The following is a 72,089-nucleotide window of genomic DNA, read 5'->3' on the forward strand; positions in this document are numbered from 1 at the left end:
ACTAACAGTAACGTCTTTAGTATCATTATCACTATTAATGCAATTTTATCAGATATTAGTAACAAATTATCACTGAACACGATATTTTCTTCAACATTTTGACAAAATAAATATTTAAAAATACATCTATATCATTCAATTCTAGAAATGGAAATATTGTAACTTGTAAATCGTTTTTTATATCAACATTTAAGTCAGAAAGTCCACTTATATTCATAGGTAGAATATTTTCATGCAGTAACACATCAGATGTAGATTTATTTTTACATCACCACTACTGATGATGTATAAGAATATAATTATCTTCAATAGAACTTTCTGAATCCGTAATGTAGTCAGGATGAAAATGTGCACGTCAGATGTAGATTCATTAGGTAAATTGATATTTTGATCTAGTATTATTTCAGTCGTTGCTTCATCAGAAATTACAATATGTTTAGGTTCTTTATCGACTGTAAAAAATTACAAGTATCAACATTTAAGTCAGATAGTCCACATATATCTATAGGTAAAATATTTTCTTGTAATAGCTCGTTAAACATAGATTTATTTCTATATCACCACTACTGATGATGTATAAGAATATTATTTTCTTCATCAGATCTTTCTGAATTTGTAATGTAATCAAGATTCTTATCTACATCTGTAGTGATGAAGAAGAAAATAATTTTCTCTAATATCATAATTGTTATAAACAGAATTGTATACGTAGGAATACTGTTTATGAAATACCTCTGATTTCTTATTGATATTTGATTCTAACATAGAAAACAACGATTGATTAACAGCAACATCTTCAATACCATTATCACTATTAATGCTATTCTTATCAGATATCACTAACAAATTATTACTAAATACGATATTTCCTTCAACATTTTGACAACATAAATTGGCATTTAAAATTACGTCAATATCATTCTAGTTTGGAAACGATATTGTAATTGATGAATCATCATTGTTTTTTATGTTACTAGTAATATTCAAATCAGATAGTCTACTTATATCTATAGACAGAATATTTTCTTGCTGCAGCGCGTTAGATATAGGTACATTCTGTAACTCATTAATGATATTTTGATCTAAAATTTTATTCATCATTTCATCAGAGATTACATTGTCAGTAGATAACGATTATAAACTGTTATACCAAGAATACGTTCAGGTTTTTATCAATTGAAAGGAAGAATAAGTATTAATGACAAGTTGTGTTTTCTTACTATTACACATATAAATAAAAACTTTGATTTTTACCAAAAAAGATGTTAATCGAAATAATATTATTGATGATATTAATTTACATTTTGACGTTTTGAAAAGTGGAGAATGTGGCGAAAAGCAAAACTTATATTATTATTGCAAAAAATACAGTCAAAGCTTAGTAGGCACCTCGAAAGAGTTTATAAAAATGAAGAACAAGTGAAGAATTTTACTACATTACCCAAAGGTATAGAAAATTTCTCTTATATTACTAAAAGTTTATTTATTATAAAACTTTATTTTCTCATGTATAAAATTATTCATCAATATTTCAGAAAGTATAAACAAACAAACAATTCCAGATTTATAATACAACTGTAACAAAGCTATTTTATGCTAGTTGTTAGTAATGTAGTTAAAGTTGTGAAGTTATATAAACCGTACTAGAAATATGTACCAACGTTTATTATTATTGCAAAAAATGCAATCACAAAGATAAGTCGACTTCTCGAAAGGGTTTATAAAAATGAAGAGCAAGTGAAGAATTTTACTACATTACCCAAAGGTATAGAAAATTTCTTTTATATTACTAAAAGTTCATTTATTATAAAATCTTATTTTCTCATATATAAAATTATTCATCAATATTTCAGAAAGTATAAACAAACAAACAATTCCAGATTTATAATACAACTGTAACAAAGCTATTTTATGCTAGCTGTTAGTAATGTAATTAAAGTTATAAACTTATATAAACTACATTAGAAATATATACCAAAAATAATTTTGCTTCACACATTGTATATAGAGAGAGAATTTCCTAGGTCCATTTTCTAAACTCACTTCTATTAGTAAAATAATTATTTGATTAAATTATCGAATCGATAATGTAAACTAATTAACTAAATATGTTAAAAATATCAAATAATTTAGCTAACTTTCTATTATAAATTACTTTTATCAATAAAAGTGTTTACAATATAAAATTTACATATTAATTTCAAAATCATAAACTACATTTACTTTTCTCTATTAGTGAGGTTTAATAATACCTTTAATTGTAAGACAGACCAAGATATTAATAAACCTGATTAATGGTAACGTGTAAACGTAGTTATAATAAACGTAAGACAACATGGACATAAAAGTATTTAACTATATTTTTTTATAAATTTAGTAAAATTTTAGTATTAGGAGTACAAATTGAAAACCGCTGTTTTTTGTCAAAATTTGAGGATTGATTGTTGAAAAATGGTTACATACTTATTCTTGAAAGTATTGTCTATCGCTGGCCACTACTTTCTCCCACCATTCGGGCAGCATACGAATCCCGCGTCGAAAAAACTGCTCGTCTTTTGCGGCGATCCACGAATCGACCCAGTTTTTGGCCTCTTCGTAATAATGGAAGTGCTGCTCAGCCAGGCCATGCGCCATTGATCGGAACAAGTGGTAATCTGAAGGGGCGATGTCAGGAGAATACGGCAGATGAGGTAAGACGTCCCATTTCAATGTTTCCGGATAGGTTTTAACGACCTGAGCAACATGTCGCCGAGCGTTGTCGTGCAGCAACATCACTTTTTTGTGTCTTTGCTCGTATTGTGGCCGTTTTTCCTGCAATGCTCAGCTCAAACGCATTAGTTTTGTTCGGTAGCCAGCTCCTGTGATGGTTTCATCCGGTTGCAACAGCTCATAATAAATCACGCCGAGCTGGTCCCACCAAATACACAGCATGAGCTTCGAGCCATGGATGTTTGGCTTGGCCGTCGATGTTGATGCATGGCCGCGGTAGCCCCACTTTTTTTCGTTTTGGATTATCATAATGGATCCACTTTTCATCGCCGGTTACAATACGATGCAGAAAACTCTTCCGTTTTTGCCATTGGAGCAGCTGTTCGCATGCGAAAAAACGCCGTTCGACGTCTCTCGGCTTTAATTCGTATGGCACCCAGTGTCCATGCTTTTGGATCATTCCCATGGTTTTCAAACGATGTGAAATAGCTTGTTGAGTCACGCCCAATGAATCTGCAAGCTCCTGTTGCCTTTGAGATGAATCTTCATTCAGTAATGTTTCCAATTGTGCGTCTTCAAACTTTTTCACCTGTCCGGGACGCTCCTTGTCTTCTACGCCGAAATCACCACTTTTGAAGCGTTGGAACCATTCTCGACACGTTCTTTCACTAATGGAAGCCTCACCATAAGTTTTTACAATCATTCGACGCGCCTCAGCCGCAGATTTTTTCGAATTGAAGGCAAAAAGCAAAACTTCCCGCAAATGACGCTTATTGGGCACAAATTTCGACATTTTCAATCACAAAAAAATGTATAACGCCGATAAAAATTCACAACTGCAATGATAAGGAATTGTTGCCAGATGCCCAACCTTACATTTAAAATTTTTGATCTAACGTTTGGCGCCAGCATTTACCGCTGGCACCATCTACTGGAAAACGGCGGTTTTCAATTAGTACTCCTAATAAAATCTATCTAAACTAATTTGTTATATAAAATTAACTAAATTACTTTGCATTATTTATTTACAATATTAAATAGACTTTCTTTTAAAATTAAAATAAACTCTTATCTAACTTTAAAATATCTATTCAATGTAATTATTTTTTTAAGTATGTTAAAACTCGTTTTAAATATAATTATCAAAAATGTTTTGATCCGCAGATAATCATGAAATTAAAATTATTGCGACAAATTTAAATGCAAAGGTACCAATCTTGCAAATAAATAAACACATAGGTAAAAATAAAAGTTTCTATTTATATGTATAATAATCAGAAACCAACGTGTCATTAATACTTGTAATTTTTTACAGTCGATAAAGAACCTAAATATATTGTAATTTCTGATGAAGCAACGACTGAAATAATACTAGATCAAAATGTCAATTTACCTAATGAATCTACATCTGACGTGTTACTGCATGAAAATATTTTACCTATGAATATAAGTGGACTTTCTAACTTAAATGTTGATATAGAAAACGATTTACAAGTTACAATATTACCATTTCCAGAATTGAATGATATAGACGTATTCTTAAATACTGATTTATGTTGTCAAAATGTTGAAGAAAATGTCATGTTTAGTAATAATTTGTTACAGATATCGGATAAAAGTTGCATTAATAGTGATAATGGTACTGAAGACATTACTGTTAGTGGTAACAAAGGTAGTAATGTAGATAAAAATAACTGTGACGACGTAGAATCGGATGATAATAACAACATAGAATCAAATATCCATAAAAAATCAGAGGAATTGCACAAATCACATTCCTGTGTATATAATTCTATTTATGGTGACGATAGTAGTGAAGATCTAGATAAGGATCCTAACTATAATGCAGATTCAGATAGTTCTGATGAAGAAAACAATACTCTTATACAACCATCTGCACCTCAATCTAATAATGCTACACAGAACAGCTTAGAAACTTCTTTAAATGTTACTGGAAGTAAAATGTGTAATGATACTTATTTACATGTTAACAATTCAAAATCTAAAGGCGGAAAACAAAACTTTTGTTATTATTGCAAAAAAATGCAATCAAGGTAAGTAGACTCGAAAATGTTCATAAAAATAAAGACGAAGTGAAGAAGTTTACTACATTACCTAAAGGTATAGAAAATTTTCTCATATTATTAAAAACGTATTTATAATATTTTGTTTTCTCAAATATAAATTTGTTATTAATCAATATATTTCACTTTACATAGAAAGTACATAGAAAGAATTTCCTAGGACCATATCCTAAACTTTTATTAGTAAAATAAATAATTGATTAAATTATCGAATCGATAATGTAAACTAATTAACTAAATATGTTAAAAATATCAAATAATTTAGCTAACTTTCTATTATAAATTACTTTTATCAATAAAAGTGTTTACAATATAAAATTTACATATTAATTTCAAAATCATAAACTACATTTACTTTTCTCTATTAGTGAGGTTTAATAATACCTTTAATTATAAGACAGACCAAGATATTATTAAACCTGATTAATGGTAACGTGTAAACGTAGTTATAGTAGTAGTAAGACAACATGGACATAAAAGTATTTTACTATATTTTTTTATAAATTTAGTAAAATTTTAGTAAAATCTATCCAAACTAATTTGTTACATAAAATTAACTAAATTACTTTGCATTATAAGTTTATTAAATTTTCCAAAATGTATAAAATAATTTAGCTAATTTTACATTACTGTTTAATTTGGACTAAAATGCATTTTATTTTTATTTTGAAAACTATTGTATTTTCATTTATGTATATTTTATTTTTCATCTTAGGTAATAAAGAGAGACAAAAGATTATTGGGCTTATTAGACGAAGAGGTAATTATTTATTCAATACAGATCCTGCGTATAATAAAGGAGAGCTGATAGTTTGTAGAAGACCGACAGAATCTAAAAAGAAAACTGCACGCGATTTTATATGTTGTGCGAGTTGTAAAGGTTTCTTCACTAAAAATAACATACGTCATCATTTTAAAGAATGTTCGCAAAAGACTGTTGGCAGATCTATCCAAGTACTTGGAAGAAAAGTTCAAGGTCGAATTCACGAACGTGCAAATTCTATTTTAAGGAATGTTGTATTTCCAGTATTAAGAGAAGATGATCTCGTCCGATTAATTAGATATGATGAACTACTAATTGTTTATGGCAATAAAATGTGTGTAAAATACAAACATCAGCATCAACAAAATATGATAAGATCACGTATGAGATTATTAGCCCGTTTTTTACAAGCCCTTCGAAAAATTAAGAAGGATGTGACAGATTTCTTTAGTCTTTATCATCCATCGATATACGATGATTGCATTGTCGCTGTAAATGAAGTGGCAGGTATTGATGACCATTTAAAGATTTATAAGGCTCCTTCTAACGCAGCAAGGATTGGCACTCTTCTAAAGCAAATAGGAAATTTAGCTGTCTCCGAATGCATAAAACAAAACGAATGGGAAAAAAAACAAACATAGAGAATTTTTTAAAATTATTACAAGAAGATTTTAGTGTATCTGTTAATAAAACGATGGAAGAGTCTATGTTTCGAGCTAAACGATATAAATTGCAAGAATTACCTCCATTAGAAGATATTAAATTGTTGCACGACTTTCTACAAATTAATAGGCGTTTAGCATTTCAACACCTTAAAGGTGTGTTCTCGTGTAATGTTTGGCAAACGGTAGGAGAATTTACTTTGATGTCAATTCAAGTATTTAATAGGCGTAGAGCTGAAGAAATTGAACGTATATCCATCGATGATTATAAGCATCAAGAAAGTATAAACAAACATATCCAGATTTATATGGATCCTTATCGGCTGAAGCTCGAAGGTACGTTTTAAGCTATGTTTTTATATGTAACATATTGCATAAAAAATTATAAAATTTTGAAAATTATAATTAGTGAAAATAATAAGAAAAATATGTTGTAATTAATATAGCGATTAAAATTCGTGTACTGCAGATTAACTTAAACCAGAGATGTTTCAATTTCTGTATAATAAACTTTTTATAATTTTATATTTTGTGAAACTTGTAGCTACTAGACAAAACAGGCGCGCGCTACAAGACCTATATCAATTATATTTTCATATAAATTACAAATTGAATATTACATTATTAACCCCTCAATACAAATAGTTAAAATACGCGATTTCCGCGAACGGCTGTCATTTATGAAGTAAACGCTGAATGAAAACTAATCAGCACATTGGAAAAGTGACAACAATAAATTTCGAGATTTCAAATATCGATGCAATGCACTTTTTCAGATATAGAGAGAATTTTCAGCTTTTCGTAAAAGTGTAAAAGACATTGTTATTTGTGGAAAATAATTTTCGCGTTTGATTGTACACATGTGAAATTATTGGGTACAATTCGGTATCGGAGATCGGTGCAATGTGCACTCTGACTTCTCGTTATGTTATCGGTTCAATGAGATCATGTCTTATTGAACTTAGCGTCTAACCGACCGATCAGCTGGATTAACCACGATTTGTGAGTATGTCGCGGGTTGACAGAAGCACCCCAGAAAGTGCGTCTCCTTTAAGTGACTTGCTGCCAGCGACTATGGCTTGTAAAATACAAGTGTCGTGCAAATCGTGATTAAGAAAGCTTAGTTGACGTTAGACGTGCGTTAAATGTGATTCGGGAAGCAGAACACATCGCAACGAGCTCACTATTGATTCCGTATCCAGCGCGTTTGAAATTCTAAATCGTTATTTTGCGAATCGGGTAATAAGCAATGTCTGTTACACTTGCCACAATGCTTGTAACAATATAAAATGCTTTTTTAATACTGAAATCTTTTTTATTTTTTATATATAATTCTTATTTTTATTATATAGACAAAACAGGTGTACGTTACAAAGCTTCTAATGTTACATAATTTTATATAAATTACAAATTGAATATTATATTATTAACCCCTCAATTCACATAGTCAAAATACGCGATTTCCACGATGACAGCCATTCACGAAGTAATCGCTGAATGAGAATCAATCAGCACATCGGAAGAGCAGCAAAAATAAACTTCGAGATTTTGAGTATCGATGTAATGCACTTTTTTAAATAGGATACAACACTGTTTTATAAAAAAGTATAAGTTAAATGTATTTTTCATTTATTAAGAATTACATTCTTCTGTTGAAAGAAAATTTAATATAACATTTTTTAAATAATTTTTTACAAAATTTTTTACTTTGATTACGGATATCTATTTAGATATGTTTTTTAATCGTAATATAGTAAAGAGATTTTTGTGAAGGATAGTATAGAAAGCAATTCACATTATATTAAAAAAAATGAAAAAGTGCAAGGATTAAAATGTTTAAAAATGATTTATTTTAAAAATGTTATGGAAAGAAACAAGACAATTTTGACTTATCTTAATTTCTTCTGTCATATTAAACAATGTTAATAAGTACGATACTAATAAATAGTCAATCGTATTGTTTAAGTCTATAGGAACATAAAAATAATTATACTAAAAATCATCAGAACGCAACATCAAACTTTCATTAATTTTTCATATGAGTGATTTGTCATAGAATTTGACTTCTTTTACTTTTTCATTCATTTATTGATTTATTTGACTTTAGGTATTTATTAATATTATTTATTATAATAGCTGAGGAAGCTTAATGAAGTCCAGACGGTTTTTTCAATATTACTATTGAAATATATTATTTTTAATTATGTATTTTAATTTTTGCTGTTTTTGTTTTACTTATTTTTATATGGATTTGCAAATACGATCTGCTTTTCTTCTTTTATTTTAAATTACTCTTGACAAAGAACAAATTATTTCATGGAGGTTGTATACATTTTTGTGCTACTCATTACGATTACATTAACAAATTGATTTATCTTATGATGATTAATATTAACAATATAAAATTGAAATTACGACATAATATAATATAAAGGTACAAATTAAACAAGAACGCCTTTTGCGGTCGTAGCAAGTTGTTAGTGCTTTTAAAATTTGCGTGTGTAATTTTATATACTTTTTTTTAAATTCACTTGACTGCGCGCCAAATTGTTTTTCCGGGCTTATGAATTTGAAAAGGTATATAAAATCACACAAGCAAATTTAAAAAGCACTAACATCTTGTTACAACCATAGAAGACGTTATTGTTCAATTTGTATGTATTACATTATCGGTTGAATGGGTCTCTAATAATATAAAGATATATTACCTTTACTATTTCTATTTGTTTTTATTTCTGCGATATAAATTCTCGCACCATGTAAATAATAAAATTAATTAGCCTAAACAGTTTTAAAAGTAACAAAATGAACGATTATTTATTTTTTAGGTAGCTGAGAAATATATAAGAATTCTTATTAGATGTAAATTAGGAAGATCTGTTTTCGTACTTTTGGATTGTGAACTGAAAAATTGTATCGATTTACTTTTACAACATCGTAAAGCAGCAAATATTCCTCAAAGAAGCCCTTACATCTTTGCTCTACCGAATTATAACAAAAATCGATTTAAACATTTGAGAGCATGTAATTTATTACGTACACATTCTGTAGATTGTGGGCAAGCATGCCTGGTAAATTACGAGGCACAAAGCTTCGAAAGCATATAGCAACAAAATGCATTACATTAAATTTATCAGAACCTGACGTAACAGAATTGGCCAATCATCTTGCACAAGGCAATGTTGAAGAAAATATGGATGAAGATGTGCAGTTTAATGAACAAAGCAGTTTTGAAATAAATGAAATGGAAATTTGCATTGACGGAGATAGCGATGATTGACAGCTCTTACATCTTTGCTCTACCGGGTTATGACAAAAGCTGATTTAAACATTTGAGACCATGTTATTTATTACGCACATATTCTGTAGATTGTGTTGTAAGCATGCCTGAGAGATTACGAGGCACAAAGCTTCGAAAGCATATAGCAACAAGATGTATTACGTTGAAACTATCAGAACCTGACGTAACATGAAATAAATGAAACTCTCCAAATTGCATTGACGGAGATAGCGATGATTTACGAAAATTGCATTGACGGAGATAGCGATGATTTACGTATTGAGGAAAGTGAAGATAGCAAGGCAGTAAAAAAAAAACGTTGTAAGTACATATTAAACATATTTGTTTAAAAGTTTAATATAAAAAATTCTCTTTAATTAATCCATAATATTTTATAGCATCACTATACGTTTCCACAAAGCGTATAAGATGGATTGAAGTAGAGTGTAATGTAATAAACACTTCATTTAAATAAGAAATAAGTGAACATTTGGCTTCAGGAAAACAAATGGTACAAGCTAAAATGAGAAACAAATGTTTAAACCACCACTCCGTTCCACAGATTAGAAGTTGGATTCATAATCAAATTTGTAAAAAGTCCAAGTCACGCAATAATAAATAAAATGTATGTTGTTGGTAATTGTAATATTAAATGTAATAATAAATGTAATAATAGATGACCGTCCAACCACAAAGGTCAATTTAAATATAATAATAAATGTAATAGTAAATAAAACGCAACACAGTACCAAAGAATACGTAATTAATTACTGAGTCATCCTTTATCTCTAATATAAGTTCAGAAAGAAGTTGCTGTTTCCAGTTTAATTTGAAAAAAAAGGTAATTTTATTTATTTAGCAATTTATTCAAAAATGAAATCTTTGTTTATTAATAGTTTAAATAATTATTTAAAAAAAAAATAACTTATTTTGATTTTGTTGTGTATTTTCTGTACAAAATATTTTATAAAATATTATCAAGTTATATTTCTTGCATGTTTTTTCTATATACATTATTTATCTATCTATATCTTTAAAAATGTTTTAAAATCAAACTGAATATTTCTAGAAATACTGATCGGTGTTTTTCAGGACCTATTTCCATATACTGAGATATATTCTATAATGCTGTATACATAACTACTACATATATATACACATATAAGAAAATTGTTTCTAAAAACATTTAGACAAGTCTATTGTCTATCTATACGTCTATTGTTAAATTATAGCATATCTATAAATTATAGATAAAACTGTGCTATGGAAAGGTAGTTTTAAAGACTTTTTATATAGAGACATCGACGGGTAGAATTCGGGACTGTCCTGAAAACTGCCATTTCGTGGGCAGAATTTTCAGGACCGACCTGAAAACTGCCAAAAGTACTGAAAACTGCCATTAGATATGTAAAAATGTTCCGAAAACTGCCTTTCTGTATACATATATATATATATATATATATATATATATATATATATATATGTGTATGTATATATATGTGTAGCTTCTACTCGATTTGATAGATGGCGTTGAATTTCAACTGAACTTTCGCTACCTCTTTAGTATATATACATATTAATGATGCAATAGCCGGCGCAGTGCAGAGCTAGAATTTGTTTTCTTCTCGCACAATTTCATCAAATACTTGGGTACATTGTTATGAATTTAGCTATAAATGAATTTTTATATTATTGTGTCTCATATGATTTTCGAACTATCATCACATTACATGTATTGTACTGTATTAAATCACAATTTGTGTCATATTCATATTCGTTTATGTTCTTCCTGTTCAATCATTTCAAGTAGTCAATAATTTTTTTATTGACTCTTTAATAAATCTGATTAGTTGTCCATCATTTAGTGTTTTCTTTTTATTCAATATGCAATTATGGAGCAATTTATAAAAAAAGATATTGTTGACATGCTTTTGAATAATAACAATGATATAGATTTTGTTATTAAGACTATTGTATTAAAGCAGGGCTTTAATATAGAAAATTTAAAGGTGATCAAGAACGTCATTTAAAAATGTCTATATCTACTGTAAGGACTAAATACAAGTAAAAATTTAAACACGTTGGCAAGAAAAAAGACAGATTTTACAAACAATTCGCCAATTGGCTAAATACAGAATTCAAAATTCCAGATTTCCGCAAAAAAGAAAAAATATCTACATCTTTATCTTTAGTTGGTCGTCCACGTATTGAATTCAAAGCCAAGTCTGCTAGATCGCAACACCGAGAAGTATTAGAAATAAGTACTGAAACATAATCATGAAACTTTAAAGTTTGTAGCGGCAAATAGTTACGCTGCAAAACGTTCAGGTGAAAAAAATTTAAATGCAATTCTTAAGGAGATCTCAAAAAGTCCTACACGGCCAAAAACGTTCCGGAAAATGTTAAATACATTAGAAACAACAGTTATCAAAAAGAAATCTCCTGAAGAAGCGTTATCTTTCTTACTTGATAACTCCGTTTCAAAAAAATTGTATTCAGAGATGCGTCTGACAAGTAAGGCTAGTGGGGCAGATATTTGGCCGACATATAATACAATAAGAGAAGCTAAAAAAAAATGCAGACCATCAGAAGAACACATTTCGATTTTTGATGATAAAGTTGAAATCTCTTTACAAGCTTTATTAAACCACACTGCTGCAAGAATCGTTGAATTGCAATTAGACGTTATACTGCATACTATAGAAATTACAAAGTGTCCCGAAATGGAAGCAGAATTAATATGTTTTTATGGTTTTGATGGAAGCAGTGGGCATTCCCCTTACAATCAAAGTTTCAGAAATGCTGAAAAAAATACCAATATTGACGATGAAAATTTAATAGCTACTTCACTTATTCCACTTCGCCTTCGATTATTAAATGAAAGTAATAAAATGCTTTGGAATAATGAAATGTCTCGATCTCCACGATTTTGTCGTCCAAAAAAATTGCAGTATGTCCATGAAACAAAAGATGTAATTTTAACAGAAAAGCAAGCATTGGAAGATAAAATAAAAAATCTGCAATCATATGATGTTGAGTTAAAAAATGGTTGTGTAATACGGATACACTTCAACCTATCCACGTTAATTGATGGCAAAGTGCTTAATATCATTACTGGTACAAAATCAATGCAATCCTGTCCCATATGCCATGTAACACCAAAATTATTCAATATAATTTCAAACATAAAGGAAGAAAAATTTGTACCTATTATATTAAGACATCATTACAATACGGTATAAGTCCACTGCATGCTTGGATAAGGCTTCTTGAATTATGTTTACATATTTCATATCGACTTCCTATTAAAAAAGGGCAAATAAGATCTTTAGATAAAAAAATATGTGCAGAACAAAAAGCCAAAATCCAAGCAATGCTTTGGGAGAAATTAAACGTCAAAGTTGACAAACCTAAACCAGAAGGATGTGGTAATAGCAATAATGGAAACACAGCTAGAAGAGCATTTAAAGATCCCGAGCTGTTTGCAAAATATCTCGGTCTCAACACAATTACTTAAAAATTTCAAAACTATTTTAGTTGCTTTATTGCGTTACTTTCCTATCAATGCGTCTCGTTTTAAAGAATTTGGTATTGAGACTGCTGAATTATACATCAAATGCTATCCCTGGTATCCAATGTCAGTGACACTGCATAAAATTTTAGTGCATGGTAGTGAAATCGTGAGATTCAGCATTTTGCCAGTAGGGATGCTAGCCGAAGAGGCATCTGAAGCGAGAAACAAATATTACAAGAGTGACCGACTACAGCACAGTAGAAAAATCAATAGATCGGCAACCCTTGCGGATGTTTTTTATCGAGCAATGGATTCAACAGATCCTCTCGTTTCAAGCATAAATTTGAAATCAAGACTCCACAGTTACAAACGTCTCAAGCTTCCTCCAGAAGTTATACATTTACTTGAGATTCCTGAACCTAGTCAGTTTATTTCTGAAGCCGGTCAAAATGATTTTGATCTTGAAATAAATAAGAATTTTGATTTTAGTGAATATGATTCTGATTCTGAATCTGAATCTGAAGATGAATCAGAAAATATTCTTGATATAGAACTTACGGATGAGGAAAAAAATATATAATTTAGTTTGTTTCGTGATAGGTAAGGGAACATCTTAAAACAAGCACTTCGATTTGTGAGAGGCGAGGGGACTCACGTGAAACAAGCATCCTGAAAGAATCTAAAATCGCAAATCTTTCGTGATAGACTCTAGAAATTACAATGTTGTAGGTTAGTCATAGGTGTAACATTTAATTTTCTAAACTTTTGAATTGTAGTTAGCAGTATAAAAAGGCCGCCATATTAGGTCCGCCATTTTGAATTTAAAATTTTTGGTGTCAGATTCATTATAAATGACTTTAAAAACTCTTAACTATCATGTTATAGAAAAGTCCGAATTCGCTTAAAACTTTAAAAATTACGTTTGCCATATAAATTTGCATATTACATCTGGCATTTTAAATGTTGTATCTTTGACATTGGATTCGTAATTAGAGACCTCGATAACACCTAAATAACAAGTTTCAAGCAAATCCAGTTGATTTTGATAATTTGATTTTGATAATTATCCACCATTTTGTATCCGCCATTTTGTATTTTAAATATTTGACATCAAATTCGAAATCAGTGACCTCAAAAACCCCTAAATAGCAAATTTCAAGCAAATCCAGTTGATTTTGATAATTTTGTCTGCTACAAAGGAAAATATTAATCCTAATCTGCGCAAAATTTTTCAATAAAAATTCAGAAAAAAAATGTCATCAGAAGATAATGTTTCTGAAAAGACAAATGCAAAATCGAGTTTAGAAACACCAAGTACATCAAAGGACTATTATCACACGTATCAAGAGGACACATTTCATGAGATATCACCATTTCCAATGCGCAATGTATGCCCATCGAAATTACGTAAAACAAGTCTAATTAGTTCTCATATATCAGCATCAATTGATTCTACACCCTGCTCATCTCGTCCATCAGGTAAAATAATTCTATTTTTTTAATATATTTTATTCCTTTAAATCGTTATAGCAACAATTTTCGTTGAATATTAAGTTTTAATTGTATTACAGACAGTGTATTATCACATATATCTGAAGTGACCTTTGAAACAAAAACCCTTGGAAAGATGTATATGTTATATCAAGAAATGAGTAGTAAATTGGATGTGCTGATCATGAATCAATGCAGGTTAAATCGACATCTTCGTCCAAATGAAAGAAGAATAGTAAAGCCAACAGATCTTCCGGCACTACCATTAACAACAGAAGAAAAATTCGAAAAATATTTATCTAAAGATGACAACACAGGAGCGACTGTAAATGTTTTATTCCCTATTATACATGTATTTTTTATTTATCTTATTTCTTTTTAAATATTGATATTTCTACAGATTTGTTATATGAGTCAAATAATTGGACCTAAGGATAATACTAAGGAAGCAACGTATAAAGTACTGAAGAAACTTATTTCGAATATATTGGCATCCGAATTTACTTTGAAAGGTGGTACCAAAAAATGTTTTGACAAGCTGGCGTTGTATGAAGTTGTTCAAGGTAAAATCTAGTTATTGTAACATTTAAGAAATTATTCAAAATAATATTAACATAAATAAATATATATAAGTAGTATAGTAAGGCGGATTCTAACTCAGGGATCTGAGGGGGGCGCGGGGGCAGGAGGGGAATTTCACGACATGTCTTTGCCGTACTAACCGTGATGATGTCACGTGGGGGGAGTGGGAGGAACATTTCACGGCATGTATTTTGTCGTGCTAACTACACCTTGAAGGGAGGGGGTGATGCCACATGCCTACTCGCTCGCACGCCAATGTTCTTTTTGCCGTGCTAACTGCGTTTTGGAGGGGGGTAATGTCACCTCGATTTGTGCGGGGGCAAGGGGAATTTCACGGCACGCGTCTGCCGTACAGATCGTGATGATGTCTCGTGGGGGGGAACGGGAGGAACATTTCACGGCATGTATTTTGTCGTGCTAACCACGCCTTGAAGGGAGGGGGTGATGCCACCTCGCGGCGTTACCATAGATGATATCACTTAAGCACTGCGCTCTCACTCCTTCCCTGTATGCCTTCTTGCTCGCACGCCAACGCTCTCGACCGTCGTCTTGGAGGAGGGGTGATGCCACCTCGCGATGCTAATCATAGCATAGGTGATGGAAGCGCAAATGCGTTTTCTTTCTCACTCCCTCCCATATATTGCGCTCATCTTTGGTACAGCAGACGCTGCGATGTGGTGTGGCGATGCATCATCCTCCTTCCTATCCATACGCACGTTTTATTCTCGCTCGCTTGCTCATGCTCTCCCACGGCTTATCTTATACTACGCACGCCAATGTTCTCAATCGCACACATTCTTATTTCTAAGGTGTTCTCAGGAATGGAAGAGAATAGGGAAAATAATAATAATAATTTGTTTGAATGTAATATATTTTTTTCATTTTATTTATTTTAAAAAGAATATATAAAAATGGTTTTATTAACATATTATTTATTAAAATTATTTATTTTATTTTTTACATACACGAATAATTAAATATTTAAAAATTATAAGAAAATTGAAAAAATTATTAAAAAATAAGAGACTAAAAAATTATATAAAAAATTATATGAACAAATATATAAGATTTCGATAACACAAGAGATACATTTTATCAAGAGGTATGGCAGTGTCTCACACCAAGTGACCGTTGCATATTAAATACTTTATACTATTATATATAACATGATCGCACTATTGAACGTGTATCATACGTCTATTAAACTGATATCAAAGATCTATTTGTAACAACCAGTTTTTCTTGGATAGATATCGCGCACGGACGTAGCTCGTCGGGAATTCCAGGGCACGATCCGGGTTAAGAGAGAATTAGACTCGTGGGTTTGAACGTGTAAAATATGTACAAGTTTTATTGAGTGAAGGGACGAATACAATTGTCTTAAAGCTAGTATTTACAGAGGGTGCATCACTGCCGATACGTCGTCGGCCGTATCGCGCGCGGGGTGACGGCTATCTTGATCGCGGCGATCGTGAATACCGTCGGGCAACGGTTTCGGCGCAGGGAACGTCGTCGGCGCGGTTGCCACTTATTCACACGGCAGGTGCGTTGTTTACGCGGTCGGCGTTCTTGTCGGCGCGCCGGCGGCCTCGTGTTTTTCGGCCTTGCGAGGTCGCGTGCTCGGCTTTTCGCGGTCGTCAGCACGGTAGCGGGGCGCGGGGCGGCGCTCGGCCGAGCATCCCTTTAAATCCGCAGCTGGTATGTTGCGATCTCGCTCGCAGGCAGGATGCGACGGCTACGTCGAGTACGCTCGACGGAGGCAAAGACGCTTTACCCCGTTTTTCTGTAACCGCCGCGGTAGGATCGGATCGGTTTCGAGGAAAGCCGGTCGGGCAAGTACGCTTGCCTGAGCCCAAGACGCTTGAGCCCAGCTTCGGCGAGGAGAGACGGGTGCGAGAGTGGTAGCCGCCGAGAATGCTCGACAGAGGCCAAGACACTTGACCCCGGGACTACCTTAGGAGACTTCTGCGGAGACCTGATCGGCGGAATAACGGTCCGAACAGTCGGCGGAGAAGAAGCGCAGCATCTCGCTGCTCCGGCGCTTTTATACCCGCATCTCGAGACGTCGGGAACGTTCGGTGGCGGTTCGGTTCGTGTCGGAGCCAGCGTCCCCGCCGCTCGAGATCGGTTGCGTGGTGGGCGGACGGAGGCGAGTGAGCACGTCGCTAGCGCGTGCCGGTTTGGGGCCGGTGCGCGTGCGCGGCGCGTCACCGCGACGCGCGGATGCCTCGCTGTGCTCGCATTGGCGCGTTTGAAGTTGTTTATCGGCGCGTAGCGCCTCGTTTGACGCTCGGCGGATGTTCGGCCGGCGTTTTGCGGACGATGACCGGTCCGTCGGGGGGGGTCGCGCGGAGGCGGTTTGTTACATATTATACGTCTATGTCTACGTCTATCATACGTACATCGTACGTCTATCATACTACTACATTGTACTACTGACATTTGAGTGTAGTACGTTAGACATATTGCTCCCAATCCCCTGCTAGCACACATACCACTGTGTCCAAAAAGTAAGGTAACATTGCATTTATTTCGAAAATTTTTTATTTATTCTTGCAAATCAATTTCGTCCCCTTCAAAATAATCCCCCCCTGATATAATACACTTATTCCAACGGATTTTCCAATCTTCGAAACAGTTGTAATAATCGATTTCAGGAATGGCCTTTAGCTCCTTCTTCGCAGCGAAACGGTGTCCCCGGAGCGGCCGCTTGAGTTTGCTGAATAGCCAGAAGTCGCATGGAGCCAAATCAGGTGAATACGGTGATTGTGGAACGATATTAGTCGAGTTTTTGGTTAAAAAATCACGAATCACCGTTTCGAGTCGATAGAAGAGATTCAAGCCGCTGCGAAGAAGGGGCTAAAAGCCATTCCTGAAATCGATTATTACAACTGTTTCGAAGATTGGAAAATCCGTTGGAATAAGTGTATTATATCAGGGGGGGATTACTTTGAAGGGGACGAAATTGATTTGCAAGAATAAATAAAGAATTTTCGAAATAAATGCAATGTCACCTTACTTTTTGGACACAGTAGTATATATACTACACACACCACACATATATATACTCGTACACTACTCAAAAAAAAAATAGGGAACACTTTCCAGACACCAAAAATTAGGCTATATTCAAATGACTGTAACTCGGTGAAAAATCATCGTAGATAAAAACTAAAAAAAGCATTTTGAAGCTTGAAGATCGAGCTTTAACGTTCTACCAGCAGATTTTCAAAATTCTTTTAACTTCCTTGTCTTATGCAGTAAAAAAGTACACCTTGTTTTGTTCGTTAAAATTTCGTATTTTTGACACTTTGCAGATCGACCAACAAATTTTTTTCGAATAATTCAAGTAAAATTTCATAAACTACAACATTTTACCTACAAAATGCTTTTTTAAAAATTTCTCTACGATTTTTTTTAACCGAGTTACGCAACTTTGAAGCTAAACCTGCATTTTTTACAAATGATATACGTACTCCGTGAAAAATCATCGTAGACAAAAAATCAAAAAACCATTTTAAAGCTCGAAGTTTCAGCTTTAACATGCTATTAACGGTTTTCAAAAATTTTCTCAATTTCTTAGTACTATGCCCCAAAAAGATACACTGTTTTTTCCTTAAAATAACGTATTTTTAACAGCCTGTAGCTCAATAAAAACATTTTTCTCGACAAATCCAATGCAAGTGCCTCAAAGTATGACATTTTCTCTACAAAATGCTTTTTTTAAAATTTTTTCTACGATTTTTTTTGACCGAGTTACAAGACTTCGAAGATATACATGTTTACAGTACATTTTTCCAAAAAATGACGTCTACCGCCGATATTAGCATTACCCATTGTGCACTACGTGGAGGTTGCCGGTCGGATTTTTGTACATCGTGTGTGTATGTGTGTGTGTGTGTGTGTGTGCGTTTGTGCGCGTGTGCGTGCGCGCGTGCGTGCGTGCGTGCGTGTGTGTGTGTGTGTGTGTGTGTGTGTGTGTGTGTGTGTGTGTGTCACAGCAGAGATAAGGAGCCCACAGTTCGTCACTTCTGCAGTATTTAACGACTCCAAACCTTCTTTACTGTGTATGTGTGTGTGTGTGTGTGTGTGTGTGTGTGTGTGTGTGTGTGTGTGTGTGTGTGTGTGTGTGTCACAGCAGAGATAAGGAGCCCACAGTTCGTCACTTCTGCAGTATTTGACGACTCCAAACCCTCTTTACTGTGTATGTGTGTGTGTGTGTGTGTGTGTGTGTGTGTGTGTGTGTGTGTGTGTGTGTGTGTGTGTGTGTGTGTCACAGCAGAGATAAGAACCCCGCAGTTTGTCACTTCTGCAGTATTTAATGACTCTAAACCCTCTGTGCTGTGTGTGTATGCGCTCGCGCGCATGAGAGTTCAATAGTGGGTATTTCCTCCTCTCTAATCAATTACTGCTTGCAAGCGTTTTCGCATATTTATACATCTTGCAATACAATCTTGCGGAATGTTGTGCCAAATTTCCGTTAAAATTTCTCCCAATTTTTCTAAATTTCGCAGCTGTTCCTTGCTACGCCTTAATCGTCGTTCCATTTCATCCCAAATGTGCTCGATTGGATTTAAGTCCGGGCTATTGGTGGGATGATTTAACAGTCTAATTGCGTGTCGTTGAAAAAAACGTCGCGTTATATTCGCCGTATGAGGTCGAGCGTTGTCCTGCATGAAAATAAAGTTCCGACAGGTTCGATTTAATAGTAAAACGTGTGGTCGTAGAATATCGTTAATATAACGAACACACACGAAATACACGCCATTGAACACTCATGCGCGCGCGCGCATACACACACAGCAGAGAGGGTTTGGAGTCATTAAATACTGCAAAAGTGACAAACTGCGGGGTCCTTATCTCTGCTGTGATACACACACACACACACACACACACACACACACACACACACACACATATACACAGTAAAGAGGGTTTGGAGTCGTTAAATAGTGCAGAAGTGATGAACTGTGGGCTCCTTATCTCTGCTGTGACACACACACACACACACACACACACACACACACACACACACATACACACACACACACACACACGATGTGCAAAAATCCGACTGGCAACCTCCACGTGGTGCACATTGGGTAATGCTAATGTCGGCGGTAGACGTCATTTTGCGGAAAAATGTACTGTAAAAAATGTATATCTTCGAAGTCTTGTAACTCGGTCAAAAAAAATCGTAGAAAAAATTTTAAAAAAAGCATTTTGTAGAGAAAATATCATACTTTATGGCACTTGTATTGGATTTGTCGAGAAAAATTTTTTTATTGAGCTACAGGCTGTTAAAAATACGTTATTTTAAGGAAAAAACAGTGTATCTTTTTTGGAGCATAGTACTAAGAAATTGAGAAAATTTTTGAAAACCATTAATAGCATGTTAAAGCTGAAACTTCGAGCTTTAAAATGTTTTTTTGATTTTTTGTCTACGATAATTTTTCACGAAGTACGGATATCATTTGTAAAAAATGCAGGTTTAGCTTCAAAGTTGCGTAACTCGGTCAAAAAAAATCGTAGAGAAATTTTTAAAAAAGCATTTTGTAGGTAAAATGTTGCAGTTTATGAAATTTTACTTGAATTATTTGAAAAAAATTTGTTGGTCGATCTGCAAAGTGTCAAAAATACGAAATTTTAACGAACAAAACAAGGTGTACTTTTTTACTGCATAAGACAAGGAAGTTAAAAGAATTTTGAAAATCTGCTGGTAGAACGTTAAAGCTCGATCTTCAAGCTTCAAAATGCTTTTTTTATTTTTTATCTACGATGATTTTTCACCGAGTTACAGTCATTTGATAATAGCCTAATTTTTGGTGTCTGGAAAGTGTTCCCTATTTTTTTTTTGAGTAGTGTATATTATTACCATATTATTTTTTAAATAATATGCTTATAATATACAACATAACTATAACTATTAACAAATAGTTTTGAATAGTAATTACATTTATTTTAAATAGTAATTGAATAATAAAGTATTCATGTTTCCAATAGTATTTAATAATACTGTATCGTAATTTTATATATGATATTTCAATAATTCCTTTCTATATAAATCTAAATATAAGAAATACGTATATGAAGAAAAAGTTGCTATATTGTATTGTTACAATATTTATTATTATATATCTAATTAATACAGAAATTATTTAAGTAACTATTTAAACTATTAATACAAAATAAATGGAAAATAATTGCACGAAATTGTAAAATTTATATCACACTTTCAAGCATGTAGAATAATAAATCTTTTTATAATAACATTTACTTAATCTTGTTATTTTTATTCAATTTTTTTTTCTTATTTTGTTCTTGTAAAAAGTAATATTATTGTTATTATTATTTTGCAGATTACATGAATAAATATAGGCACTAAGATTTAGCTGCGACCGAAAAAGGCTTTCTTACTATCATTGTGTTGTTACACTATCAGTCTAATAACATATTTGTAATTTTGCAGATTGTTTTAATTTTTTCAAAATGTGAATATTAATTAAAGAAAGAAGTGGAAAATTTGACTTGAGATGGCTACCAGAAAGATAATTTGAAAGATAACTTGTCATCCGCATATATTCCAGGAGGGGAATCAAAATTGATTAAATAAGTTTAAAAGCTTTCGATAAGAAGAAGAAGAAGAAGAAGAAGAAAAGAAAAACAAGAAGAAGGCATTATGACTACAATCAACAATATGATTACTCATATTATTTCTGTTATTCAATAATGTATTTTAACAATTGTTATTCATTTAGTAGCCCACTTTTAATATTGTTAATATATTAATACATAATAATTGATAATTGTTATAAGGCATTTTTATTTTTAAGTTTTTCTAATTTTTTTGAAATATATTTTTAACATTAATTACACATATTTCTTTATTATTTTTGAACTTGAGTTATCATACGAATGTACCTATACATACATTTGAATGCTTTTTTGTTATTTAACTTTTTATTCGTATATATATTTCGAATTATACAATAACATGGAATCAAAATAATACTGAAATAGTATTATCAAATTGTCAATAAATTGAAAATTAAGGATTAATTAGAGTATATCGTAATTATTAATTTGCAAGTTTAAACAATTTATTTTCTTCTAACAATGTAGAACATTTCATTTCCATTTAGAGTTTTTTTTAAATACATAATTACGTTACAAAGTATTTGTATCTGTGGAGGCAAAACATTCTACATTGTTAGAAAGAAATAAATTGTTTAAACTTGCGCATTAATAACCGTAATATACTCTTAATAGTCCTTTCTTTATTGAATATAATAGAATTTTGTTAATATGATTTCTTAAACTAAATTTTTATTTAAAATTTTTTTTGATAAATCCATTAACATTTTAGATAGCACTGTATTTAGAAACATTACAGACATCATTTTATATTTGTTGTTTAATGTTAAACAGGGACAAAATAATATTGCTAATGTTACGTCCCGACCGAGCGCGGTCGCGTTTCGGCGAAACTGGCTGTTTCGAAGCCTAAGCTTCGGGGGCTCCACAGCCCAGGAGCGGATCGCGTGGCCGGATTTACCGGCGGACGGGCCCGATTTTCCGCGACCGATGGCCTAGTGAGGGGAGTGTGAGGACGGATAATCGCAGCAGGTGGAGGCTCTTAATGGATGACACTGTGATTAATGGTATTACAATTTATTTAGGAGAGATACAGCGCGTGCACAGAGTGGCGCGTAAGAGTGGAACATAGAAAATATGTAGATGGCGAAGACTAGAGAGAAAACAAGTCCCTAGCAGGATGGCGACGCAAATCTAAAGCCACGTCTCGCAATTCCCAATAGGGAGTTTTGTAACTTTAGAAGGGGTGCCGCGAGAGCGCGAGTATGGTGGCGTCGGAATCGTTCCAGGGACTGTCTTCTTCCCGGATTAAATAAGTTATGAATTCTTCCAACTCGTGGGGGCAACGGTCACAATCGAGAGGGTGACGGCGGGCAGCTATGGGCGCGCGGCAAGAATCGCACTTTTGCGGATTGTATGGATGGCCAAGATAGATATAGTGGGTAATTACCCCGAGGTAGTTTTCTTTCTTAGAGCTTGAGTGTTTGCTTTTACACTCGAGGCATAATACTGTTGATTCGTCGTCGTTACGAAAATACAGAGAGGTTACGCACTGGGCACTGCGTAACCATATACAGAACGAGCGATTCGCTTCGCGTTGGGTACGGACCGAGAAAATGGCAATGCGCTGCGGTGGGCACATACATCTAATTTACCGTATACTTATTACTCTTCAGGGCATAAACATGTGCACGTCTCTTCGATCTCTATTATAGTAGGCTCGGTGTTAAGGTATGGCTTGTTTTCCGAGTCGTACAAATGACGCGCGAGGTCGTTCAGTGCTTCGTAGCACTCGGCGCAGTCCACCGCGGTCTCCGGAAATGAGATTAAACGATTGCAGGACGTGCAGCGTATGGCTTTTTCGTCCCCGCCGACAATTAAATAGTGACGCGTGACTGAGTTGTAAAATATGCGGTCGCGAAGGGGGAGGTTATTTTGGCACCTGTCGCAAATGATGGTGTGATTAATTTGGTGCTGATGGAAGGTGGCCAGGCTACACAACGCGGAGTTAAGTCAATTGAAATATGGGGCTTGAGTTGAAAAATACGCGTTATGTGACATGCTTTGTTGAACGTTGCGACTTAGCTTTAGAATGGCAGTTGCTGTTGAAACTGTTGCCTATGCCTTGGTAGCCGCTCTGGTCAGGTGATGATCGTCCTCGTCCTTCCCGGCTGTCCGGTTGTCCTCGGGCCTCGATCGTGATACTTCTGTTTATGCACTACACTCACGTCACGGTGTTGCATGCATGGAAGCGGGGATGCATGGAAGCGGGGGAGGTTAAGCGTGGAAATTAAGCGAAAAGCATTTGTATATAAACTACCCTTTTATTACTAGGATATAAAGGGTAAAAGAAGTGAGTTACAAAAGCGCAATTTAAACTACGATTACATTAAAATTAAGCTTACAGTAAAATTTGAAATAACAGTGGATTTAGGGTTAGGCTTAGAATTAGAATTAGAATTGGAATTAGAATGTATCTTGATTTAGGATTTGAGTTAGAGTTTGAATTTAGAGTGGATTTTCGAATTAGAATTAAGATTGGAATTAGAGTGACTCGCTTGGATTAACGCGAACTAGTAGCTCAGGGGAACTCGGTCGCTACAATTGCGACACGGAACCCTCCTGGCTACACTAACCCTGATCTCTACTGTCGAGTTCGAACTGCACTGCGTCGCGGGCTGCATCTCTATTTATACGATTTTTGAGACAAAGCTCTGAAAAAAGCGCGGCAAGTTGGTACCCTTAGTGGGGGTTGCTGCTGATGCAACCACCACTCAGATTTCTTAAGTGAGAAAACTCAAGTTCAAGTGCCGTGCGAGCGGACTTCTCCGCCGCGACCATCCGGCACTGAGAAATGTCAGGGAAATGTCAGTTCACGATTTTATGACTTTAACGGTCGCGCAACAAATTTCTCTGTCGCGGTGTCTTTCAAGTGCCGTGCGAGCGGACTTCTCCGCCGCGACCATCCGGCGCTGGAAAATGTTGGATTGAGATTTTATTACTTTTCGAGTGTCGTAGGCGCAGTTTTCCTCTAGCAACCTTCCGTCACTGGAAAATGTTAAATATGATTTTACGACTTACTGGCCGTGCGTGCAGATCGCTCTGCCGCGACTATCCGGCGCTGGGAAATGTTAAATAGACATTAGTCTATGATTTTTATGACTTACTGGCCGTGCGTGCAGATCATTCTGCCGCGACTATCCGGCGCTGGAAAATGTTAAGAACAGGATGCGACCTGACAGTTAGATTTGTTAGCGAATGCCGGCTTGCCCGTCTGTTTTATACCGGTGTCGAAAAAAATTTATACTCGCAACGTCGCGGACGTGACACTAATAAAATTTCTATTGGTATTTTTAATTTTTGAACGTAAAAAATTCTAAATAATGTAAAATTAAAATATATAGAATTTTGTAACAAGATAATGTATTTCTTTTAAGTAAATTAATTTTTTAAAATTATTATTATGGATATATTACAACCACTTTTTTTCTTCCACCGATTATACAGTACATTAGATTTTTATAAACCATATGTCCTAAATCATAAATATTTCATTATTTTGAGTTTAGAATCTGTTAAACAACATTTTGATGAATATAACTGTTTATGTTTCAATGGAAAATATTAGATATAAACAAAGTTATTTAATAAAATGAAATTGGATATCATATTACCCTCTTCTTTAATAATTTTTGCATATATTATCTATTGTAGTACATTGTCATTCTCTAATGATCTTTTTTTGAAGGGGACGGTTAACCTTTATAATTTTTTAAAATGATAAACGTCCATATAAAGATATATAATATTTTTTATGATTTGTAAAAATATGGTGGATCAATTGTAAAATATATATTTATAAAACTAAAACGGTACTATAAATTTTAATTATTAAAAGTTTTTTATTTTGATCAAGTATTACATTGTATGAAAACATGAGATTTAATAAAGTTTTGTAATCAATAAATTAATTAAAAATGTTAGGAAAAAGAAAATGTTTGAATAAAAATATTATAATTAATTATATAAAAAATAAAAAGTTGAAAAATTAAAAAGTTTATTAAAGTTAGTAAAAAGTTAAAAAATATATAATAAAAATTAAAATAATCTTTAATATATATACATAATCTTATTATATTTGTTTTAAAACACCAAATTCGTGCGTGTACGGAGTGGAAACATGAAAATGACATCCCTACAATGAATTGTAAGTAGACGCATTTTAGTTTATTAAATATATTAATAGATCAAAAACAATCTAACAAATCTATGTTTTTTTAGGAAAAAAACAACTCGCTTTTATCAAATATAGACTGTATGTATTATTTTAAATTAGTATTTATATTTCTTTTTGAGGACATACAACGATCCGAAACACTGAAGTTGTGTATGTACGGAGTGGAAACGTGAAAATAGCATCATTATAACGGATTGTAAGTAAACGCATTTCAGAATACGCATTTTATTTAATGTATAAATAGATCCAAATCAAATTTTTAATAAATTTTTGTTTTTTTTTTTTAGGGAAAACAACCTGTACGTTCTCATCAAACAGACTACATGTATTACTTTAAATTAATATTTATATTTCTTTTTTAATATAATTTTAAATAATCTTTTTTATATAGTTTTAGTTAACATATTAAATAATTATTTAATTCCGAAATATCGTAAATGTAATAAATAAAATTTATTATTAAAAAAATTTATAAATATTTTACCTGATTGTAATACCCCAATTCTTTCAGTTTTGCTTTCTTCAACCAGATCCAAATTACAATATTCTTTTTCGTTAAAATCCGTTATATGTATTTCTAATTTATTATTGCCGTCAGTTAAGGAACTATACCTAATTATTTAAAATTTCTAATGGTATTTCTAAAGTTTTGAACGTAAGAAAATTCTAAATTAAAATTTTAAACAATAAAAAATTAATTAATTAATTTTGTACCAAAGTAATGTATTTTTTGAAAATAAAAAATTAACTTTAAAAAATTATTTTTTATGGACAATCATGTTAGAACCACTTTTTTTCTTCCATTGATTTTACAATATATTAGATTTTTATAAAGCACATATCCGAAGTAATAAATTTTTTATTATTTTGAGTTTAAAATCTGTCAAACAACTTTGACGAATATATTTGTAAAAAAAATATCAATTTAAAAATATTAGTTATAAATAAAATTATATTCAATAAAATGGAAATAGGTGCTGTATAAATTTGTAGAGCGATAGTTCATGAAACGAGGTAGTTTGAAATCGATGTACGTATCGAACCGCGCATGACAATTCTCAAGTAGGTGGGAACAAGGATCCTCGGTCGAAGAAATCCGGCGTACGTTAGTATATACATTCGCGATTGTATTGCCGAAAGGAGAGCATAATTCTTGTGACGACGTTGTACAACGGAATTATCTATTATACTCAAATCGTAATAAAGTGACTTATTCGTAATAAATTAAACCATCTTCAATTATTCAATCAAGCCATTCAATTTAAGCTCAATATTTAAATTAAACGCTACAATCTTTACATTATGGTCCTTCGAGCCGGATCACGCGTGTGCGCGTGATCATCAAGTGATATAACAAATGACGATTAATGACAATTACAATTAAAAACGCTATTAACAACGGTTGTATAGCACTCGATCGACTCCGGGGTGCCAGGTGTTATTCAGTGATCGTGCGGAGCCGCATTCCATTGGCACGCGTCGGCTGCATGATCGGAGCTTAGTGCCGCGCGAAATTCTTTCGCTGAAAGGTAAATTCGAGTGAGCAATTGTGACTGTGGAATAATAACGGAGAAACAAGATGAGCATAGACGGACTTAGAAGACAGCGAGGACGTCTGAAGGCGAAGTTGACGACAATAGAGTCTTTTGTGACTCGCATTGAGAACGATTTGAATATTACGGCAACTAAGGAGATTGAGACACGTCTTCAATATTTAGACGAGACATATAATAAATTTCAAGTCATATCACAGCAATTAGTATCCCTGGTGCCTGAAGAAGAATCTGAGAGGGATGCAAACGAGGAGTTAGAATTTGACGAACGATATGTCACCTTAAAGTCGATGCTGGTACATTACATGGAGCGGCTTAAACCATCATTGCCTGCTTCGAGTTCGGATACTGAGGGTCGTTCGGTGGATTCATTGGCGGCGATTCTAGAACAGCAAACCGCGCTCCTTGAGCGGTTGTCGGAGCGATCGAGTGAGGCGGGCGGCGATGTGTTGTCACAATTGTTAGCACAGCAGACTCAGGTGTTGGAAAGAGTAAGTGTACAGTCAGGAGCATCGCGGGAGCCTCATGTCAAGCTGCCGATCATCAGATTGCCCACATTCAGCGGGAACATTGAAGACTGGAAGAGATACTCAGACATGTTTAAAACATTAATACACGACAGTGAATTGTCGAGCGTACAAAAGCACCAGTATTTAGTTGGATCTTTAAGCGGTCCAGCAGCACGAATAATAGAATCGATTGAGATCTCGGAACAGAATTATGCGATTGCTTGGGAGCTACTAAAGGGGCGGTACGAGGATGAGAGAGCCATTAAAAAGCGACACATCCAGTGCCTGTTTGAGATGCCGCGGGTGCATCGAGAATCCGCTGGCGCAATTCAGAGTCTCGTGGATCACGTTCAAAAACATTTGAGAATTTTGCAGTCGATGAAACTTCCCACGGAGTCCTGGGGAGAGCTCATAATATTTCTGATTGAAAGAAATCTGGATAACGTCACGAGAAAGTCTTGGGAAGAACATATTGAACAACAGGAAAATATACCAACTAGTGTTATCCTGGATTTTCTACAGCGTCGATGCCAAGTACTAGAGCGGGCATCCTTGAACGGAGACTCGAGAGACCACGTCGACCATAATCGACCAACCACGAGACCATAAATCAAGGACGGACTCAAGGCAGGAAAACGACAACAGCCGTGTTCAAATCTGCGGAACAAAATATCGCTATCCACAACGGTCCAGGGAGGACAATGCAACTTCTGCCAGGGATCACATCTTATTTATTCATGTAGTCAATTTCTGAGGCTCTCGCCTGACGAAAGGATGCGAGAGGTCAAGCGATTAAAATTGTGCCTCAATTGTCTAAAAACCAATCATTTTGCTGGCGAATATAGATCGAGCGGATGTCGGCGGTGCGGAGAGAGGCATAATACACTCTGTCACTCTGCGGCAGAAGCAGGAGGCTTTTCGGCTGAGGCGAGAGGAGGATCGGCCGCGGCGGAGGAGAAGTCATCAGGGACCGAGGCGTCAGGAGCGGCGAGCGGCGGTTCGGTGTATCACGTGGCAGGTGAACTCAAGCGTGGGCAGGTCTTAATGTCCACGGCAATTGTAAATGTAAAAGGGGCGGACGGTGGCAACTATCAATTAAGAGTGCTGTTAGATAGCGCGAGTGAAATAAATTTTGTAACTTTGACAGCATGTAAGAAATTGGGAGTCAAACTAGACGACGTTCATCAAAATATAAATGGTTTGAATAATATGAACTGCATCATAAGACATAGCTGTCAATTGCAAGTAAAGTCACGCGTATCGGAATTCGAATTAAATTTGCAATGTTTGGTAGTTCCGAGAATAGCAGGGGAATTACCGCCCTTTACCATTGAGATCTCAAAATTGGCAATTCCGGGGAATTTGAAATTGGCAGACCCAATTTTTTACAATCCTGGTAGAATCGATGCGCTAATCGGCAGTGAGTTCTTTCTGCAATTATTGCAGGCCGGGAGGATCGAGCTCGGCGAAGGTTTGCCGACGCTGCAAAATAGTAAGCTCGGCTGGGTGATAGCGGGTTCGATTCCGAGTCATTTAATCGCGAGTCGATCGACCAACCGTCCATTCGAATGCTCATACATGTTTATTTGTAAGACAAGATTCTATTTACAACGAATTAGCAAGGTTTTGGGAATTGGAGGAATACGAAATGAAGGACAATACAAGGAGTCAACAGAGGATCAGGCATGCGAAGACTACTTTGTAAATACGATAACGCGAAACATTTCGGGACGGTTTGTCGTTCGACTGCCTTTCCGAGGAAACAAGGCACAGTTGGGCGAATCTCGACAAATAGCAGAAAAACGGCTAAACTATTTAGAACGGAAATTTCAGCGCGACCCTGAATTTCACGCGCGGTATTCGGAATTTATGCGGGAATACATTCGTCTAAACCACATGTCGCAAGTCGACAAAGATGACGATACGAAATTTGCGGTGTATTTACCTCATCATGGTGTCATTCGGGAGTCAAGCACCACCACCAAATTACGCGTGGTATTCGACGGGTCCGCGAAAACTGCATCGGGAGTTAGTTTAAATGATACATTGATGGTGGGAGCAGGTTTGCAGGATAATATTATCGACTTGCTTTTGCGATTTAGATTGCATGCCATAGCGATTACAGCGGATCTCCAAAAAATGTACAGGCAGGTTATAGTACACGAACAGGATCGGAATTATCAGCGGATCCTCTGGCGATTCTCTTCGGGCGATTCGATACAGGAGTATAATTTAAACACCGTAACATACGGATTAGCGTGCGCACCATTTTTAGCTATACGCTGCGTCAGACAATTGGCAATCGATTCGAGCAGTCAATTCGGCGAGGCATCAAGAGTCTTGCTGAATGATTTGTATGTCGATGATATCTTGACTGGTGTCAGTTGTGAATTTGAAGCAACCAAGTTGATTTCGCAGTTAAAGACACTGTTGAACGACAGCGGCTTCGAACTTCACAAGTGGTATTCGAATTGTGATGAAGTCATGAATGAATTGAGGCCGACCGACCGGGTTCGGGAATCGTCATCAATCGCGATCAACATAGACGCAGTAAAAACCTTAGGATTAAATTGGCACTACAGGCGGGATATCTTCCAGTTCACTATTCAACCAATTAGCGATTCCATTAAAACGAAACGTCAAGTATTGTCAACTATTTCACAATTGTTCGATCCTTTAGGATTAATAAGCCCTATATTAATTCGCGCAAAACTGATTATGCAGGGAACGTGGTCCGCGAATTTGAAGTGGGATGATCCACTGACCGGCGAACTTCAGAGGGCGTGGAGGGAGTACGTGAATGATTAGAGGGAGATACATTCGATTAAGATCCCGCGTCGAATAGTTCCGGGCTCCGCAACTCGTTTGAATATGCATGCATTTTGTGACGCATCAATGAAAGCATATGGTGCATGCATCTATTTGCAGACTATTGACAGTAACGGCCATTGCAATTCCAGATTGGTTTGTTCAAAGTCGCGTGTGGCTCCTGTTAAAAGTAAAACCGTCACACTGCCAAAGCTGGAGCTATGTGGAGCTGTAGTTTTGGTCCGCTTAATTAAAAATGTAAAGAAAGCCCTTGGAGTTGAATTGGACAATATCTATGCGTGGAGTGATTCCACGATAACGTTAGCGTGGATTTCCGGCGATCCGTCACGGCAAAAGGTATTTGTATCGAATCGAGTGGCCGAGATCCAATCCTTGCTTTCCGCTGATCATTGGCGTCATGTTAAAAGCGCTGACAATCCGGCCGACTTGATCTTGCGCGGTACAAGTCTGTATGACTTAGAACAGTGCAGGCTTTGGTGGGAGGGCCCTGAGTAGCTGTCTCGGATTAATGAGTATTCACAGGATGGAGCGCGATTGACAACTCTGTCGCAGGTTGAGTCGGAGATCGTTAGGTCTGAGGAGCGGTCGGAGTCTCGGGTTTTTTTGAATGTTGACGGTTTGAATCGGACGGTGGATGCATTGATCAACAAGTGTTCGTCGCTGTCAAGAGTGGAACGTATTGTGGCGTGGATGTTTCGATTTGCCCTTAATGCTCGATCAATTAAAACAAAACGTCGGTTCGATTGTTTGTCCATATGTGAAATTATGACCGCTCATAAAGCTTTAATCACGGCAATACAGCAGGTTCATTTCGAAAGCGTACTTGCAAGTATAAGGAAAACCGGACATATTAATTTAAACAGCAAGTTGATTTCCCTTAACCCGTTCTTGGATGAGAGGGGTATTATCAGGGAGGTAGACTGCAAAATGCATCAATGTCATTAGATCAAAAGCATCCCATTCTGTTACCCCCGAAAAGTAGGTTCACTAGATTGCTATTCGAGCGCGAACATCGTAGATTACTACACGCAGGCCCACAGGCATTATTATACTCGATTCGCCGGCGATATTGGACGGTTGGAGGGAAGAATGTCGCGAGAAGAGTCGTTCATAATTGCGTGATCTGTTTTCGTAACAAACCGAGAGCATTATCACAATTAATGGGGCGACTACCCGCAGATCGCGTGACTTCAAGGCGCCCATTTTTTGTTACCGGCGTGGACTTTGCCGGACCAATTACAACGTTGGTCAATCGGGGCCGCGGCAGAAAAACTAACAAATCTTATATTTCATTATTTATTTGCTTTGCTACGAAAGCAATACATCTGGAGGCCGTTAGCGACTTGAGCGCGTCTTCATTTATTGCTGCATTGAGACGCTTCATCGGGCGTCGAGGCTGTCGGCAGCGCATCTATAGTGATAATGCGACCAATTTCGTGGGTGCTAAAAATGAAATCTATGACATCCAAAGACTCATCCAAGAACAATTTCAGAAATTAAATGATGAAGTTTGTGTATCCAACAATATAGAATGGAAATTCATTCCCCCGTCATCTCCCCATGTGGGAGGAATTTGGGAAGCCGGTGTAAAATCATGCAAGTTCCATTTGAGGCGAATCATCGGTGAGACGTTGTTGACTTTCGAAGAGTTGAACACGGCTTTGATTCAGATCGAGGCGTGTTTAAATTCGCGGCCGATTTGTCAATCGCCTTCCACTCCTGTTGATTTGCAGCCGCTTACACCGGGGCACTTTCTTATTGGAGAGCCTCTGACGGAGCTGGCGGATATTGATACGAGTGACGTACCAATTAACCGCCTCGATCGGTGGCAGTTGATACAGAAAATTAGGAGAGACTTTTGGAATAGATGGAGTCGAGAATATTTAACGTCATTGCAGAGTAGGAGTAAATGGAAAATCGAGAAACCAAATCTGAAAATCGACGATGTTGTATTAATTCAGGATAACAATGCGCCGCCGTTAAAATGGAAATTAGGAAAGGTTCTCGAAATTCACGAAGGAAGTGATCACAGGGTACGCGTTGTTACCTTGAAAACTGCAAACGGAACATGCAAAAGAGCGATTAACAAACTCTGTAAATTACCAATCGCTGACGACGATATAATAGAAAATTAATTTAAATTAATTAGCATTAATTTGGTGGGAGAATGTATAAATTTGTAGAGCGATAGTTCATGAAACGAGGTAGTTTGAAATCGATGTACGTATCGAACCGCGCATGACAATTCTCAAGTAGGTGGGGACAAGGATCCTCGGTCGAAGGAATCCGGCGTACGTTAGTATATACATTCGCGATTGTATTGCCGAAAGGAGAGCATAATTCTTGTGACGACGTTGTACAACGAAATTATCTATTATACTCAAATCGTAATAAAGTGACTTATTCGTAATAAATTAAACCATCTTCAATTATTCAATCAAGCCATTCAATTTAAGCTCAATATTTAAATTAAACGCTACAATCTTTACAGGTGCTATATTATCTTCTTCACTTTGATGAATATAGGTATTCATAAAAAAATTTAAATTTGGAAATATTAGTTTTAAATAAAGTTATTCAATAAAATAGAAATGGATGCCATATTACCTTCTTCTCATCTAATTATTTCTACATATATTACCTGTTGTGATACATTTACATTTTCTAATGATCTTTTTCTGGAAAAAGAACAGTTAACACTTATAATTTTTGCTAATGGTAAACGTTCATTCAGAGATTTAATATCTTCGATATTTTGTACCAAAAAATATGGTGGATCAACTGTAAAGTAAATATTTATAAAATTAAAATATTAATTTTATTTAATGACATTTTTTTTTATCAAAAAATTTGATATATTCAATCAAATTTTGTAATCAATAAATCAATTAAAAATATTAAGAAAAAAATGTTCGAATAAAAATGTTTTAACTACATAAATTTAAAAAATTCAATAAATTAATTATAAATTTTTTTTATAGAATATAATATTAAATTAAAATAAATTTATATTTATTATGATAAAACAAAATTTTAAATGATTATTCAATTTTCAAATATTATGATAAATGTGATAAATAAAATTTGTTATTAAAAAATTATTTTACCATGTTGTAATACTCCAACTATTTCAATTTTACATCCTTTAACTAAATCTAAATCTAAATATTCTTTTTCATTAAAATTCATAATATGTATTTCTAATTTAACATTGCCATCAGTTAGAGAACCACATCCAATTATTTTATTCAATCTATTATTATGGATGGCTGCAAAATTGGTTTTTATATACCCTTCAATCGCTAAAAAATATATATTAATTAGTAGGATAAAGATTATATATATAATAAGTATGTACCAAACGGATGGTGTTGTGAAATTTATCTAAGATATCAAATTAAAAATTCTTTATTTATAACTATACAGGGTGTCAGAAAAAAAGGGTCACATATTTTGATAGCAAGTAGTATTGATCAAAACAAAAAGAAAGTGACAGTACTACGCGAAGAAGTAATAAGGTAGTTGTGGTTTCGATTGGCTCGACGTCCGCATGAATCAACAAAATCGAATTATTTTTGTTGTGATGATCATTTTGTTGTAAATATTCAATATAAAACCATTATTTCCATTAGTATCTATATTTCTAAAGTTTTGAGGCTAGGTTATGAGAATAGTATCTAAGAATGATATGTTGTACAAATAATTCTTTAGTTGATACTATATTTTCTAACTAAAAGATGACATGGAAAATTATATTTGTTTCTCTTCAATGGGTGAGCCTATAAAAATGAAATCTGGAGTTATGCCACAGTTTTTCCTGTCAACTCGATAGAGAGCGAACTGCAAATTATTCCTTTCATCTTACTGACAATGAGATACGAAAGAGGTTACTGATATTTTGGCTACAGGATACTCTTTGTTTGATGTTAGAAATAAATGAACTTACATTGCAGCTTTTGCATTTCCTAACTTCAGCAGCGTTGAATTTGTCATTTTCCTTAATAAATTTACAAACCATAAATACATCTATTTTAAACAAATTTGTTAAATCAGCTTTAATAAAACCTGATTCTAAAATATTTGCTATATTTGAAACTACTTTTTGTTTATAATTTGATAATAATAATTGTGCGAAACTATCACACAGCAGAAGGCTCGAAGCACGCGGAAAAGGAACAACATCGTGACGTCACACCAATAGCGATGCGTTTTCATTCATTTGAATTTCTATGAATATTTGAACTTTATTATTAAAAAAATATAGACAAATTAACTGATTTTATTTTAATAAATCGTTATCATAGTACTTATATTTTGATAAAACAATTAAATTTTCCAATTCAAAAATTTATTTACGAACCCAATTTAACTCGTTGTGGTGAATTCGACGTAACATTAGATATATTATATTTTCCCAAGGTACATAATATAGTATTAGGTTGAATTAATAATTCGTACGGAACGTTGCTATTATTAAAATGCGAAATTTTTGGTGTACATGCTTGTGCACCATCTAAATGTATAATCTATAAATAAATATTTTAATTAATTATAGATATAAGAAATATTTCTTATCAATGTGATGTATTAACAATAATTAAATATTTAGTTGTTATTTTTTGTTATTATAATATGTATATTAAGTATAAAAGAAACATTCACGTGATTTGAGCGTATATGAGGTTCAATACGATTGATTTCCTCATTTCATACAACAATTTGGACTCGTCTACACGATCCGTTATTTAAGTAAAATTTAAAAAATTCGTATTGCTGGTTTGAACCCACATAACGTGGAGTCTCGATCCCATCCACGTAACTAACGATTTCACTATATAAAAAAGTTTATTTTTAAATTATCAATTTTATAAACTTAATTATGTAATACTTGAAAATATAGTATACTATTTTTAATTTATTAATTTTAATTTATTAATTTTATAGTTAGTTTCTTCCCTTTTTAAACCGTGTTTGAATTCTACTTTTATTATTTAAGTAATAGTTTTGGTAATAGTTTTGGAACCAAAGGGTATAGCGGAATAAGAAGAGTGATTTTGGGCCCCGCGCATAATCAATCGTTATATAGGGCAAAATATCTACCTAGATAAAAGAAAATTTTGTGTCAAGTTTCATTTCAAAAAACTCACAACTTTGAGATATCGCAAAAAATGTGATTTTTCATTAATATCTTTTTTCTCCGTTAAATCTAAATTAATCTATACAAAAAAATCATAGTTATAAAAGATATCCATATACATAAACTCTAATTTTTTTGTCATTCTGTGCTAAAAATTCTGTTTTTAAAAAAATCTAGAATTTTTGAAATTGCATTATCTTTTGATATAAAATAATGACCATTTCTAAAAAAATTCAGTGGATGAGTCATATAACATATTATATTCAAGATTTTTTTCAGATTTTTGAATTTGATGAAACGTGTAAAAAATAAATAAAAACTGATTTTTTAAATTATTTTTTGGTCTTAAGTACATCTGATTGACATGTAATACGTTGTTTTTAAATACAATTACCTCCGATTACACATTTGCAAACAGTAATATAAAATTATAGATTTTAACACAAAATGACAAAAAAATGAAAGTTTATTTATATGGATACTCTATATAATCATGAATTTTTTTGTAAATTATTTATTTAGATTTAACGGAGAAAAAAATATTAATGAAAAATCACATTTCTTGCGATATATCAAAATTGTGGGAGTCTTTAGAAAACTTGGCACAAAATTTTCTTTTATGTACATAGGTGCATTCTTTTAGGTACATAGGATATTTTGCTGTATATAATGCGATGATTGATTACACGCGGGGTCCAAAATCATTCGTCTTATTCCACTATACCCTTTCACATACATTCTTTTTGTATTACATATTACAAAAAAGCATTAATTTTATAAAATATAAAATAATATTATAAAATTACTATACTACCTGACAAATGACATTTTCTTTTATTTACGTTAAAAATTTTATTTTTAGCTTTCATAAAAAAATATTAATCTAAAAACAAAATAAGGTGCCAATATTTTATTATGATTTTCTTTAACTATATAATTATTACAAATGTTTATTGTAAAAATAAAATAATACACTGTCGAATCAAATACTTCAATTTCATCAAGTACGTCATTTTTCGTTAGTAATTTAATACCATTTAAGTTTTCAAATTCAGATAATGGATCAAGGGATTTATTTAAATTATGCGATTTATTTAAAACGTTATCCGAATCAATAATTGAATCAAGATCATCGTTTGAATTTTCTTTAAATAAATAAAAAATAGGTTTAATATAATACAAATAACATACAATAATAATTATAATGTTTAATAATAGAAGAGAAGAGAACAATATGGCTTTCATTTTTATTTAAATGAATATCTTTGTTTATAAAATTAATATTTTCCAATAAAACTTAAACGATTACATTTAGTAAAGTGTTATTTGACAGATTTTAAACTCAAAATAATGAAATATTTATTATTTAAGACTTGAAACACAATACCTTGTTACAAAATTATATATTTTGAATTTTCTATTGTTTAGAATTTTTTGATTTAAAACTTCTTTATATTACAAAACTTTAAAAATACTATAAAAATTTAATTAGATATATTATTTTATCTCTATTTAATATTAAACAATAAGCATAAAATAATGTTTCTGATATTTTTAAATACCATTTTTTAGAATAACAATTGATTTATTAAAAAAATATTTCAATATAAAAATTTTGCTTAAAAATTTATTTAAAAAAAATTTTATATTATTGTTTTGATTTTATATAACTCGAAATAAGTATAACCGAATAAAAAGGTAAATAACAAAAAATCATTTAAATGTTTGTATATTTATGTAATAATAACCAGTAAAAATAATAAGGAAATATGTGTTATTAAAATTAAAAGAATATTTTGAAAAATGTAGAAGTACTCAAAAGTAAAAATAAAAAATACATTATAATAATTGTCATTTATTATGTATTAGCATATTAACATCACAAAAAAATGGCGGATTACAAAACAAATAACTCTATAAGTAATTGTTAAAATGCATCACCTAATAATACAGATCATAGGGATAGCTATATTGTCGACAGTAGCAATACTACTCTTTGCTACAATAACCTAATATACAAATATTATATAAGTTTGTATGTATGTGTGTGTGTGCGCGTGCGTGTGCGTGTTCGCGTGCGTGCGTGCATGATCGCGTGCATGCGCTGCGCGTGCGTGCGTAAGTGCGTGCGTGCGTACGGAAGTGCGTGTGTGCATGTGTGTACACGCACCGGCATAAATGATGTCTCTCCGCTGACGCTCGGCTGTCGCAACACGCGAGCTACGCGCGGCGCGCACACACGTGTTTCACGGCAACGCGGCGGAGGTCGGGGTGCCGGCAGAAAGTTGTGGGAAGCGTTTCGATACCGCATCTTCCTCGCTCGACGCTGGATCGAGAGAGAAGACACAGAATCGCGGCGCTCGAGAAACTGACAGAAATGGTATCCCTTGCGCCTATACGGCCGGTATACCGCGGTTCTTCGCGCGCTGTTGTAATTTTTAATTGCATAAAGAAATTTACTCGGATATGAGAATTCGTTTGAAAAATAATGTAAATAGAATTACAATTTTTAATAATAAATTAAAATTATGTCATCACGGCAATACAGTACTTACACGAAGAGAAAAATTTTCTTCATCTAAGAAAATTATGTCTCTTTAAGATCATAAATTCTTCCAAAAAGATTTTATATTGTTGCTTATATATGAAACAATGAATTGTTGAGTTGACATTTAATTTTTTTCTGTACAGTAATAAATTAAAATTATGTCATCACGGCAATATATTTTAGCTTCAATTTGTAGGACTATTACTTTACATAGCGACATAATTTTAATTAATTAATGAATGTAAATCTCTTTAATTACTTATTAAAATAATCTGTATTAGAAAATAATTTTAATTTGATTAATTTATAGATATTGTTACGGTCGTGAATGTTGTAAAATGTAGATCGATTAAATGAAGAGACTGTCGTTTGTTAGCGACATGTTGCTGTTATGTTCGGACTTTTGGTTTTGACAGTTCGTCTTGCCAATAAAGTCGTTCTTTCTAATAAAAACCTGTTCTTTTATTAGTGTGCGCGAATGTTACTGAGGTGTGCGAGTGCGAGAGTACGAGGCGATTCACCCGGTCATAACAATATGTTAACATTATCGAGCAAGCCAGTTTACTTTGTAATTGGCGTAAAACAATACTTTGAGAGAGGACCCGAAAGAACGTCTAATTTTTCTTAAATTTTGTACAGTAATTTGTAACGTCAAAATATGAAGAAGTCTGTCACTTCTCCAAGTATTGTTTTAACTCAATTACAAAGTAAACTGGCTTGCCCGATAATGTTAACATATCTATAAATTAATCGAATTAAAATTATTTTCTAATACAGATTATTTTAATAAGTAAGTAAAGAGATTTACATTCATTAATTAATTAAAATTATGTCTCTACGTAAAGTAATAGTCCTACAAATTGAAGCTAAAATATATTGCCGTGATGACATAATTTTAATTTATTATTGTACAGAAAAAAATTAAATGTCAATTCAACAATTCATTGTTTCATATATAAGCAACAATATAAAATCTTCTTGGAAGAATTTATAATCTTAAACTAACATAATTTGCTTAGATGAAGAAAATTTTTTTCTTCGTATAAGTGCTGTATTGCCGTGATGACATAATTTTAATTTATTATTAAAAATCGTAATTCTACTTACATTATTTTTCAAACAAATATTCGTATCCGAGTAAATTTCTTTATGCAATTAAAAATTACAACAGCGCGCGACGAACCGAGGTATCTCGTATACCAGCCGTATAGGCGCAAGGGATACCATTTCTGTCAGTTTCTCGAGCGCCGCGATTCCGTGTTTTCTCTCTCGATCCATTGTCGAGCGAGGAAGATGCGGTATCGAAACGCCCCCCACTACTTTCTGCCGGCACCCCGACCTCCGCTGCGCTGCCACGAAACACGTACGTGCGCGCCTCGCGTAGCTCGCGTGTGTACGGCAGCCGAGCGTCAGCGCGGAGAGACACCATTTATGCCGGTGCGTGTACATACGTATATAACATATACAAGTATGTGAATTTATTTACAAATGTGTGTGTGTGTGTGTGTGTGTGTGTATGTGTGTGTGTTTATACACATATATGTATACATAAGTAAAAATTTATAAATAATTATTTAGCTTAATTATTCTCATACATATACATGTTATAAATAATATTCCAAATTTACTTCTTAATAATTTTTTCAATCATTATTTTTAAAGTTATTTTTTATAATATATATAGAAGAAAAAAGGATAATATAATACGTGTTTTTATTTTATTGAATAATTTTGTTTATAATCATTATTTTATATTGTTTACTATTAATAACAATAAACAAAATTATATCTATAATGTTTTTGAACATTACTATCGAATTGTCAATGAAATATTTTGATATAATAATTTCAATTAAAAATCACATTATCGAATCTCATATGAAATTTACTTTATATAATTTGAAGTGTACGTAACTATGAAAAGTTAAATGTAAAAAAAAAAATACTTGAATATACATACATTAAATAATACTCTCAAGTTTAAAAACAAGTATAATTTTAATTATTAAAATTTATGTTTTATTAAAGGAAATAATGAAAATAACCATTATATTCATAATTACCATAATATCCATTTCTTCATAATTATATAACGTGATATAAATTATAGAAAATATTTACGTCATAAGAACTATTTTATATAGAATTATATTATTAAAAATAAAACGTAAATACCTGTATTTATATTCAATTTTTGTAATGATTCACAATTACTTTCTTTTATTAGTTTGCTCATTCTTGAAATTTCTGTATATCTTGATGTTTTTATTAAATCTATATTATACATTAGAAATCTATATTATTCATTAAAAAAATATAAAATTTAAATGAGAGAACAAAAAAAAGAGAAAATTATGTGGTACAAATCTGCACACGTGAAAAGAGAGGAAAAGAAAGAGTGTACGAAAATAAGAAATGTAAAAATTACAAATATTACTTATTACATTTCAAATTTGAATTAAATATTTTATATGACATTATAAACTTACTAATGTTATTAAATACCAATTATAATTTTTGTTCTGATCTATAAAATAAAAATGATTTTAAATGTATTAAAATGTATTAAAAATTAGAAATTAACAGAGAATTTGGTTTTCACACATACCTAAAGTAATATTTTTAATTAAATTTGTTTTAAGTAATTTGTTAAAATAGTTAAGGAAAACCCGAGATAATAAACATAATGTAAATAAATTTACTCATGAACTACATTTTAATAAAAATAAAAGTCGAGACAATAGGGAAATCACTTGTCAAAAGCAATATAATTTGTAATATTATTTTAAGAATAATAAGAATAAAGGATGATATGTGAAAATTACAAATATTTCTTATTTTACTCTAAATATAAATTAATGATTTTATTTGACATTATGAAGTAATTAATGCTATTAAGTATCAATTATAATTTCTGTTCTGATCTATGTGATAAAAAAGATTTTAAAACTATTGAAACATATTAAAAATTAAAAATTAACAGAGTATATTGTTTTCACACATCATCATCTAAGTCCTTTACATCTTGGCAGATGCGTGGTGACTATGCTTGTGCTTCCATGGTTCTAATGACTCTCTTGATGGTGGTGCGCCACCCGTCTCTACTAGTGGTGGCTCTCACCGCCTTTTCCATGGTGGTATCAAGCAGTTGCGTAACTGTATCAGTCCAGCGTGTTGGTGAGCGGCCCCTTCGCCTCTTTCCTTCTGGCTTTCCCTGAACTATCAGGCGTTCGATGTTGTTACTGCGATTTACATGCCCAAAAAACTTGAGGATTTGGCTGTACACCACACTCGACAGTCTTTGTGGTGGATTTATCTCTGCCAAAATGGACGCATTTGTTCTTCTCGCTGTCCAAGGAATTCGCAGCATCCTTCGCCAGCACCACATCTCGAAGGCCTCCACGCGTTTCCTATCAGCCGCTCGCAGCGTCCATGTTTCGGAAGCATACAGAAATACCGAGAATACTAGGGCCCTGACTAGATTGACTTTGGTGTCTCTTGTGATGCTAGGATTTTTCCATACTTTAGTCAGTTGGGCCATTGCTGTTCTACCCATTTGGATGCGCCTACGGATCTCCGCTTCGCAGTCACCCTGGTTGTTTATTAATGCTCCCAAATACACAAATTTATCGACCACCTCAAAATTGCCGATACGCACCGTTTCTGGAGAGTTGTTGTGTTCGCGGTCAATTATCATGATCTTTGTTTTCGAACTGTTTATGCGAAGCCCATATATCTGGCTGATATTTTCCAGTTTTTTCATGAGTGTTATCAGTTCTCCTTCGCTTTTGGCAATCAGCAGCGTATCATCTGCATATCTAAGGTTCGAAAACTTATCACCGCCTATGGTCACACCGCCGTCCCAATCCTCCAGCACCCGTCTCATCACGTGTTCGCTGTAGATATTGTACAGTAGTGGCGATAATATGCAGCCCTGTCTCACTCCCTTCCTAATTGCACTCTCTCCCGCGGTGATGTTCTCAATTCTTACGACAGCTGTGCTGTCTTTGTATAGATTTTTGATTAAGTGTATGAGATGTGTCGGGACGCCCATTTCTTTGAGGATGGGCCACAGTAGGCACCATCTGACATTATCAAAAGCCTTCTCGTAATCTATAAAACAGACGAACATAGGGATGTAGTACTCTCTTGCCTTTTCTATCAGCTGTCGTAGATTCAGTATCTGTTCTCGTGTACCTCGGCCACTGACGAAACCAGCTTGTTCCGGGGCTATCTGTCGGTTAGTGTATGGCTGTAATCGACTGTGTATGATCTGCAGAAGAATTTTGCTTGCATGTGATATCAGTGCTATTAATCGGTAGTTCTCACATTTGTTGGCTGGACCCTTTTTGTGTATAGGGATCACTATAGAGGTGGTCCAGTCTTTGGGCCAGGTCGCAGTAGTCCATACTTTTTGAAGAATGCAGTGTATAGCTCTCGTTCCCACTGGTCCCATTGCTTTGAAGATCTCCGCTGTTATCTGATCTACTCCGGTGGCCTTATTGTTAGCAAGCTTTCGTATGGCTCTTTCCGTCTCTTCCAGCAGAATATGTGGTTCCTGTTCATATTTCTCTAGGCAATCAGTCACTGCGTCCTCTTCCTCTCTATACAGCCTCTCACAGTACCTTCTCCATACCTCCATTATGTCTCCGATATCCGTGATTGATGTACCGTTTTCATCATAGATGGTCCACGTGCGTGGTTTGAATTTTCGTGTGATTAGTTTGATTTTGTGGAATACATCCCCAGGTTGAAGACGGTCTGCATGGAGTTGGATGTCTGCGCAAATCCCATTCAATAGGTTGTTTTTGTCCTTCCTACAGTTTTTTTGAATGTCAGATGATATCTTTTTATATTTATCCACTGCTTCGGTACTATTTAGGCCGGCGGCTAGCAATTTCCTTCTTTCTTCTATCAGCCTGTAGGTGCTGTCAGATATCCACTCGCGTTTCCTTGGGCTCTCTTTTGGTTTTTGCGTGCCAGTTATTGTTGTTTTGATCGCTGTTTTGAGCCGTTCCCACAGATCATCAGGGTTGTCCAATTCTTCTATGTCGTCTCGCTCTATTTCCTTTTTTAGCCCATTTTGGAAGGCTTGTTTGTCGGTAATTGGTGGTAACCTAAAAATGTTTTCGATACGTTTTGTTTATACACTGCAGAGATATATTTAAAATGCCTTTTGGTTGTTGTTTTTCTGCAGCTCCTCATCCTCGTCCTAAACTTGAAAGTCAGCAGCCTATGATCCGTACCGCAGTCCGCTCCAGGTAGTGTCTTCGCTGAGAGAACGGCCGATCTCCAGCGACTTTTGATCAAAATGTAATCAATTTGGTTCTTGGTGCGATTATCCGGCGACGTCCACGTGTATTGTTTCCTTATGTGCTGTTTGAACATTGTATTTGCAATCGCGAGGTTGTTATCAATACAGAACTGGATGAGCCTGGAACCTCTGTCGTTCCGTATTCCTATGCCGTATTTCCCCAGCACATCGCGGATGTGATTATCGCCGTCAGTGCGTCCCACCTTAGCGTTCCAGTCTCCCATGATTATGGTGACTTCTCTATTGGGTATTTTCTCAATAATCCTTTGTAGAGAGCTGTAGAAGTTATCCATGTCTTCCTCATCTGCCTCAGAGGTGGGTGCATAGACTTGGATAATATTTAGTGTGCACGGTTTTGCCTTGAGGCGTATTGATATTATACGGTCACTGACGGTTTCATAGCCGAGGACCGCCCTAGCCAGTGTGCCGTGCACCATAAAGGCCACCCCGTTGCGGCTTGCGTCATCGGGTCCAGAGAAGTATATTGCAAAGTTGTTGCTCCTAAAGTGACCTCTTCCGCGCCAATGTGTCTCCGAGATTCCTGCTATCTCCACCCTGTTTCTTTCGAGTTCTTTCTTCAGTATATCCAGTTTTCCCGTCTGCAGCAGTCCCCGAACGTTCCAGGTCGCCAGGCGAGACTCCGCTCGGCCGTTGAGTTTACTGTCATCGCTGGTCGCCTTATTCGCATGTATTGCCCAGTGGTCCACACCTACATGCCCGGTAGCCAATTTCCCACCGTCTACCCCGGACGTAGGACGGCGCCGGTCGTCAACCGGATTGCCCGACATATTAGGTCCCTTTTTCGACATTTGCATAGTGCTCATGGGAGTGATAGTGCGGTAGATTCCCCTGCCTTTCCGCACCGCAGTACTGCAACCATGAAGGCTGTTCTAGCCGTGCTTGCAATATTTTGCTTCTAGGCCATTCTGAAGTCGTACTTCTTTTTCTGCCCCAGTGCAATACTGATGGCTACTGCTGCCCTCCATCAGGCTTCGCCATATCTGGCTACCCTTACTTAGTTTCGCCTGCAGGTCAATGCAGTTCCCGGGGTGTGGCACTGGGAGCCATAAGTAAGAGCTGGGTTTCGCACGAGGACCAGTCACTTCGAGCCATCCCTCGTATACGTTGGATGTGACCGCTCTTAGTCAAAGGTACTACCTCTGTACCAAATCCCCATACACCCCATTTCACACATACCTAAAGTCATATTTTTAATTAAATCTGTTTTAAGCAATTGGTTAAAATAATTAAGGAAAACCCACAATAATAAACACAATGTAAATAAGTTTACGCACAAACTATATTTAAATAGAAATAAAAACCAAAATAATAGGAAATTTACTAAGCGAAAGGGATATGTTTTTTGTAATATTACTTTAAGGATAATAAGAAAAAAGACGGACAATAAGAAAATTACAAATATTACTTATTTTTTTTCAAATATGAATTAAATATTTTATATGATTATAAACTTACTAATGCTATTATATATCAATTATAATTTTTGTTCTGATCTATAAAATAAAAATGATTTTAAATGTATCGATATGTACTAAAAATTAGAAATTAACAGTGTATATTGTTTTCAAATAGTTAAGGAAAACCCAAGATAATAAACATACTGTAAATTAATTTCATCATGAACTACATTTAAATAAAAATCAAAATCAAAACAATAGGGAAATTACTTAGCGAAAGCGATATATCTCTTAGAATATTAGTTTAAGAATAATACGAACAAAGGTGGGCAATATGTAAAAATTAGCTCGAGATATAAATCGCGACTATATACTTTGAAACACCGTACACCAAACTACATCACCAAATCAAGAAAAATTTCCAAAGGTCTCGTCCAATCGCCCGCACCACGCACCGTGAAAATTTGCAAAAAAAGACATCGCCAACCACATGTACGATACGCGATAATGTAGCGAGAAATTAATTAGGCACATCATCGATCGCGTTTCTCAATCGGGATAACACAGAATCTTTAACCTTTCTTTTCTGTACTACTTATACTTGATTTATTGAAATTATATCTCCACACTCAAAAAAAATGTTTTCGATACGTTTTGTTTATACACTGCAGAGATATATTTAAAATGCCTTAAGAAAAATGAAATTATCTACTTAATATAAATTACTCTTTTCGAACTTTTTCCTTTATTCTTCCTTTTCTAAGATTCTTTAATATTTCTTTCTGTCTTTTTCCTTTTCTTTTATTTTTCTCCTACTTTCTTTTTTCCCTTCTTTCAATTTAGACTTATTTTCTATTTTTATTAAATTTTAATCGAAGTATCAACTTCAGTTACTTATTTCTAATTACATTGAGATAGTTACTTAGCAACAGTTCATTTAACTCTGAATTTGCAATCGAATGCTTTATATTAATTGATTAATCGATATCATTAACGAGAAAGTACAATTTATATATTAGGTGAATTAAAAAGATATAAAAAATGAACTTACTTGATACATCAAATTTATGTATAATGTAATTTTTAATTTTACACTCACACAACCGCACACATGCACACACATGTACGTGCGATGTGTATGTATGTGCATTCATATACGTATATAAGATTTTGAACGTCATAAAATATTTCAATTTTCATATTTGTGCATATATATCCTTAAATTTAATATATATTTATAATTTTTTTTAAAGGACATTGACAGTGTATTGTGTATACATATAATAGAGGCAGAAGAGAGTTTAGAAACATCATTTTATTTTTTTTAGATATAACTAAAAAAAGGGAAAATTACGTGGTACAAATGTGCACACATGAAGAAAGAGAAAAAAAGAGAGTATACGAAAGTTAAAAATGTAAAAATTACAATTATTACTTATTTATTTTATATTTTATAATAATTAATGCTTTTTTGTATTATGTAATACAAAAAAAATATGTGAGAAAGGGTATAGTGGAATAAGAAGAATGATTTTGGACCCCGCGTGTAATCAATCGTTATATACAGCAAAATATCCTGTTCACGCTACGCGTGTCTCTTCAGTTTTCCTTCGCGCCGTTTTTGCGTAAACCTTTAAACACCAGTTTAAAGGTTCTTTTCTAATAATGTACTAATATTACATGATATTTTGTGTCATAAAAATAAAAATTTCTCTAATATAAATGTGCACAGGTGAAGAGAGAGAAAAAGAGAGAGTATACGAAAGTAAAAAATGTAAAAATTACAATTATTACTTATTTTATTTAAAATATAAATTAAATATTTTGTATGACATTATAAACTTACTAATGCAATTAAATATTATTTATAATTTCTGTTCTGATCTATACAATTAAAAAAATTTTAAAAGAATTGAAATGTATTAAAAATTAGAAATTAACAGTGTATATTGTTTTCACAACAGACATATCTAAAGTTATATTTTTAAATTAAATCAGTTTTAAGCAATATGATAAAATAGTTAAGGAAAACCCGAGATAATAAATATAATGTAAATAAATTTATTCATGAACTAAATTTAAATAAAAGTAAAAATTGAGAAATTAATAAGGAAATCACTTAGCAAAAGCGATATATCTTTTCTAATATTACTTTAAGAATAATAAGAATAAAGGCGGATGATATGTGAAAATTACAAATATTTCTTATTTTACTCTAAATATGAATTAATGATTTTATTTGACATTATGGAGTAATTAATGCTATTAAGTATCAATTATAATTTCTGTTCTGATCCATGTGATAAAAAAGACTTTAAATGGATTGAAATGTATTATTAAAAGTTAGAAATTAACAGAGTATATTGTTTTCACACATACCTAAAGTCATATTTTTAATTAAATCTGTTTTAAGCAATTTGTTAAAATAACTAAGGAAGACCAACGATAATAAACACAATATAAATAAATTTACGCACAAACTACATTTAAATAGAAATAAAAACCAAAATGATAGGAAATTTACTTAGCAAAAGCGATATGTCTTTTGTAATATATATATATATATATGGTACTTTATTCCTTGCGGAGTACACTGCGGACCTCCGCTCCGCTTACAAAATTTAAACCTCGCAATTTTATTCCTCGCATCCTATCCAACACCTGAGAGAGAGAGAAAGATCACTCATCCATCCATACATCCACACTCATTCTCTGGACCTCCGTTTCCGCCGCATTTTCCTCTCTTCCTTCCACACTCTCATTCACACCCAACCACCCTCCTCCCTCCCTCAACTCCTCTAATCTTCTCATCCAAATCTTTCCCTCCCCGTCTTCTCCCAAGACCTCATCCACCATCTCCTGCCATCCTTTTTCAACCCCCCGATTCGTGCATTCCTCCCATACATGCTCCCAAGTTTCCATTCCCCCTCCACATATCCTACACTTCCTTTCTTCATCCCCTTCCCAATATCTATTCCCCATCATCCCCCTAACCTAACCTAACCTAAACTTCGCCACTCTCTGCCATCTTTGTTCCTTCCATCCCTTCTTTAGGTACTCTGGCACCCCCTTACCTTTCACCCTACCATACCATAAGTTATATCTAGAGCCCCTAATTTTCTCCCATCTTTCCTCCTCCTGCCACCTTCTCTCTCTTGCCACTACCTCTTCTCCCCTCAGCTCACCCCCCTCTCTCATCTTTTCTATCTCAGTTAGGTTCCAGCTCTTCTCCTCGTAAAAGTCTCTCCTTTCCTCTTCCCATTTACCCACTACTTTTCCTACCTTCGTCCTGTCTCTCATTTCCTCCAAACACAATCTCGCCAACTCTCCTCCCCCTCCTTCTCCCAGTTTCTTTTCATAGCTCCAGGCCCTCAACCCTGCCCTCCCCCTTAACTTTTCCCTCTGCATTTCCTCCCTCACCATGTACCCAGGCGTGTACCTCTCAACCCCCACAATCCACTTCAAGAACCTGTCCTGTATCCTCTCTACCTTTTCCCTTTCTTTCCATCCCCAAATTTCTGCCCCATAGCTAACCACCGTCCATACCAACCTATCAAATAACCACATCCTTCTAGCCCAGTTCTTTCCAAATCTCCTCTTTCCTATTCCCCATACTTCTCTCATCACCACTGCTCCCTTGTTAACTCTCTCCTCTATATGTTCTTTCTGACCCCCATTTGCCATCATTACATACCCTAGGTATTTGTATTTTCTCACCTCTTCTATCTCTCTTCCTTTCCATTTCCACACCATCTTTTTCTGTCTTCCGCCTCCCCTTCTACACCTCATTATTTTCGTCTTTTCTACATTGACCTCTAGTCCCTTCCGTTCTATGTAGCTTTCTAATGCCTTAATCATCCCTTTCATCCCTGTCTCCTCCTCTGCAACCACTGCCACATCATCTGCATACGCTAGCGAGTATATTTTCCTTCCCTTTACCCTCACTCCTCCCCATCCCTCCCTCTCTAACTCCTCATTCAAATCCGCCAGCAATAGCGTGAATAAGCATGGGCTCAGAAGGCATCCCTGTCTTACCCCTTTCCCCGTCCAAAAGTTTTCCCCTACCTTTTCCCCCACCCTCACTCTACTTAGGGTCTCCTCCAGTACCTCCTCGCACCTCACGACCAAGCTTTCTCTAACTCCCCTCTCCCTCATCATCTGTATGAGGATTTCCCTATCCACCGAGTCAAACGCAGCTTTCAGGTCTATATATAGCACTACCATCTTGCCTTTTCTTACTGCCACCCTCTTGTTTATCATATAATTCAGCACGTAGATCTGATCAATTGTGCCTACCCCTCTCCTAAACCCCGTTTGACTCGGTGGGAGTATCCCCTTCCTCTCCACCTCCTCCCTCAATCTCTCCGCAAGTACCGCTGCGTACACCTTGTATGCCGTCTGCGTTAGCGTGATCCCTCTATAGTCTTCAACCCTCTCCCCTTCCCCCTTTTTCACTATCGGCACTACCACCCCCTCCCTCCACTCCTCCGGCCACCCCTCTCCTCTCCACACTCTGTCACATATTTCCCACAGCCATTCCTTTATTTCTTTTCCCCCATATTTCCATACTTTATTTACGATACCATCCCCTCCCGCCGCTTTTCCCTCCTTCAGTTTACTTACCGCCCTTGCTATTTCTTCCCTACTGATATCATCTTCCACTCCTTCTCTTCCCCTCACCTCCCCTCTCACCCTCCACTCTACTCCCCCCAACACCTTTCTAAAGTGTCCCTCCCATTCCCTCATTTCGATCCCTTCCGTGACTCTCTTTCTCTTTCTCCTCCCCCTATTTACTACCCTCCAAACATCCCCTTCCGTTCTTACACCTTCCAATTCTTTCTCCCATCTTTCTCTTTCCCTTTTTTTCCTTTCCTTACAATATTCTCTGTATCCCTTTCTCATCTCCTTATATTTCTCCCCATTCCCTCCTCTTTTCTTCCACTTTTTAAACTCTTCCCTTACTTCTCTTTTCATATTCCTACATTCTATATTCCACCATCCTCTCCGCACCTTTTTCTCTTCTCTCTCTACTCTTTCCAATGCTCTTTCCACTCTCTTTTTCAATTTCCTCCAATCCTCCTCAACCACCTCCGAAACATTATCCCTCTTGCCCATGTATTCCTCAAATTTCTTCCTTTCCTCTTCCGTCCACACCCCTCTTCTTTCTCTTCCTTTTCTTTTCCCAATCCTTTCTTCCCTCCTTCCTCCCCCCTTCACATACATCGTTAATGGCTGATGATCCGAGTCCACCCAGTCCTCCACCTTCATCTTTACCACTTTACCTCTCGTATTCTCATTTCCGATTACATAGTCAATTACAGTCCCCCCCTTCCCTCCAGTATATGTCCATTCTCCCTCCTCATCTCCCTTTATACATCCGTTCAGAATTGACCATCCTAATTCCTTTAAAAAACCACACAATTTCTTTCCCTCTCCATTCATCTTCCCATCTTTTGAATTTCTCTCTCTTTCCCCTCTCTACCCCTCCCTCTTCCTCCTCTCCTATACCTCCCCCCTCTCTGCCCGTTCTCTTATTAAAATTCCCCCCTATTAATATACTTACCCCCTCCTCTCTCTCCTCCATCCACTCTCTTAATTGTCTCGTTTTTTCCTCTAAATCCCCATTCACGTATACACCCACTAGTTTCCACCATTCTCCCCCTAATTTGACTTTACTCACCTGTAAACCCACCTCTCTCCTTTTCCTATTCTCTTTTCCTCTTTCTATCCCATCCCTAATCCCTACAATCATCCCCCCCATTGCCCTTCCTTTTTTGCTCTTTCTTCCCGCTTCTTGCACCTCCCAAATATATCCCTTCGGTAACCATCTTTTCACCCTCTCCCATCCTTTCTTCTGTAACCATGTCTCACTCAAAAACATCACATCCCATTTCTTCAATTTCTCCCTAAAGTCCTCCTCTTTATTTTCCATGCCTGCTACATTCCAAAAACCTATTTTATATTCTTTACTGTCTCTCCTTTTTCTATTCCTCCTTCTATCATATTTTCCATTTCCCTTATTCCCATCCTTTTCCCTCTCTCCTACCCCCCCCCCCCCCCTATTAAAAAACGTCTTTACCTTTCTCCTTCTTTCCCCCTCTCTCCTCCACTCTTACATCTCTTCCCCTCCTTTTCTCTCCTCTCTTCAACAATTCTAGCAGTGGCGCACTGTTTGATCTTTCCCTCATAAGACTTTCTGCCTTGCTCGGCCTTCCTACTCTTCTCTTTTTCTCTCCGTTCCCGTCTACTTCCTTTTCCCTCTCTTTCCCTCCCTTCTTTCCTTCCTCTATCTCGTCTTTCTTCTAATCTGCCAATTTTCCTATTTAAAATATTTACTAGAATGACTCTTTTTATATTTAAGATTATCACTTTTAATCTAAGAAAACAAATCAATTAAGTTTAGAAAATGTAAAAAATATCAAATTATATGTTAAGATATTATATTTGATACTCAGTAGATTACTCCAATTCAAAATTTCCCGCGACTGCACTAACTCTCTCCTGCTATGCTTCTCACTTCTACCGCCCGATGTCGCTACCCTCCCTCTTTTCTGCTTCCTCTCTTTTCTCTATACCTACTATCCCGTCTAACCTCCAAATCCCGTCCCAACCCTACTATCACTCCTGTCTCCCTATTCCCTTACCCCTGCCCTATCCCTTATTCTCCCAACTCCACCTGCTACTTCTCCGTCCCCTCACCCCCTCACACTCCAATCCTGCCCTTCTTCTTCTCAAAAACACAATCTCACCAAACACACCTTACAAACACACGACTATCACTCTCGCTACCGGAAACGGAAGTCCATGTCTTTTGTAATAGTAAAAATATTAAAACTATTTAAAAATAATAAGAAAAAAGTCAGACAATATGAAAATTACAAATATTACTTATTTTATTTCAAATGTGTATGAATTAAATATTTTATATGGCATTATAAACTTACTAATACTATTAAATAAGTCGTTACGTTCGTATTTAATTAATTTTTGTTACTTCAAAACTAATTAAATTTACTTATTTATTGTACTTATTAAAGTTTTATTTGCACATAATGTAATTGATATTATTATTTGTACTATTTATTTATTCAAGCATTTTATTTTTCTTTTAAATTGCATGTTTGTTACAACGTCAATTCACAGTTATCTATTTATTAAGTATTTTAAACAATTACATATTTTTACACGAAAAGTAGAATTTTGCAAAATTACTAAAATTTGGAATAATTTTTTTAGGATTAAAATAATTATGTAATTATTATATTTTGTTAATAAAATATTTATGTAAGATGTTGAAAATATCAAAACTTTTTACAACATTGTTATACTTAAGCATCATACATAATTACTTTTGTATTATATAGAAGGGAAACTTTTATTTAAATGAACTTAAATGAACTTTAAATAAACTTTAAATGAACTTCTATTTGACAATGTTTACAATATTTACAAGTTGTTTAAAAATATTATAATACATTTGTAGGTAAAAATTGCACCACTCGTTCATTACTAATTGTAGATATTTCTATTCGGAGGCGGTCGGGGAAAAATGTTTCTCTATTATACTGTTCTATTTCTGGGTCCCTTGGCTCCCACTGCAAAGGTGGCGCTCTACGGAAAAAGGGCACTATTGTATGGACGACAATTATTGTTGGCGATACTTTAATATTTGGGTGAACCTCCATTACTTTCCTTAATCCATTCTTTTGTTGTTTCATATCTAAATTTATAACACAAACTATTAAAATATTTTGTAATATTTATCCATTATTAAAAACACCCCTAAACCCATGTACATTCATATTTAAATAAATTAAAAGAAAAATTCATATTTAAATAAATTAAAAGAAAAAATACGTAGACTATTAAAAAACTGCAAAAAATCAATAACCTTCAAAACAAAAGTATTTCTCATATCGCGTAATGTATGGTGAGTAACATCAAATATATCGGATAATAATTTAAACGTTGCCCAGCAACAGTTCATATACTCCTAAAGTTGCATAATATACAAATACCCGAATATATGTACATTCATGTGATAACACATTCACATTTATGAATAATAAAGAAGAATGTGTAATTAAAAATTAAAAGTGTAAAGTATAGAACAAACAAATATTTAAGTATACATATATTTGAGTAATAATACTCTCAAGTTTTAAAATAATTAGAATTATATATAATACAGCATTTAATGCAAATTAAATATTACTTAAAACAAAAAATCTTATTTACAGCCAAAAATTATAATATAAAAATGCCCATAGATATATAAATTTTAAAATTTAATATCACAAACATGCTTTAGCAAGTTTTAAAATTTAAACTGTTGCATCTTTACTAATAAAAATTGAATCATACAATTCATCAGTTATCATACACAATAATGTATAATTGCAACCTCTTAAAAACGATTACACATTTCTCACCCAAGAGTTACGATATTTTTTATAAAACATGTATTGATTGATACTAAAAAGATCATTAATAGTCGTAAGCTGCAAAATATACAAATAAAATATATTACTGTATCATTTATCATATATATTAATATTACATTTTAATTTATATATCAATTTATTTATTAATATCATAATTATTACAATATATTATTAATATTATTTATTTATGATTATTATTGTATTATTATGCGTTATAATTATTAATGAAACATTTTATAACATTTTTTAGTTTCTGAATACCAGATAACAAACGTTGCTATCCTTATATTCAATACACATTTGACTTTGTTCAGGCAAAGTAGATGCGTGGAAATTTGGATACATCAAATTTGTTGCAAAATCTAACTACTGTGACATAAGATGATGTAAAAAACCGATTACTAATTTTTCTCTCACTTCATCTACACAAAAAATTTGCAAAAATTGTATTTTTAACTAAATGACCAATCCAAATGTAAAAAGACCTAAAAACAATTGTAACCAATTTAAATTTTTATTGTTGAAATTTACTATTATAAGAAATAAAAAATTATACAATATAATAAAAAAAATAATAAACAATATAAAGTATATAAAAATAAAAAATAGAATATTTTTTAACATATAAGACTTTGTTAAGGAAAACCCAAGATAATAAACATACTATAAATAAATTTACACACAAACTATATTTAAATAAAAATCAAAATCAAAATGATAGAAAATTTACTTAGCGAAAGGGATATGTCTTTTGTAATATTACTTTAAGAATAATAAGAAAAAAGACGGACAATATAAAAATTACAAATATTACTTATTTTATTTCAAATATGAATTAAATATTTTATATGATTATAAACTTACTAATGCTATTAAATATCAATTATAATTTCTGTTCTAATCAATAAAATAAAAATGATTTTAAATGTATTGAAATGTATTAAAAATTAAAAATTAACAGTGTATATTGTTTTTACAACAGACATATTTAAAGTCATATTTTTAAATTAAATCAGTTTTAAGCAATTTGCTAAAGTAGTTAAGGAAAACCCGAGATAATAAACATACTGTAAATAAATTTAATCATGAACTACATTTAAATAAAAATAAAAATTGAGACAATAGGGAAATCACTTAGCGAAAATTAATTTCTTTCAAACCTTTTCTATTCTTTTTCCTTCTTCTTAGTTTCTTTAATCTTTTTTTCTCTCTCTCTTCTTCTTTTTCTGTATTTATTTCCTACTTTCTTTTCGTCATAATTTTATATATAATTTTATATATAAATTTCAAGTTTACACAACATATACACATAAACATACATATGTATCCAACATATGAGTTTACGTTTACATATACAGAGTGTCTCACATAATTTTAATCCTACGTATTTGCATAATTGTTTCGTTATACAACATGTATAAAAAATTAAAATAGTATTATTTTGTAACGATGCACACCCCCGAAAATACGATGCATCGTCCCCGGCCACCGACAGCCGGAGAAAGAGAGCCGCCGGGCTATAACCGGGGGTGCCTCGGGCACCCAAATATAAAAGTCAACAGAAACTTCGCGCGCTAAGATCGTGTCGGTCCATCGCGCGCGTCAAGTCGGCGCGCACGCGCATGCGAGGGAGCGCGCGTTCGTCCCACTCCGGCGACCCCACCGTCAAGCGCCGAAAATGACGGAGGCAAACGGAGTCGCCGGGTATATATAGGGCCGCGTGCTCCGGGAAAAGGCACCTGTTTCCCGTCAACCAGCATCACCCGATGATCCGCTGCGCCTGACAATCCCGGGAATAGAAGTGGTCGAAGGTTGCTTGGCCACTGCGGAGGTACTCCGCAGATTTCCGCACCGTTCCTCATCCTCCGCATTCTCTCGAGCCCGAGCGTCCAACTCTCGTCAAGGTCCTTGGCGAGAGGAGGACCCCCGATCAGCTCCCGAGCCGCGGTTACATTCCGCTCCGCCACGAAACGCAACCAAGCGGAATCGCCGACACGGGGTTTCGGCCGAGGTACTCGGCGTGTTTCGTGGCATCCCAGCCGCCATCATCATCGGCCCGCGCGCGGCCGCGGTAGCCCTACCGATTCGCGCGTTGCCACCTCAACCGCGAAGCTCCGCCCTACACGCATCGCGACACCGCGGGAAAGCCGCGCCCGCATCCAAGCGTCACTCGCGTCCCGTCGCCTGGCGACACCTCGCGAAGCACCTGTACATACGGAAAACTGTAAATAGCCGCGTTCACCGAAACCTGTCCGTCCGCGCGCCATTCTAAATTCTTGTACTTCGTCCGTCCGCGCGCCGTTCTCAATTCTTGTACTTTGTCCGTCCGCGCGCCGTTCTAACTTCTTGTATTCTGTCCGTCCGCGCGCAAAACAAGCGGCTGTACCCATTCGAACGTCGCAAAATAAAAAGCACATGTAAAACTCTAGCACATGCACATACCGCCGACTCATTATTTACGCACGTCCGACTCTTTCCTCCGCTTCCCGCACGAGCCCTTTCAATCGCACCGCTCCGACGAGCTAGCCCGCGCGAGAGGAAATCGGCAACGTTACAATGGCGCCCGAACAGGGACCAGACCGGAAGGGAGGAAAGTCCGCCGGAACAAAGAGCTGGATATACGATATCCGCAAGGAAGACCTAATTATCGAGATGGAATCGGTCGGCCTCGACACCGAAGGTACCCTCGACATCCTCCGGCAACGGATGAGTCGATACGTCGACGAAAACCCGGACGAATATCGCGCGCCCACAAACGCCACGGCCCCCGCAGCTCCCCCGACTAAGCTCGGGCCGCTGACCCACGCCGCGCCCGCGCCTCTTCTCCGCCCACCGCGATTGACGCTCAATCACACCACTCCGGCCACCCCTGGCGACGATGACCTGTCCCCCGCCAAGACCATGAGTCAAATGAGAAAGTGGGGAATACAATTCGACGGCAAAGACCCATGGGGATTCTTGGAGCGAGTCGAGGAGCTACGGACCGGGTACGGGTTCTCCGACCACCAGCTGCTGCTAGGGTTACCGGAACTCCTGAAAGGAGACGCGTTACTCTGGCTGCGGAATTCACGAGAAAATTGGGGCGATTGGTCCGACTTTTTGGAGGATTTTAAGGCGACCTACCTACCGCCACGGTACCGCAGCCATCTAATCCGCGAGTTGCGCGACCGCGTGCAGAAACCCGACGAGCCGTATCACCGTTACGCTACCGCAAGTCTCGCCTTGATGCGACGCGCCGGAGGGTTTTCGATCGATGACCGAATCGATCAACTCTATGACAACATGAAACCGGAGTACCAGCTGCACATCCGACGCGACGACATCCGTAGACCGACCGACCTGCTTCAACGCACCGCCGAACTCGAACGCGTACAGGAACGCTGCCGGACGTTACGCGCCGCTCAGACCAAGAACCGCGAAACCGCCGCCGCCGCCACCACGTACGACCGCGCCGAATGCTGCTGGCGCTGCAAACAACGAGGTCACACTCGTTGTTTCGACTGCCGTCGGCCACCGCGAAAATTCTGCTCACAATGCGGCAAGGATGGCATACTGACGCGCGACTGCCACCCGCCCCCGGGAAACGAGGCCAGGACCGGCGAATCTCCGGCCGCTCCCCGGTCCTCCGAGTAAGATTCCTGCCCCGGCCGCACCTTACCGTCCGAATCCGCGACCGAACCGTCCTGGCATTAATCGACTCCGGATCGGAAGTATCGTTTGTTAACCAGGCAACCGTGCAACTCGCCACGGAACTCGGCTTCCACGTGCAGCACGAACCGAACTCCGTGCAGCTCGCTGACGGACAGCCGGTAGACTTGCCCGGCCACATCCATCTCACGATCCGCATCGGACACCGCCAATTCCACCACCGTTTTCGCATAATGCCGAACATGAGCACCGCTCTACTCCTCGGCATCGACGCGTGGGCCAAAATCGGAGCGTCGCTTCCTCCACCGCCAGCACAGCCACGCTGCCGCGGACCGAACGCCGCCGTCACGCAAACAGCGTCACCGCTGACCGCAACGGAAACAGCCACGCTGAAAACCTTCCTGTCCCGCGAACTACCGTTATTCGACGAGGTCTCCGAACCGACATCACTAGCCCAGCACGCAATCCGGCTCAAACCGGGCCGCACTCCGATCAAACAGCGCTACCGGCCGCGAAACCCAGCTATGCAGGCGGTCATAAACACCGAAGTCGACGCAATGCTACGGGAAGGGGTAATCGAGAAGTCACAGAGCCCTTGGAGCTCCCCGGTCGTGATCGTCCGTAAGAAGGACGGGAAATATCGATTCTGCATCGACTTCCGCCGCGTCAACGACGCCACCGAACCTGATGCCTACCCCCTCCCCCAGATCCCGGTCACGCTCGATAAATTACGCGGCGCGGCATTTCTTTCGACACTCGATCTACGCCACGGGTACTGGCAGGTCCCGCTGACCGCCGAAAGCCGACCCGTGACCGCGTTCACCGTGCCGGGGAAGGGGCTGTACCAGTTTACCGTAATTCGGCCTCCACTCGGCACCGGCCACGTTCCAGCGCCTACTGGACACCGTCCTGGGCCCCGATCTCGAACCACGGGTCTTAGTATACTTAGACGATATTATCGTTATCAGCCTTACGTTCGACGAACATCTCCGCACGCTACGTGAGGTTTTCCGACGACTCCGCGAGGCAAATCTGCGCCTAAATCCCGATAAGTGCCGATTCTGCGTAGGACAATTGAGATACCTCGGACATATAGTCGGCCAAAATAGTATCCAGACCGACCCGGAGAAAGTTAAGGCCATCACAGACTGGCCATCTCCAACCACCGTTAAACAGATACGGCAATTCTTGGGCATCGCCTCGTGGCACCGACGATTCATCCGCGACTTTGCCACCGTGGCCGCCCCGTTGACCGCGCTCACAAAGAAACGCGCGCGGTGGAAGTGGAGCGCCGACGAGGAAGCCGCATTTCAAAAACTAAAGGACACTCTCACCTCCGCATCCGTCCTGACCTGCCCAGATTTTTCGCGACGCTTCTTCCTCCAAACCGACGCAAGTAACACCGGACTCGGGGCCGTACTGACTCAATTCTTCCCCGAAGGAGAACGGGTCATCGCGTACGCAAGTCGCACATTAAATCCGGCCGAGAAAAATTATACCGCCACCGAGCTGGAATGTTTAGCCGTGATCTGGGGGATACGGCGGATGCGGGAGTACCTCGAGGGATACCCCTTTACGGTCATCACCGATCACCAGTCACTACGCTGGCTACAAAAGCTTGACGCGCCGACCGAACGCCTCGGCCGATGGGCATTCGAGATACAGCAACACGACATGGAGATCAAGTACCGTAAAGGGGCCCTAAACCGCGTCGCCGACGCGCTGTCACGCCAGCCTACCGCCGCCGCCGCGGAGAACGCCCCCGCCGACCGCTGGTACCGGCGCACGCTGCAAACCGTGCAAAACGACCCGGCCGCCCTGCCCGACTTCACCCTTCGCGAGGGAAAGTTATACCGACACGTCCTGCATAGCCTGGACTTCGCCGAGATACCCGCAGGTAGCCAGTGGAAACGCTGCGTACCGCGACCCGAGCGAGCGAAAATACTAAGCCAGAATCACGACGACGCGACCGCCGGCCACTTCGGCGTGGCCAAGACTATCGCTCGGATAGCCCGCTCGTACTATTGGCCGGGCATGTTCCGCGAGATCGCAACGTACGTACGTAAGTGCGAGAACTGCCTCCGACACAAGGTAGACCAACGCCGGCCCGCCGGGAACCTGCACGCAACGCACGTGGACCGCCCCTGGCAACAAGTAACGCTAGACCTGATAGGGCCCCTCCCTCGCTCCAAACAAGGCCACACCTGGCTATTGAATATGCAGGATCGTTTCTCGAAATGGGTCGAAATGCGGCCCCTCCGCCGAGCCACCGCGCCAGCCGTCACCCGCGCCATCGCGGAACAGGTCATCCTCCGCCACGGATGCCCGGAGAGCATCATATCCGATAACGGGACCCAACTTAAGTCAAAGCAGCTGAGCGAACTACTCACCGCCTACCGCGTCCGCCATATATGCACGCCAACGTACGCGCCGCATTGTAATCCAGTCGAACGCACAAACAGAACGGTCAAGACAATGATCGCCCAGTACGTCGACCGCGATCACCGAAACTGGGACGAACGAATACCCGCGTTACAAATGGCTTACAATACGGCGCGGCACGAGGCAACCGGGTATACGCCCGCCTTCGTCAATCTCGGGCGAGAACTAGTTACCCCCGCGCTCAACAACGAAGCCCCGCCGCAACCGGCTCCGCCCCCAGATACCACGCGCCGCTACCTCGAGGAAGCACACGAACTCGTGCGGATACACCTAGCGCGCGCATTCCAACGCCAGCAAAAACATTACGATCTCCGACGCCGCGCCTGGCGACCGCAGATCGGAGAATGGGTGTGGAAACGAGACCACCCATTCTCGAACAAAGCCGACGCGTTTAACGCCAAGCTCGCTCCGAAATTCCAAGGCCCCCTCGAAATACGCAAAATCATCTCGCCCGTGATTGTTGACCTACGCGACCGACGCGGGCGATGGACTCGACACATACACATACAGCATCTCAAACCAGCACCACGCACCGAGGACCAGAGGGGGGAGATCGAAAGCGAGACCGACTCCGAAGATGATACCGACGCTCCGCCGGAAAATGACAACACGCCGAACCAAAACACCGGGGACGAGAAGGACAACGAGGAATAGGAGGGGAGGCCAGCCGTTAAATTCGACAAGAAACGCAGCTCGTCACTAGCGAACCGACCGTCCCAGCGACATGGAACGCACAGAGCGCGATATCATCGACGAGATTAATCGTCTGCTCGGCGAAACAGAGAGTTACGATCCGGAAAACCCGGCAATCGACCCGGCATGGGACTCCTTGCGGACCAGCCAACCGCCAGCTACTGCTGCCGTAGAGGCGAACCGCCACCCGGTCGTCGGGCAACGAAACGGCCGACTACGACAACCGTCAGACCGCCGCAATGAAGTAAGGAGGGCCTGGTTGCTGAACCCGCCAACGGCACGACCTAAACCTCGCCAACCACAACGACGGGCATCACCATCTCGCCCGACGTTGAAGCCGGCACGAGTAATGGGACCGCTGCCACCGCCACCCATCCCAGTCGAGGTCGAGCCCGGCTTAATCGTGGAGGTGCCCCACTTCGCCGCCCACTCAGCACGCGAGTGGAAAACGCGACAAGGCGGGAAACGATGGCACATCCGGTTCAACCATAACGGAAGCGTCCGCCGGATCCGAGAGCTGCCTCCCCGAGAGACATAGTAATGTGCCTCGAATTCAGGCACTTGTTAGGAGGGGGGTGATGTAACGATGCACACCCCCGAAAATACGATGCATCGTCCCCGGCCACCGACAGCCGGAGAAAGAGAGCCGCTGGGCTATAACCGGGGGTGCCTCGGGCACCCAAATATAAAAGTCAACAGAAACTTCGCGCGCTAAGATCGTGTCGGTCCATCGCGCGCGTCAAGTCGGCGCGCACGCGCATGCGAGGGAGCGCGCGTTCACCCCACTCCGGCGACCCCGCCGTCAAGCGCCGAAAATGACGGAGGCAAACGGAGTTGCCGGGTATATATAGGGCCGCGTGCTCCGGGAAAAGGCACCTGTTTCCCGTCAGCTAGCATCACCCGATGATCCGCTGCGCCTGACAATCCCGGGAATAGAAGTGTTCGAAGGTTGCTTGGCCACTGCGGAGGTACTCCGCAGATTTCCGCACCGTTCCTCATCCTCCGCATTCTCTCGAGCCCGAGCGTCCAACTCTCGTCAAGGTCCTTGGCGAGAGGAGGACCCCCGATCAGCTCCCGAGCCGCGGTTACATTCCGCTCCGCCACGAAACGCAACCAAGCGGAATCGCCGACACGGGGTTTCGGCCGAGGTACTCGGCGTGTTTCGTGGCATCCCAGCCGCCATCATCATCGGCCCGCGCGCGGCCGCGGTAGCCCTACCGATTCGCGCGTTGCCACCTCAACCGCGAAGCTCCGCCCTACACGCATCGCGACACCGCGGGAAAGCCGCGCCCGCATCCAAGCGTCACTCGCGTCCCGTCGCCTGGCGACACCTCGCGAAGCACCTGTACGAGGTGTGTTCAAAAAGTATCGCGAATTTTGTGTTTTTTCAAAAATTATTTATTTATTCATGAATATCTATTTTGTCCCCTTCAAAGTAATCCCCATGAGATATTATACACTTGTGCCAACGGTTTTTCCAATCTTCGAAGCACTTCAAAAAATCATTTTTTTTATCTTGTTCAGCTCCTCCTTCGATGCCGTCTTTATCTCGTCAAGCGTAGCGTAACGTCGTCCTTTCATGGGCCTCTTCAGTTTAGGGAACAACAAAAAGTCACAGGGGGCCAGATCTGGGGAATACGGTGGCTGCGGCATCATTAGTGTGTTGTTTTTGGCCAAAAAGTCGCGCACAAGCAACGATGTGTGAGCAGGGGCGTTATCGTGGTGCAAAAGCCAATTTTTGTTCTTCCACAAATCCGGGCGTTTCTGGCGGATTGCTTCGCGCAAATTGCGCATAACTTGCAGGTAATATTCCTTATTGACCGTTCTACCCTGTGGCAAGAACTCATGATGCACCACGCCCCTGCAATCGAAGAAAACTGTCAGCAAAACTTTCACATTCGACCGAACTTGGCGCGCTTTTTTCGGTCTTGGTTCGTGCGGCAGCTTCCATTGAGATGATTGAGCTTTGGTTTCCACGTCATAACCATAAACCCACGATTCGTCACCAGTTATGACCCTCTGGAGCAAATTTGGGTCGTCGCGGACAGAGTCCAACATCTCATTAGCAATGTTCATGCGATGCTGTTTTTGGTCGCAATTGAGCAATTTTGGTACGAATTTCGCGGCGACCCGTCTCATGCCCAAATCATTGATAAAAATCGAATGGCACGAGCCAATCGATATGTTTAGGTCCTCAGCAACTTCTCTAACGGTGATTCGACGATTGGCCAATACCATTTTCTCCACTTCATTAATTTTTTCGTCTATTGTTGAATGCTCGGGCGTCCGGCACGCTCTTCGTCGTTCACATCTTCTCGGCCTTCTGAGAACATTTTGTACCACCGATAAACGTTGCTTCGGTCCAAGGTAGCTTCTCCGTATGCCACAGTCAACATTCGGAATGCATCCGCGCACTTAATTTCGTTTTTCACACAAAATTTGATACAGGTTCTTTGATCCATTTTTTTGAATAGGTAAAAATCGAAGACGATCCAAAACACGTGCAAGCAAAGCAGCTGTCAACAATTAAGTGAACATTCAAAATGGCCGAGCTTGTCGGCATAAGTGAGAGACATGAGTACCAACATAACGCCACAAAAAGATCGAAATTCGAATATACGTAACCCGCGAAAATTCAAAATTCGCGATACTTTTTGAACACACCTCGTACATACGGAAAACTGTAAATAGCCGCGTTCACCGAAACCTGTCCGTCCGCGCGCCATTCTAAATTCTTGTACTTCGTCCGTCCGCGCGCCGTTCTCAATTCTTGTACTTTGTCCGTCCGCGCGCCGTTCTAACTTCTTGTATTCTGTCCGTCCGCGCGCAAAACAAGCGGCTGTACCCATTCGAACGTCGCAAAATAAAAAGCACATGTAAAACTCTAGCACACGCACATACCGCCGACTCATTATTTACGCACGTCCGACTCTTTCCTCCGCTTCCCGCACGAGCCCTTTCAATCGCACCGCTCCGACGAGCTAGTCCGCGCGAGAGGAAATCGGCAACGTTACAATTTACAGTTCTTATTTTATACTTAATTATTTTGTATTAAATGTATTTTGAAATATATTTAATTTATGTTAAAAAAATATATTTCGAGAAATATAATAGTACATAAATGTTTGTGAACTTCCATTTAAAAACTTTTAAGAACTTCAGATCATGTATATATTTCTTTATAAACATAATTTTTAACTTGTTTATTATTACGCTGACTACCAAAATAAACTTTTAATGCTTGCCAGGAGCGTACCCCGTGAAAAAGCAACATAAAGTTGACCATGATTAAATACATCTTTACGAAGATCAATTCCTACTCTATCAAATGTTTGTCCTTATGATTTATTAATTGTCATAGCAAAAGCTAATTTTATCGGAAATTGTCTTCTTTTAAAAGTAAAAGAATATACATTTTCACAATACAATGTTATACGATTTAAAAAACAATATCTCCTACTTTATCCCCTGTTAAAATTTTACATTTTAGTAAATGATCAGCAAGTTCAATAATCATTAGTCTAGTGCCATTACAAAGACCTTCATTAATACTAAGATTTCTAATCAACATAATAACACAGTTTGGTTTCAAACGTAATTCATAAGGTGGTAGTGATGACGGAGACAAAGTATTTAAATATTCTGGTAATATAGCTTCATCAATGTCGCCATTATCATTGCAATTTTCAGTACTATCTATACTTGTATAAATTCGTTCTTCAAATGCATCAAATAATTTGACAACTTATTTATTAATTTCATCAACATCAACATTTCTTGCAGAAAGTATCGCACATTTCGCCATTTTATCAAATTCTTTATTTTGTATCAAATCACTATATACATCTTGTACAATATCGGCATTAATGGGAGTGATGCAACAATCAGGGAGTTGTATATTATCATTAGAATCATTTAATATTCCATCTCCCACATCCAATAAAAATTTTGCAAATTTAGTTTCCTCAGGAAGAACTCGCATGTTTTCCGTTAAAGAAAAATTTCTAAAATATTTCCAAATAGTACTAAATTTGATTGAAAGATTTACAATTTCACTTCGAGTACCGAGTACTTTAATAGGAAGAAGTTGTCTAAAATCACCACCTAATACAATAATTTTTCCACCGAAAGGTAAAGCATTATTCATAATATCACGCAGTGTTCGATCTATAATCTCTAAAGCATAGCGTGGTGCCATTGGCGCTTCATCCCAAACAAAAATATCTGTTTCTTTCAAATAATGAGCTTCTTTAGATTGAATTTTAATGTTAGATGATGAATTAGCATATAATGGAACTGGTAATCCAAATATTTTATGAATTGTCCTTCCTACTGGTAATAACGTAGCTGCTATACCCGTAAAAGCCATTGAACATACATGTTTATTTCGAATTTTGGCTAAATGATATATAGTAATATATATAAATGTTTTTCCTGAACCACCGGGACCATCGATATAAATACAATTGTTATCATGATTATTAGTATCTAATTCATTTAATACGAGATCTACTATTTCTTTTTGTTTATTATTTAACTGATTATATTGTTTGGTACCAATTTCCATAGCTTCTTCAAGTGTTATATAATCATTCTCTGTATCATTATTTATACATTGTTCCATTTGGGGAAAATCAGCAAGACTTTTACCTTCAACACAAAGCATAGTATTAATTTGTGTATATGCTTTCTTTTGTCCTTGTATTAATCCAAAGTGTCGAATATAATCTTCCGACATTGCTACTTTAAAATTTTCCCAAAGTTCTTCAGGATATAATGGTTGACAATGTAATAATATTCGTACAAATAATCTACGAAGTTGTCGAGGCATCATCTATCCAACAGCTTCTTTCATAGCTCGTTTCCATTCATCATCATCTTCAATTAAACTTAAAGCTAAACATGCCGCTGAAAATGATTGACATTTTTCTCCATTGACAGTTTTTAAATCATCAAAACTCGTAGCTCCCTTTACAGTGAGCAATAATAGCCGTAAATGAAATAATTCAATTTGTGTTGGACTAATGGAATATTGTTCGCGATCAAACCCACGTTAACAATTTTGTATAATTTATTGCGTCCTGTAGATTTAAGTTTCAAAATTCAAGCTGTTACGTTCGTTATTTCTTGTGTGTACAATCGATTATCTCGACCAGCTTCGGTGCTATTATTTGCTTGTGTATACGGAGTCGAGTGTTCGGTCGCTCCGTTCTCTATCACGCGCTAACAACGGGGACAACTCGGCGGGAAGATCGTGACAAAATATTGAGATTCTTCTCCTAAGACGCTGGCCACGGTCATCATGTTAGACCAGTCAGCCAATTAGACGATTTCCCGCGGAAAGATCTTTCCCCCGAATTGTTCCCGTCGATCGGTCGCTCTGCCGAAGATCTCGCCGCTCAACCAGACTCTCAGAGTGATTCGACCGAGAACGATCGCCGTTAAAATCGCGCCGCAACCGTGAGATTGAAAACTGATAGATTACTGACCGACGCTGGTCGGAACTTGTGTGTGAAAGCTGCAGACAAATTTGTTAACGCCAGTGAGACAATTTGACAAATAAAGGTGTTTCGCGAAGTTTGGGCAGCGGACCTATTGAGTCTTTCTTTCAATCTCCATCCTCGCGCCTTTAAATCCCGCACGCTCGCGGAGCAGCTGATCGCGGTCGATCCTCGTCGCGCCTCTCGGCTCACTCGAACGCTGTCGCGCTCAGCGGCAGGACAACGGCCAGCTGCGCAGTACTTAACTTACGCGTCTCACTCGCGCTCACTCGAGCTCGCCCGGCATACTCAAGTTCGCGCACGTTCTCTCGGCAACGTGCAGTCGCGAACATAATTTTGGTCCTTCGAGCCGGATAGAGTGTCTGTGCGCGTCAAACCGTTAACGTAACGCCAGCGACTTTCTTCCGTCGGAGCCATGAGCGTGGTGCCAGCCAAGCATCAGATGAATCTCCATTCGGTAGCTCGAGCGCTAACCAACTTCAAGAAGGTGGGCAAGAACAATTACTCGGCAGCATTGATTCGCTCTCGCATCGCCACCTTAAAGGACAACTGGACGCTCTGCGGGGAAGGCCACGCCGCTTTGCTGACTGCATTTCCTCCGGACAAGCGAAAGGACATCCCCTACTTCGAGGATCTGGAGTTCGAGAGACATGAGGACCACTTCCAAGAAGCTCTGGACTACATGACGGAGTGCCTGGAGGAATTGGAGCCCCTTCCACTGAACTCCACACCATTGGCAAGTCATTCGTCTCGGTGTTGTTCGACCGTCGATCGGTCGTTGTCGCATCTACCGCCTATAAATATACCGCCGTTTTCCGGAAAAGCGGAAGATTGGGAGAGTTTTCGCGATCGCTTCACGTCCCTAATCATTAATAATAAAGACGTATCTGCATTTGCTCGAATGCACTTTCTGTCGTCGAGCCTTTCTGGGCGTGCCCTCGAAGCGATCAAAACTGTCCCAATCACCGCGGATAACTTTCACATCGCGTGGCAGATTTTAGTTTCGCGGTACGACAATAAACGACGCCTTATCGACGTGCATGTCTCAGCGCTGTGCAATCTGCCTAGCGTTCCGCGCGAATCGGCACTCGAGCTCACGGAGTTGCGTGACAAAGCGAATCGCGCAATCGCGTCGTTGCAAGGTTTAAATCGGACCTCCGATGATATCTTGAGCGATATTTTGAGCAGTCTCGTCGTTCAAAAGCTCGACTACGCCACTCGTAAGGCGTGGAGACTAAAAAGTAGTGACGACAACCACATTCCGTCATACGACGATCTAGATCGCTTTCTCGCGGCGCGAGCTCGAGCGCTGGAGGAACTCACTCCGCATAACCCGGCCAAGTCCTCGCGTCCCGCAAACGGAAGGTCTTCGAGCGTCAACGCTGCCACGGCCTCTCCGGTGTCGTGTCCGATCTGCCGTGCCTCTCACTTCATTAACAAATGTCCAAAATTCATTCAGGCGAGCTCACATCAACGCATGGAGCTCGTCAGGCAGAACAAGCGCTGCATTAACTGTCTCAGCTCAAAACATGATCTGGCAGCTTGTCCGAGCAAATTCTCGTGTCGGACCTGTCAGCAGAAACATCATTCGACGCTCCATGTCGATTTGAGCTCGCCTGCTACCGCGACCACTGCTCTCGCGACGGTCGCGAACGCTACGGCCGCTAGCGCGTCGACATCGTCTACGCCGTCTTGACCATCGGATCCGTCGGAGACGCGCAGTGCCGTGTCTCTCCATGCGGCCATCGCGTTGCCCTCAAGGCCCGCTGTGCTTCTCGCGACGGCTCGCGTTACGGTCTCTTCTCCTATCGGTCGGTGTACTCATGTACGAGCCCTGCTTGACCAGGGCTCCGAAATCACTTTTATTACATCTCGCGCGAACTCTAAAACTGCGTCATGCCCAACTGCCGTTCGCACTCTCAGCGATCGGAGGCATCGATGCAGGCGTTTGCCGATGGGCAGCTTCCATTCTCATTGCGCCCGTCAACCGAACCGCTCCGGTTATCGCTGTCGCGGCGTCAATTCTCCCGTCGGTAACGAGTTACTCTCCTCAGGTCCAACTCTCGCAGGTTCATCTCGCTCATCTCGCCGATCTCGCTCTCGCGGATCCGAATCTCTGCAGCGCCGATCCCTGCGATCTCCTCATCGGAGTCGACCTCTATGGTGAGATCTTTCGCGACGGTATTCGAAGAGGTGCTAGCGGGCAACCCTTCGCTCAGAACACGATTTTTGGGTGGGTGGTATCTGGCCCTACACCTGTTCAGCGTCCGAATAGTCAAGCACTCACGACACAGCAGTGTTCCAATTCCGCGTCGCTCTCTCTAGACAAAGAACTGAGAAGATTCTGGGAAATAGAAGAAATTCCTCGTCGAGTCGTTCTCAGTCCCGAGGAACAGCGATGCGAGGACCATTTCGTGGCGACTCATTCGCGCGACGTGGACGGACGATATATCGTCCGCCTTCCGTTTCGTCATGGTCCTCCCATCGACATCGGGAGCTCTCGCGACGTGGCTGAGCGCTGTCTCAAACGACTGATTCGGCGATTCAAAACGAACATCGAGCTCGAAACGGAGTATTCGAAGTTCATGTCCGAATACGAGGCGCTCGGACACATGCGCCGAGCTCCGTCTACCCCAGAATCTTCTCAGACAGTCTACATTCCGCACCACCCGGTTATTCGCGAAGGCAGCACAACGACCCACCTAAGAGTCGTGTTCAACGCGTCCAGCCTTACCACGAATGCGAGATCGCTCAACGATCTTTTACTGGCCGGACCGAAATTGCAGACGGACTTGGCCGCGGTTATCCTTCGCTGGCGTCAATTCCGGTACGTGTACTCAGCGGACGTCGCAAAAATGTACCGTCAAATTAGCGTCGACCCGCGTGACATTGATTACCAGCGTGTTCTCTGGGTTGACCGCGACACAGAGAGTATTCAAGAGTATCAACTCTTGACGGTGACGTATGGAACCGCCTCGGCTCCCTTCTTGGCGTTGCGCGTGCTTCGCCAGCTTGTTCATGATGACGGTCATGCTTTTCCGTTAGCCATCTCCGTGCTAACGGAGAATATATACGTCGACGACGTTCTCTTCGGAGCCGACGACATTCCCTCGCTCCGTCGGATCCGAGAGCAAGTATGCGCGCTTCTCGAGCGTGGCCGACTTGCTTTACGCAAGTGGTCGAGTAACTCCGTCGCTCTCCTCAGCGACATCGATGAGACGGATCACGGTCTCGCATGCAGCCGAGATCTGCAACCAGACGAGCACCTAAAGGTTCTTGGAATCTGTTGGATTCCGTCTGCGGACGTCTTTCAATTCCGAGTCTCTTGTCCCTCGCTGATCGCTATCACAAAACGATCGATTCTCTCGACGATCGCCAAGGTGTTCGATCCATTAGGGTGGAGCACCCCGGTTACCATTTCAGCTAAAATCTTTCTGCAACGTCTATGGCAATTACACGTTGAGTGGGATGAGCCACTCTCGTCGGACTTAGTGGATCAGTGGGAGATCATTCGATCGTCGTTGCTAGAGCTTGACGGCCTTCAGTTAAGTCGGTGTACTCGACGCGGCTCCGCCACGCCGGCGTGCGAGTTGCACGGGTTCTCCGACGCGTCTAATTACGCGTACGCCGCGGTCATTTACCAGCGACTCGCGTCGGTGAACGGTGAGGTCTCATCAGCGATGCTCGTCGCGAAGGCGCGGGTCGCCCCGATTAAATCGTTGAGTGTCCCTCGCCTAGAGCTTGCGGCAGCCGTTCTGCTTGCCCGTCTCATGGAGTTCGTCGTCGAATCGCTTCAACTCTCGCATGTGCCGTGTCACTGTTGGACGGATTCCACGGTCGTACTCGCGTGGGTGTCGCAACACCCGTCTAAGTGGAAAACGTTCGTTTCCAACCGCGTTTCCGAGATCCAAACTCGACTTCCGTCTGCGACGTGGCGTCACATCTCTACAATCGACAATCCGGCCGATTGTGCATCGCGAGGGATTCCGGGGCGGCAGCTCGCGTCTCACCCCTTGTGGTGGCACGGTCCGCCCTGGTTAAAGCTTCCCAGCTCGCAGTGGCCGGATCTCGTTAAGCATCCGGAGACCTCCATGGAACGGACCCTGAAACGACAAGTTCTCTTGGCTCGACCGATCGAGCCGTGGGATCTCGCGACGCGATTCTCGTCGTGGCCGAAACTTCTTCGCGTAACGGCGTACATTTTACGTTTCGTTTCGCGAATTCGTAGACGCGATCCCCCTCCGGTCGATATGAGAGAGAGCCCGTCATCCTTGGCCGCGGCGGAAATCAGTCGCGCAAAAACCTTTTGGCTCAAGGCTCTTCAAGCCGAGTTATTTCCGCGGGAGCTTAACGCGCTGACGAACCGCGCCCCCCTCTCAACGAAAAGCGAGTTGCTCCCCCTTCATCCCTTTCTCGACAAGGAGCAATTAATTCGCGTTGGCGGGCGGTTGGGTCAGGCACCGGTTCCGACTCGCGTGAAGCATCCGATTCTCTTAGCTTCTCATCCTCTGGTTCGGCTCATTATTCAGAATGTACATCTGCGTTATTTTCATGCCGGAATCCAGCTCACGCTTTCCATGCTACGAGGAGAATTCTGGGTGGTCCGCGCTCGGAGCGTGGTTCGATCGGTCCTTCATCGATGCGTCGCGTGCACTCGCGAGCGAGCCGTATCGCCCGCACAGCTCATGGGGAATCTCCCTTCGGTCCGCGTCTCTCCCCCTGCGCGAGCGTTTCTCCATTGCGGATTGGACTACGCCGGCCCGATCGCCGTTCGCGCTCTGTCGGGACGCGGAGTTACATCGCATAAGGCCTATATTGCAGTCTTTATCTGCATGGCGACACGCGCCGTGCATCTCGAGCTAATCGACGGCTATTCGACTCCGGCGTTCTTAGGAGCGTACGCCCGATTTGTTGCGCGCAGAGGGCTCCCAGAGTCTATGTACTCAGACAATGGGACTACCTTCGTCGGCGCGGATCGCGAAATGACCGCCTCATTTCGAGCCGCTCTTCGCGATCCCGCCTTCCTCAATAAAATCGCCTCAGACTCCATCTCTTGGCATTTTATACCTCCCGCAGCCCCCCATTTCGGAGGACTGTGGGAAGCAGGCGTCCGGAGTGTAAAACACCACCTCCGCCGTGTGGTAGGAGCGCACACTCTTACTTTTGAGGAGTTGTCGACTCTCCTCTGCGGAGTTGAGGCGTGCTTAAACTCCCGTCCGCTGGCTCCGCTCACGGACTCGCTCGATGACTACGAACCGCTCACGCCTGGGCACTTTTTGATCGGTGCCGCTCTCACCTCGCGCCCAGAGCCATCATTGTTGTCGGTTAATGAAAATCGCTTAACTCGCTGGCAGCTCGTTCAGCAGCTCAAAGAGCGATTCTGGAAGCTGTGGCAGAGCGACTACATTAATACTCTACAGCAGCGAGCAAAGTGGCGACGCATTCAACTACCAGGCATTAAACTCGGGCAAATGGTACTACTTCGGAACCCTTTGCTCCCGCCATGCAAATGGGAGCTCGGTCGCGTGAGTCAGTGTCATCCGGGTTCCGACGGCTTAACTCGAGTCGTCACAATCAAAACGGCGTCCGCTGAGTATAAACGACCGCTATCTAAAATATGCGTTTTGCCGGTCGAAATCGATCCGGCAGATTCCGAACCTGACGAACAATGAGTTCAGTCAGCGAGGCATATCGTTCGCCTCGCCTATCGCTTTCGTTTACGCATCTCGTCGTGCTGCGCTAACCGCGATTATGTTTGGTTTTCCTTTTTTTTCTTTTTCTCTGTCTCGGAGTAATACACTCTCCTGCGTTTCGAAACTAGCGTTCCGAGGCGGGCGGTATGTTCGCGATCAAACCCACGTTAACAATTTTGTATAATTTATTGCGTCCTGTAGATTTAAGTTTCAAAATTCAAGCTGTTACGTTCGTTATTTCTTGTGTGTACAATCGATTATCTCGACCAGCTTCGGTGCTATTATTTGCTTGTGTATACGGAGTCGAGTGTTCGGTCGCTCCGTTCTCTATCACGCGCTAACAACGGGGACAACTCGGCGGGAAGATCGTGACAAAATATTGAGATTCTTCTCCTAAGACGCTGGCCACGGTCATCATGTTAGACCAGTCAGCCAATTAGACGA

The 72,089-nt window shown here is 38.4% G+C and overlaps 7 protein-coding genes and 1 long non-coding RNA gene across 8 annotated transcripts; 7 read left to right on the top strand and 1 right to left on the bottom strand.

The window, feature by feature from the left end:
• Window positions 1-14,252: 14,252 nt before the first annotated feature.
• On the top strand, window positions 14,253-14,828 carry LOC120358592 (the record flags this gene model as incomplete). The annotated part of the gene is made up of 2 exons (XM_039453198.1): window positions 14,253-14,491; window positions 14,584-14,828. Coding segments are annotated over exons 1-2 (471 nt in total), but the record flags the coding sequence as incomplete, so codon positions are not given.
• A 98-nt stretch (window positions 14,829-14,926) lies between these two features.
• On the top strand, window positions 14,927-21,707 carry LOC120358502. The gene is made up of 2 exons (XR_005575443.1): window positions 14,927-15,066; window positions 21,555-21,707. It is a non-coding gene; the product is annotated as an uncharacterized LOC120358502 (long non-coding RNA).
• A 5,788-nt stretch (window positions 21,708-27,495) lies between these two features.
• Window positions 27,496-28,587, top strand: LOC105206388. The gene has a single exon (XM_011175889.2). It carries the CDS (start codon window positions 27,496-27,498, stop codon window positions 28,585-28,587), a length of 1,092 nt encoding a protein of 363 aa, XP_011174191.2.
• A 165-nt stretch (window positions 28,588-28,752) lies between these two features.
• LOC113005885 lies at window positions 28,753-30,786 on the top strand. Its single transcript, XM_026141794.1, has one exon. The coding sequence runs from the start codon at window positions 28,753-28,755 to the stop codon at window positions 30,784-30,786; it is 2,034 nt and encodes a 677-aa protein (XP_025997579.1).
• A 956-nt stretch (window positions 30,787-31,742) lies between these two features.
• LOC113003363 lies at window positions 31,743-32,942 on the top strand. Its single transcript, XM_026132413.1, has one exon. The coding sequence runs from the start codon at window positions 31,743-31,745 to the stop codon at window positions 32,940-32,942; it is 1,200 nt and encodes a 399-aa protein (XP_025988198.1).
• Window positions 32,943-64,196: 31,254 nt separating this feature from the next.
• Window positions 64,197-65,282, bottom strand: LOC113005535 (ATP-dependent DNA helicase PIF2-like). Its single transcript, XM_026141247.2, has one exon. It carries the CDS (start codon window positions 65,280-65,282, stop codon window positions 64,197-64,199), a length of 1,086 nt encoding a protein of 361 aa, XP_025997032.2.
• A 1,085-nt stretch (window positions 65,283-66,367) lies between these two features.
• Window positions 66,368-67,648, top strand: LOC120358593. The gene has a single exon (XM_039453199.1). It carries the CDS (start codon window positions 66,368-66,370, stop codon window positions 67,646-67,648), a length of 1,281 nt encoding a protein of 426 aa, XP_039309133.1.
• Window positions 67,649-67,775: 127 nt separating this feature from the next.
• LOC120358594 lies at window positions 67,776-71,624 on the top strand. Its single transcript, XM_039453200.1, has one exon. The coding sequence runs from the start codon at window positions 67,776-67,778 to the stop codon at window positions 71,622-71,624; it is 3,849 nt and encodes a 1,282-aa protein (XP_039309134.1).
• The last annotated feature ends 465 nt before the right edge of the window (window positions 71,625-72,089 follow it).

Source organism: Solenopsis invicta, chromosome 8, assembly GCF_016802725.1.
Source record: "Solenopsis invicta isolate M01_SB chromosome 8, UNIL_Sinv_3.0, whole genome shotgun sequence".
Taxonomy (NCBI): domain Eukaryota; kingdom Metazoa; phylum Arthropoda; class Insecta; order Hymenoptera; family Formicidae; genus Solenopsis; species Solenopsis invicta.

Excerpts from the sequence above, each read along its gene's own strand:
- LOC120358593 (XM_039453199.1), top strand. The coding sequence starts at position 66,368 with ATGAGCGTGGTGCCAGCCAAGCATCAGATGAATCTCCATTCGGTAGCT.
- LOC120358594 (XM_039453200.1), top strand. The coding sequence starts at position 67,776 with ATGTACGAGCCCTGCTTGACCAGGGCTCCGAAATCACTTTTATTACAT.
- LOC105206388 (XM_011175889.2), top strand. The coding sequence starts at position 27,496 with ATGAGCATAGACGGACTTAGAAGACAGCGAGGACGTCTGAAGGCGAAG.
- LOC113005535 (XM_026141247.2), bottom strand. The coding sequence starts at position 65,282 with ATGCCTCGACAACTTCGTAGATTATTTGTACGAATATTATTACATTGT.
- LOC113003363 (XM_026132413.1), top strand. The coding sequence starts at position 31,743 with ATGTCATTAGATCAAAAGCATCCCATTCTGTTACCCCCGAAAAGTAGG.
- LOC113005885 (XM_026141794.1), top strand. The coding sequence starts at position 28,753 with ATGCGAGAGGTCAAGCGATTAAAATTGTGCCTCAATTGTCTAAAAACC.